This window comes from Patagioenas fasciata, chromosome W (genome assembly GCF_037038585.1).
Source record: "Patagioenas fasciata isolate bPatFas1 chromosome W, bPatFas1.hap1, whole genome shotgun sequence".
In the NCBI taxonomy this organism is placed as follows: Eukaryota; Metazoa; Chordata; class Aves; order Columbiformes; family Columbidae; genus Patagioenas; species Patagioenas fasciata.
Window position 1 is genome coordinate 62489627 of NC_092559.1, and position 71562 is coordinate 62561188.

Here is a 71562-nt window from a genome sequence, read left to right on the forward strand (position 1 = left end):
TACTAACCTCTCTGGATTACCACAGGGACACAATCACACTGTGCCTGAGTTTCAGCACTTTCTCCCTGGCAGACTAAATGACCAGGACGCTCCCCAACCTGGTGCAGCCAACGGACTACTACCCACTGCTGATCTTCCAGACAGATGGGGAGGAAGCTGCATCCTGCAGTCTGAGGGGAATGAAGAAAGATTTCAAGGCCTTGGGACGGATCGTGAAAGAGTCAGGGCTCGAGTGATTTTCTCTTCCCTCGTTCGGTTTTTGGATGACGACATGGGAGGGAATAGAAAAATTCAGTCCATAAATGCTTGCCTACAGGACTGGTGCTACAGGCAGGGCTTTGGATTCTTTGATAACAGCTGGTTTTATAAGACACCAGTGCAGATAGTGATACGTGGGAAAGGTTTATCTCGCAGGGGCAAAAGTATGCTGGGACAGGAATTAGCAGGGCTCATTTGGAGAGCTTTAAACTAGATTTGAAGGGGGATGGGGTTGTAGCTGGGCTTGCATCTCTGGGCCAGCATTCTAGAATTGATGAAGACCAGGAGGCCTCCCACACTCCTAGAGTGAAATCACGGTGCTCAGCTCGCTCCCTGAAATGCCTGTACACCAATGCACGCAGCATGGGGAATAAGCAGGAGGAGTTAGAAACCTGTGTTTGGGCAGGAGATTATGACCTGGTGGCAATTACAGAGACATGGTGGGACAGCTCACACGACTGGAATGTGGTCATGGATGGCTATATCCTTTTCAGGAAAGACAGGTGTCAAGGTTTTGATTGTGGGGTGACAATAAAACCGTGGCAGATGTATAATTAACCACCTGTCCCCCCCTTCCCCCTTCAGCCCCTCCCTCTCCCCCCTTCCCACTAAGGACAGGCGATTGGGAGGGAAAGAAAGACAGAGAGAAGAGAGTTGGAAAAATTAAAAATGTTTTACTAATGCTACTAATAAGAATAGAGAAAATAATACAAAATACAAAAAAACAATCTTGAAAGTCCCAGCAACTGCTCCAGTAGATGAAAGGCTGGCACCCGAAGTCTTGGACTGGACTCTGCAGCCAACCGGAACTGGATTCAGTCTGTCAGTAGGCCTCAGTTCGCAGGGACGACTAGCAAGGTCCTCTCCTAATGTCGACCATAAGGAAAAGGGACGAGATCCTCATGATCTCCCAGTTTTATATGAAGTACTCACGTGAATGGGATGTTATACTCCGTTGGTCAGTTTCTGGTCACCTGTTTCTCGTTGACCCTCTCAAGAGAGATGCATCCGTTCTTACCAATAACCTCGCATTCCATTGCTATGTTTACCAAAACATGTATCTGGTTTTCCAGGAAAATGCAGCTAATATGAAGGCTTTAGCTGACAGGCAAATTCACTGAAAGAGAAACCTGTTTTTTAACAAAACCAGGACAACAGGCCAGCCAGGTGAGGTGGTGGAGTTGCTCTTTACATGAGAGAGCAACTACAGCGTATTGAGTACTGTCCAGGCACGGATGAGGAGCAAGTTGAGAGTCTGTGGGTGAGAATTAAGGGGCAGGCTGGCAGGGGTGGTACTGTTGTGAGCGTCTATTACAGGCCACCAGATCAGGGTGAGGAAGTTGATGAGGCCTTCTACAGGCAGCTGATAGCAGCCTCGTAGTCACAGGCCCTGGTTGTGGTGGGGGATTTTAACTACCCTGATGTTTGCTGGAAGGACTACTCGGCCGGCCAGCCGCAGTCTAGGAGGTTCCTCTAGTGCCTTGATGATAACTTTCTGATGCAAATGGTGGAGGAGCCGACTAGGAGAGGTGCACTGCTGGATCTCATCCTCACTAACAAGGAGGGTCTGGTTGAAGCGGTAAAGGTTGAGGGCTGCCTTGGTTGCAGTGACCATGAAATGGTGGAGTTCAGGATCTCGTGTGGCAGGAACAAAATAGCAAGGGGTAATGGGTTCAAACTGGAGCACAAGAGGTTCCACTTAAATTTGAGAAGAAACTTATTCTCAGTGAGTGTGGATGGGTTTCTATTAGATGGAGATTTGTTAATGAACTATCCAGGCCCAAAGGAATTTCAAGGCCGCCTCAGAAAGCTGAAAACAGGACCTGCCGTGGGAGGGAGGCAGTTCTACAATAACAGGGCCTCAACATGACGTAAATCAACGGACCTATCAGCAGTGAGACTCCAGCGTGTGGACAGCTCGTGAACATAGATGATATCCAATTAGTGAATGCATGATTGGAGCGTGGACGTGTGATCAAAGAATAGTTGCATATATAAGGAGGCTTGTTTCTGTAATAGATGGCTCTAGCGTGATTCACATTGAATCGGAGTGCAGGGTCCTTTATTTGCTCCAACAAGTGAGGGTCACAGAACGCTGCAACAGGCTGCCTAGGGGGGTTGTGGAGTCTTCTTCTCTGGAGACGTTCAAAACCCGCCTGGACACATTCCTGTGTAGCCTCATCTAGGTGTTCCTGCTCCAGCAGGGGGATTGAACTAGATGATCTTTTGAGGTCCCTTCCAATCCCTAACATTCTGTGATTCTCTTTAACCTAACTTCAACTTCTCTTTAACCTAACTTCAACTTCTCACTTTTGTAACTTTAATATGTAGTAACTAGTTGAAATAATACTACAAAAACCCAAACATTCTTTGCATTTGTAACACTGCTCTCAGTATCAATTTCTGATTCTTCGCCAACATTTAAGTTTTGTCTTCATCCAGGAAATATAAGAAGTAGTCTAGCATTGGATTTCTTTTTTTTCAGGCTGGCTTTTCTGTTTACTGCTAATTAATAGATCCTTTGCTCCAAAACAGTGTGCAGTTTGCGGACTTCTTATAGTTCTAAGAGTAGACTAGAGTTAAAAAGCTGTCTGATTGTTCTGAGTGTACTGCAACAGCTCTTCCAGTATTTTTAATAACCTAACTTGCCTTAGGCAGCAAAGAATCCAGTGCTTTTCCCTTGTCCAATTCTTAGGCAAGAGAGAAATGTTGTATTTGAACCCTGCTTATCCTTTCTGGTCTTTTTAGAGAGATAAATGACTGAACGCTAGACTGCTGCAAGTATAATTATGTAGTAAGCTGAAGGCTTAGGCAGGTTCTCTAACCAGTATGGAAGAACATACATGCATTGTACGTAAAAGCAGAACATCAACTATTGTTTCAAATAAGATTGAGGTAGATTATGTCGTGTGTTTTACGCTGTAGAATAATCACATCAGTATTAAACTGTCAAAATTTTAATAAATATCAGTGTGGATTTTCTCAGGATGATGTGATCTTTGTCCTAGGGTATGTCCTTGAATTTGGAGCCTGACAATGTTGGTGTTGTCGTGTTTGGTAATGACAGACTGATCAAGGAAGGGGATGTTGTAAAGAGGACTGGTGCCATTGTGGATGTTCCAGTTGGCGAAGAGCTGCTGGGCCGTGTTGTAGATGCCCTGGGCAATCCAATTGATGGGAAGGTAAGTGTAACTAGGTGTTTACTACCTCTGCTTGTATCTGTGATACAGACTGCAACAGATTGTTTCCTCTCTTTTAAGGGTCCTATTACATCTAAGATGCGTCGAAGAGTTGGCTTAAAGGCCCCTGGGATTATTCCCAGAATCTCTGTGCGTGAACCCATGCAGACTGGTATTAAGGCTGTGGATAGTTTGGTGCCAATTGGTCGTGGCCAGCGTGAGCTGATCATTGGTGATAGGCAGACTGGGTAAGTTAAGTGGCCAAGCTAAAAATGTTTCCTTAAACAGAGACTAGAGTACAGCATGTGCCGATGTACAAAGCTGAACACAAAACTGCGTAGAGGTTGGGAGAACTGTAGGCAGCTTAATTTACCAATCTCTGTGTTACACAGGAAAACTTCAATTGCAATTGACACAATAATCAACCAGAAACGATTTAATGATGGAACAGATGAGAAAAAGAAGCTGTATTGTATCTATGTTGCAATTGGTCAGAAGAGATCTACTGTTGCTCAGCTGGTGAAGAGGCTCACTGATGCAGGTACAGATTTTTTGAAGGTGGTTGAGCCTGCCAACTTATGACATCCTGTTTTCATAATACTGAATACTACTATGACCTCTCCTATCTGCAAGTATAGACAGAGCTCTTATTAAATGAGTGAACTACTTGTTGTTTGGCGGTGCATGTTGTTGGGGTTCTTTGGTGGTATGTTTTTGTTTTGTGTGGTGTGTGTGTTGTGGTGGTTGTGTGTTTGTTTTTTTTGTTTGTTTTTTTTTTTTTTTGTTTGGTTGTTTTTTTTGTTGTTTGTTTGTTGTTTTGTTTTTTTTTTTTTTATGTGGACGAGAAATCTTTCTAGGTATCTGGGGAAAAAAAATCCTTTTTGCTACAATACATTAGAAGACTAGTATGAGGCCCCAAAACTGCTGAATTTGTTGTGTTGGTTTGTTTGTTTGTTTGTTTTGGTTTGGGGTTGGTTTGTTTGTTTGTTTGTTTTTATTTTCAGCAGAGTTGAGAGCTTCATCTTAGCAGTCAGGCAGGCCTGATGACAAGCCACCAGATTACAGGACACCAGATCAGGGTGAGGAAGTAGATGAGGCCTTCTACAGTCAGCTGAGAGCAGCCTCACAATCATAGGCCCTGGTTGTTGTGGGGGATTTTAACCACCCTGATGTTTGCTGGAAGGACTAAGCCAGCCAGCCAGCCAGCCAGCCACAGTCTAGGAGGTTCCTCCAGTGCCTTGACAATAACTTTCTGATGCAAATGATGGAGGAGCCGACTAGAAGAGGTGCACTGCTGGACCTCATCCTCACTAACAAGGAGGGTCTGGTTGAAGTGGTAAATGTTGAGGGCTGCCTTGTTTGCAGTGACCATGAAATAGTGAAGTTCAGAATCTCATGTGGCAGGAACAGAATAGCAAGCAGAATTGTAACCCTGGACTTCAGCTGGGCAAACTTTGGCCTTTTCAAACAATACTAGGGGAAATCCATGGACAAAGCTGCTTCAAGGTAAAGGGGCCCAAGACAGCTGATTAGTATTCAGGGATTGCTTCTACCAAGCTCAAGATCAGAGCATCCCGACACATAGGAAGTCAAGGAAGGGAACCAGGAGACCTGCGTGGTTAAACAGGGAACTGCTGGGTAAGCTCAAGTGGAAGAGGAGAGTTTACAGATCATGGAAGGAGGGGCTGGCCACTTGGGAAGAATATAAGGCTGTTGTCAGAGGATGTAGGGAGGCAACTAGGAAAACTAAGGCCTTCTTAGAATTAAACCTGGCGAGGGGGGTCAAGGACAACAGAAAGAGCTTCTTGAAATACATGGCAGATAAAACTAACACCAGAGGCAATGTAGGCCCACTGATGAATGAGGTGGGTGCCCTGGTGACAGAAGATACAGAGAAGGCAGAGTTACTGAATGCCTTCTTTGTCTCTGTCTACTCTGCTGGAGGCTGTTCTGAAGAGCCCCGTACCCCTGGGGCCCCAGAGGAAGTCAGGACAATGGAGGAGATTTCCTTAGTTGATGAGGCCTGGGTTAGGGAGCAATTAAGCAATCTGGACATCCATAAATCCATGGGTTCTGATGGGATGTACCCACAGGTGCTGAGGGGGATGGCTGAGGTCATTGCTGAACCACTCTCCATCATCTTTGCCAAGTCTTGGGGAACGGGAGAGGTGCCTGAGGACTGGAGGAAAGTAAATGTCACTCCAGTCTTCAAAAAGGGCAAGACGAGGACCCGGGTAACTATAGACCGATCAGCCTCACCTCCATCCCTGGGAAAGTGATGGAACAACTTCTCCTTGGTGCCATCTCAAGGCATATCAAGGATAAGAGGGTCATTAGGGGCAGTCAACATGGCCTCACCAAGGAGAAGTCGTGCTTCACCAAACTCATAGCCTTTTATGAAGACATAATGAGGTGGATGGATGATGGCAGAGCGGTAGATGTGGTCTACCTTGACTTCAGTAAAGCATTTGGCACAGTCTCCCACAGCATCCTCACAGCTGAACTGAGGAAGCATGGTTTGGATGATTGGGTAGTGAGGTGGACTGCGAACTGGCTGAAGGGAAGAAGCCAGAGAGTCGTGGTCAATGGGGCAGAGTCCAGTTGGAGGCCTGTATCTAGTGGAGTGACTCAAGGGTCAGTACTGGGGCCTATATTATTCGATATGTTCATCAATGACTAGGATGAGGGAATAGAGTGCACTCTCAGCAAGTTTGCTGATGACACCAAGCTGGGAGGAGTGGCTGACACGCCAGAAGGCTGTGCTGCCATCCAGCGGGACCTGGACAGGCTGGAGAGTTGGGCAGGGAAAAATTTAATGAAATATAACAAGGGCAAGTGTAGAGTCCTGCATCTGGGCAGGAATAACCCCAGGTTCCAGTATAAGTTGGGGAATGACCTATTAGAGAGCAGTGTAGGGGAAAGGGACCTGGGGGTCTTGGTGGACAGCAGGATGACCATGAGCCAGCACTGTGCCCTTGTGGCCAAGAAGGCCGATGACATCCTGGGGTGTATTAGAAGGGGGGTGGTTAGTAGGTCGAGAGAGGTTCTCCTCCTCCTCTACTCTGCCCTGGTGAGACTGCATTTGGAATATTGTGTCCAGTTCTGGGCCTCTCAGTTCAAGAAGGACAGGGAACTGCTGGAGAGAGTCCAGCACAGAGCCACAAAGATGATTAAGGGAGTGGAGCATCTACCATGTGAGGAAAGGCTGAGGGAGCTGGGTTTGGTTTGTTTGTTTGTTTGTTTGTTTTTATTTTCAGCAGAGTTGAGAGCTTCATCTTAGCAGTCAGGCAGGCCTGATGACAAGCTATGGCCTACAAGTATTTATGGGACTTTGCATTTGTTTCATATCTATGCAAGTCGGTGTGAATGGTAGTTGCAAGTTTAGTGAAGACACTTTACTGCCCAAACATAGACTTTCTTTTCAGAAACAGTGATCTCGTTGAACAAGGCTGCATATGTGATAGAGCTTGCAAGAGATCAGGCACATCACCTCTTGTCTGGTAGTCAAGCAGAGTCATACCTATCAAGAATTCCCCCACGCATTTTAATAACAATAATTTGTTTGGGACTATGAAATATAGTATCTCCTTGCAGAAACCAGGAAATCACAGACTTGCAGACTGAGCTCCTTCTACAGCCAAAGTGTGTATTAGTGAAAGCTTTAACTTCATTTTAAACAGGAAAGAAGTCTGCAAGTGTTAGACATTAGCTACCATGAACTTGCTCTTGAAATGTCTTGAGTTAGTTGAGCTAACAGATGTGTTAATTTACTACAGTGTTCTTTCCTGTAACAATGTAGTGATGCTGCCTGGGCTTGCTTTAGCAACTAGTACTTCACATGTGTGTTGTATTCGCTGATTACAGGCATGATGAGGTAATATACTCAGTGGTGTGTCTTCAATTCTTTCCAGATGCCATGAAGTACACTATTGTGGTGTCTGCCACAGCATCCGATGCAGCACCCCTTCAGTATCTGGCTCCCTATTCAGGCTGCTCCATGGGGGAATACTTCAGAGACAATGGAAAACATGTGTTAATCATCTACGATGACTTATCCAAACAGGTCAGGAAACGTTTATAGGCCCCATAGTCTGGCATTGGTGTTTGTAGCTGTAAGATCACCTCAGGTTTAGAAACTCAAAGTTTTAAATGAGCTACTGAAGTCTGAGAGCTTTCTTTATACTACACAGGCTGTTGCTTACCGTCAGATGTCTCTACTGCTGCGTCGTCCACCTGGTCGTGAAGCCTACCCAGGTGATGTGTTCTACCTGCACTCTCGCCTGCTGGAGAGAGCAGCCAAAATGAATGATTCCTTTGGAGGTGGCTCTCTGACTGCCTTGCCTGTTATTGAAACTCAGGCTGGTGATGTGTCTGCTTACATTCCAACCAATGTCATCTCTATCACTGATGGACAGGTAGGACTTCTTCATGTGCCAGTATTTCTGTGTGACTTATGGACAGGTCTCTGAGGAGGCTTCCAGGCTTCTGACCAAGATAATAAAACAATTTTCTCCTACAGATTTTCTTGGAAACTGAGTTGTTCTACAAAGGTATCCGTCCAGCCATCAATGTTGGTCTGTCTGTGTCTCGTGTTGGTTCTGCTGCTCAGACTAGGGCTATGAAGCAGGTAAGCATGAAACTGCTGCTCCTCCTCTCACACTAGAGACGAGTAGTGTGTAGGCTTTCCAAACCATTTCACTTTAAAGAGTTGCGAATAGAGAGGGAATAAAGCTTTGGATTCCTTAGCATTATGAAATTATAAAAGAACAAACTTTGGGGATCTTTTTGATATTTCCATTGTCTGCTGAGAGAGGAGGGGAGAAACAAAAATAGTATCTGCATAAAGATGTAAGGCTGTTAAGTTTCAGTATGCTGAACTGGGTGCAGATCTAACTAGAAATAGAGACTGCTCTCAACCCCATGCTTTTAGTCCAGATATGGAATTAGAGAGGTTTTAATATCAAGTGTCACCATTTTAGGGAGGAATAGCACGCTTATGGTAAAAGGCCAAGCAGACAGAATCACAGAATGCTTGGGGTTGGAGGGGACCTCTGGAGATCATCTAGTCCAAGCCACCTGCTAAAGCAAGTTCACCAGAGCAGATCACACAGGAATGTGTTCAGGCAGGTTTTGAACGTCTCCAGAGAAGGAGCATCTACCCTGTAAGGAAAGGCTGAGGGAGCTGAGTCTCTTTAGCTTGGAGGAGACTGAGGGGTAACCTCATTAATGTTTACAAATCTATAAAGGGTGAGTGTCACAAGGATGGAGCCAGGCTCTTCTCAGTGATAACCAGTGGTAGGACAAGGGGTAATGGGTTCAAACTGGAACACAAGAGGTTCCACTTAAATTTGAGAAGAAACTTCTTCTCAGTGAGGGTGACAGAGCACTGGAACAGGCTGCCCAGGGAGGTTGTGGAGTCTCCTACTCTGGATACGTTCAAAACCCGTCTGGATACATTCCTGTGTAACCTCATCTAGGTGTTCCTGCTCCAGCCGGGGGATTGGAGTCCATGATCTTTTGAGGTCCCTTTCACTCTCTAATATTCTGTGATTCTGTGATCTCACATATGGGACTTGTTGCCAAGTGTGCTGTCTCTACAGAATTAGGCCTTGGTAGACAGATCATGACAAGGGAGAGACTGCCATGCACTGTAAGCACAACCACCTCTTGCAGTGAGGTTCTCCTCAGCTTGCAATAGTGCTACCCTGTTGCCATCACCTCTAAGGGTACCTGTGGGGCCAGCTTTTAGATTTTGCATATTTTCAGCAGACTGACTAAATAATTTAAGCTCCTCTGTAATACCAATAAGAAAACCAACAAAGTGCTTCACATTGCATCCTTTTTACCCCCATTTCCAGAGTGCAGGCAAGATGACAGTACTTCTGCATTATGCTTTTCTTTTGCCACCAGCAGCTACTACGAGACAGGGCAGCCAGGAGCACAAGCACCCGCAGCCTCCAGAAACAAACAGCCCCTAACCACGCCTTCCCCCACACCACCACCACTTTCTGTCTCGCAGTCTCTTGCACTCCTATTCTATGTCCCCAGCAGCAAACTGCCCCACAACCCTCACACCCCAATCTACTGCACCTCATACCAGCCCCTGCCCACCTCATGCCCCCATCCATGCCATCCCCCTTCTGCTCGCCGAAGACAATTTCAAGAGCACCTGCCGCAACAGGGTATTTTCCTAAAAGCACCGTTTCGGGTTTTTAAAATTAATTCACATACATCTATATATTCTCTCATCGCTCAGAGCCGCAAAGAGAGGAAAGGAACCACGACACCTGACGTGGCCGGTGGTGGCGGGGGAAGCACTTCTGGTCTGCGCCCCGCGCCGTGGGCGTGACCTCGCCGGCAAAAAGGGCGGAGCACGCTGCCGCCATTTTCTAGAGAGAGCAACCGTCTTTTGTGTGTTTCAGTTTTATTAGGAGGTGCTGCTCTCTGCCACTGCTGTCATGCTCTCCGTTCGTGTGGCTGCCGCCCTCGCTCGCTTCTTGCCATGGCAGGCCGGCCTGGTGAGCGCTCTTTCTTCTCCCTGGGCGGGGGAGTGGGGGGTTCGGGTGGGTGTCGCCGCCATCTTGGAGGCCGTGGTGACATTGAGGGACCGTGGCCTCCCGCTCTCGAGAATATGTGGCTATGTGTAAGGGGGGCTCACTTCAGCGCTGAGTAACAGCAGGGCCCGACCACCTGTTGAGCAGTGGGAGTGCCCTCACCTGAGGGGTGGGGGTGGGGTCTAGGAGACGGCGTGTCTTTCCTCGGGAATGCGGATATGCACTGTTGGGGTTCAGGTTAATGTCTGAAAGCTGCTATATCCCAGTTAGGGTTAAGAATTTTCCAGGTGGCATTTTTATCTCGTATTTGTGGGGAGAGCGAGGGTGTGGAGACCTGTCAGGATCTGTTCCTGGCCAGTGTCCCTTGTGAAGGTGAATGGAGGAGAGGCCTGCCCAGGCTTTCAGGGGAATACCATTAACGCTGCTGTGGGGCCATACTATGATAATAATTTAATGCATTCGTTATCCTAGGTTTGTGGCTTTTGTTGAGTATTTTTTGTTTGGTTGTTTGTTTGTTTTTTTGTTGTTGTGTGGGGTTTTTTTTTGTTTTGTTTCTGGTCTTGTATATGTTTTAACCATATTTCAGAAATTCTGCAGTTAGATTTTTCTTAGAAAGATCAACCCTTAGAAAACACAATCTTATTTCTCCCTTGTGTAGTGCCATAAAGGGTACACTGATTTCTTTATTCCCTAAGCTTTTGATGTTCAGAGCAAAGGTGGTGAATGAGAGGGGGATGTTGCTTTGGGAGCTGCTGTGGTGCTGTGATGATGACATCAGTGAAATGCAGAAAAATACAGCAAGTAATTTAGAGCACTCTCTCTTATCATCTGTCTTTGCTTAGTAGTGCTGGACATGATTCCATAACTACAGTGTGTGAATGGAATGCTGTGGAGCTCAACTCAAAACTGAGACACATTAAATATATAAGATTATGAACAAAAATTTCAGTGTGTTATCTCAACATTTTTTGAATGATTGAGAAAATCTCATTGTTACTGAAACAATTTTAGATTTCCAGAAACACCCCGGGTGCAGCGTGTGTTGCTACAAGAAACATCCATGTCTCCAAAGCATGTTTTCAGAAAACTGGTGAGTCTGAGAAAGGTCTTTATATAAAAGAGTGTGTCCTTGAGGATAACTGTTTTTGCTGCCAGCATCTTGGTGTTTAGAGAAGGCAGTGGCACTGCACAGCTGTATTTTTGGTAGTGGTTCATGCACAATTTTTGAAGTGGTTTAGGGTGATTAAACATATTATTAAGAAATAACAGTTTCACGGTGTTACTGTTTTCTAGCTGGGGAAATAATAAGTTATTGCAGGCACATTTCCAAACGAATTGGAGGAAGATGGAGAATACATTTTTATAGTTTATATCGAACAGTTTGCTCCTTAGATGTATTGAGTTCCTCTAAATATATTTGCATCTGGGATTACAAATCAGTTGACAGGATGTTTTGATGCCTTCAGTCTAAGTAAGTGCTCTGCAGGCAGAGCTAGCATGTATGTTTCTTCTGAGCTAAGGTAATCTATTTTATCTAATTGCTTTCTAGAGAGAGAGACTGCAAATAATGTAGGACATACTGAAGGAAACTGATAACTAAACAGCCATCAATGTTTTGATTGAAGCTGGCTTGTAATGATGAGTTGAAGCTGCTTTTATTTGCTGTGAATACAGAAGTTGTTAATTATCTTATGCATCATATGTAAGGAAGAGTGTTGCTTGCTAGACCTTGCGGCATACCTGAGAAAGGGTACCTTGGCTTCTGAATTCAAGACAAACTTATTGAGTTCATACTGTGCCTTAATGTGCTAAATCTGGTTTGAAACATCTCTTTCCAGGTACTGCTGAAGTATCCTCTATTCTTGAGGAACGTATTATGGGAGCTGACACCTCTGCTGAACTTGAGGAGACAGGCCGTGTGCTTTCAATTGGTGATGGTATTGCCCGTGTGTACGGCCTAAGAAATGTCCAAGCAGAAGAAATGGTTGAGTTCTCTTCTGGACTGAAGGTAAGCTTTCACTGAAGCAGCTTGTTTAGCCTAGAAATATAAAGAAGACTTTTTTTAAGGAGAACATGAGACTATGCTTGGAGGTACCCATATGGACCTTTTACAGACTTGAAGTTTTTTTCTTCTCATTAACTTCGGTTGAAATCCGATACTAGCACGCAGTTTCCGAAGTCAGCTGATCGGAGCCAGCTCGGCCAGTGCCGATTGAGTGAAATCTTGAGGTACAGAGAAGCTTTTTTTTAATTTATTTTTTTGATCCCTGTGGTTTTGATTTCGAGACCTGGAAGCCCCCAGCAGCCCTTGCGAGAGCAGCTGACATGGTGTGGGCGTTACCACGGTGACAGCGATCACAGCCCCAGCCCCCTCACCTTGAAAAAGCCTCTGAGAGGGCAGTGATGAGTGGTGCTGGGAGGGGCAACCAGCTTGTGAAGTCGCAGGTGAGTACCACCCATACTGTGCTGCAGCAGTGGGTGTGGTAGCTCGTGCAGTAGGGCACAGAGGTGGTCCCTCCTTGCTTGTTAGACCCTCTCACCTACTGCCAGTGTCCCAGACTGCTGCCGACCATGGTCTCCTCCAGAAAGAGAGCTTGTCTCAAAAAGACTGCAGCAACTGTTGCGCCTGAGATGGACAAACGACATAGACCAAGTTCTTCCAGGATGAAAGTAGTAGATGCCATTTATTGCCACAAGTGCATTTTTATACAGTTTTACCAATTCATGTGTCTTTTCACTATTGGTTACAAGTTACAGCAGTAACATCTCCTTGGCTATTTTTGCTATTATCGATGTTACTCTTCTACTCCCTTCTCTCTCACGGGTACATCCTTAATATCTCCGGATACTCCTTTACTCCCATCTTTCTCATGGGTAGGCCTTCATATCTTCAAGGCTAATTTCTGTTCCCATGCCCTCCATCAGGGGATCCAAGGACCCACAGTAGTCCCCCACAATTCCCCGTTTTTGTATTTGTGCTAAAAAAATTGCCTTCATTGTCTGCTGCAGGGCCCTTTGCAGCAGAGAAATCATGCATGGCAACATTAGTAACACAACCACAACAATCATCAAAACAGTCAGTCCCGTTTTCACTACTGATAACAACCATCCTAAAAACCCCCAACCACTAAGCAGTTTATTTAATGAATCCCATCAAAATCTTCACACCTGTGTCCTTGAGCTAATAACAAAGTCTATTGCGGCTCTGTTCTGCAGTGTAGCATGTCTTACAGAATCTACATCTAACAAAAGTCCACTTAAAGCCTTAGAAGTTCTGTTAGTTTGCTTAACTAGCCAGCATCCTAATTTTTCTCAAGTATTTAAAGCTTTAGCTGTGCCAACACCAGGTACAAGAGATCCTAAAACCCTTAACCCTGATCCCCAAAGATGTACATTATCATCACATTTTGACTCATATACATGCAAAAAGTGTTTTTCCCCGTCTTGCTCTTCTGTGATCTATTATCATAGATACATTGGGTGTTAAGAGAGTTAATCGTCCCAAAATACACAGTCCTCCAACAGCATTAGAAGGAATTCCGGGCTAGGCTATATCTCCACGGATCAAGAATACACCATACAGGAGGTTTTGGGGTCGCTGTCCCACATTATCAACGACACCCCTTGGATTCTTCTGCGAGGCATTGCACCAACGAGTTTCATTTCTGTAGTTGTCAAGGGTAGCATTAACATTTTGCAGTTTTATCCATTCATGTTCACATATATTGTCCTGACACTTTTCACAAACCAGCTGGATACAAGCGTCCATGGGCACAGATCCCAGCAATTCAAGTTCTTGTGGTTCAATATCTGCTTCCGCGAGGCAATTAATCCATAGTGTCATGTTGTTATTATTACAGTTTGTTGCAATGCCTTTGCACCAACTGCTATTTTGAAACAGTTGTGTGATGCTGCTGTAGTCGTCAAGGGGGATGCCAACCAAGCATGTGTGGAACGGGTTTTCTGGAGATGCCATAGCTAGGCATATAGAGTTCTGGTCAGTTGTGTTGGCTAAAGTAATCCACATGTTAGTCTTTGTCTGTGCAGGCATCCAAAACGCAGTAGGTGCAGCAATAGTTGTGAGGAAGATAACACAGGTTTCACATTTTGTGCCGGCAACCATTGCGGCCCTTGATCTGTAAAGACACAAGTATAGCCTCTCCCCCAGGTTATCAATTGAGGTGGCCTTTTCCATTGACCATTAACTAGTGATTTGACCATAACTAATGTAGGTTCTTTCTGATTTAGCATGGTTTTGGGTCATACTTGCAAAGTGTTTCAGCACAGGGCAAATTTGGGCTGCACCACTTAGATATAAGTGATTCATTACATAAAATGCTTTTGACAATTGGGTTTGTGCTGTTTGCCCTACTTCTCCCCCTTTTTGTTTGAAAAAAAAAAAATACAATTCAGAATCAGATGCATTGGACCTTGACTATGTACTCAGAATCACAAATCAAATTTAGAGGTTCCTCCTTAAAAAGCTCTAAGTAATGTAAAGCTGTGCCAAGTTCTGCTAATTGGGTTGAACCTTCAATAATTTTTACAGAATTATGCCAATTGTTATCTTCACGCCAGACCACTACAGCTTTTTGAGACTTCCCAGAACCATCAACAAAATCTGTGCAAGTATGTAGGATCAGACCAAATACAAGTATGCCCTATGACCTGATGTTAAAGACTTGCAGGTTCTGCAGCATTTAGGCATGCCAAAAGCTGTGCTGTTCAGAAAACCAGCTAGTGCAATTTACAAAGACATAGATTACAAACAAAAAATCAAAATTAAATTTCACAAATGGTACATATATGACAAAAGGATCATGGCCTATTAAGACTTAAATTCATTCCCTGCATTTTCTTGATCAGAGTGACAATTGGTATATAACAGTTGGTATATCAGTCTGCTAGCAATCTCATCATACTGTCCCGCAGTAGCCACAGGTTATTTCATAGACAAATCTGCAAGTCCAATCGAATGCAGTCAGCCTGTAAGGTTGTCATAAATTTATTCCTCAAAGTTTCAAACTCCATTTTGGCTGTCGTATTTATTGGATATTGTTTTCCCTTACTGGATCGAAGTCCTGTTTCAAATCTATCAGTGTAGTATTTGCTTTATCGAAACATTGGCTGTTAATACTAGTGGAAATACAGCATTCGAAATTTCCTTGGAGATTCCTCACTTGCACAAACAGATCTGCACCATCCAAGCAGCTTCTTGTGGGACATGCAACTAAACAGAATTCTCAGAAAATGTTATTTGAGCTTACAATTTATTTAACAAATCCTAACCCAAGAGAGGTATAGGACTTTCTGGCAACTACAAGAATTCATGTATTAAACCTTTGTTCCAGATTTGGCATTCTATTGGTCTCAAAAAACGACCTTTCTTTCGTTCTCTCCCATGACCTCAAAAACTAGCATGGAGAATTTACTAAGAAGTCTCTTAAAACTAGTTACCACAGAATAAGTCTATTAAAAAAAAAAAAAAAAAAAAAATTGATTTAATTTCCCGGCTCCATTAGAGCTGTGAACCCACTGGTAATGCTTTTAAATTTCACTCTCAGACTCCTTGATGTAGTATTACAGTTCTCTAGCAGTAACATTGCTGGAGGGGGAAATAAAACCTCCCTATCGCCCCCATCTGAGATGGCAGGATCTCCAGCCCAGCATGAAAACAAATCAGTTCGAACTCCACATCAAACCAACCTGGCTGCACTCCACACCCAAATTAGTACCATTCTGACCCAGAGAAGCACTGAGCATTCTGACCCCCAAAAGCTGACCAGTGTGAAAAGACTGACTTCAGCAAGGAGGGAAAATGATGAGCTCTCTCCCCACATGTGTCAAAACCTAGGAAACAAGACAGAAGCAAAAATAAGCAACACTAGCAGCCCCTGATACAAAGCCGAGAAGCAACACAGTGCCACAACAAGGATGGATGACAATACTCCAGAAAAAAAAAGACAGAGTGGGGGGAGTAAAGCCCCCCTTTCTCTGCTTAGCAGCGGGCAACCAGGTTTTTCCCTTTTTTTTTCTTTGTTCTTTTTCTTCTTGCTGCAGTTCAGATGTACCAAGGCCACGCAGCTGGTGTAATTGCTGGTATGAAGTGGGAGGCTCTGGCAAACTCCTTGGTTACAATGAGCTGAGTTTTATACACAATTCCAATTAGCTCAACAGTTGTTACATTCCTCAGCCCCATTTACCTTTTACAATTTACAGATGTCAAAACACAGTATATTAAGCATCAATGCATTATTCCATTTTCCTAGATTCCAAATCAGTTCATATTCTAGCAACTTTTAAATACAACCTCATACAATAGCAAGTTCATCATAGCATCTTTTTTCTCTCTCTCTTTTTTTTATTTTTTTTTTTTTTTTTTTTTTTTTTTTTTTGCAAACCAGTTTTAACAATTTAAATTCTTTTCTGGTCTCAAAATTACTAGCTAACAATATAAGCAATTATTCTAATGGGCAAGGATGCATCCTAAGGGGGACCAAGGTGGAATTTTAGCAGTGAAAGTTTAGCAGTGGAACCGGTTCCCATTTTGTAATTATCTCCCCAAACAAAATTCTTTTGGTACCAAATAGAAATATGCAAATTAAAATACTGAGCTCAGATATGAAAACCAAATACCAAGTTCAAATATGCAGATAGATCACAGTTACACTAATTTAAGACAATCTCTCATTTTTGAATTGCATCTTTGAACTGCCTACTGCTCAGCCAGACAGAGGTACCGCTGGGTCTCCCTGACAAAACAGGTCAGTGCGCACTGCAGTCCAATCATCACCTGCCCCCCCGCCGCCACAACAAGCTGGACTGTGCAAGGCTTTTAATAGTGTCTCATCTGGGGTGATACAAATGTTATCTCAAAACCAGGATTCTTTACTTGGTGTGCATACAAAAGAGCCAAATTTAGTACATCTAGATGAGACACAGCCTATTACAGAGTTGCGCAAGTCTGGATATTGGAAAAAAGCTAGCATGCTAGAAAGAAAAAAGTTATTACACACAAAATTTTACTATCACATTCACACAGTAAAGAACTAAATTACTCATGGTCTTCTGTATTATCGCAAAATGCACATTTTGAGTCCATGGATTCTCATGATCTAGCAGTCTGTGAACTCCCTATACCATACAACAAAGACCTACCAAAACTGCAACATGCTTAAACAGATACCCACAAAGAAAACAGGTTAATAAGGAAAGCATCTTGCAGACTTCAGCAAGTTTTCTGACCTGTGTGTTATCAGTTAACTCTCTCTCAGCTTGTTGAAGTTCAAACCATTCCGCTTGTAAAACTGTCTGTAATGATCTAATGATCTCTTGTAGAGATTTATTTTGTCCTACTCTTCTCACCTTAAAAACAACATTAATTGCAACAAACTGTTATACTTCAAGGTTCTATCCTTCGGACACTTTTCCCATTCATCTAACTGACACAGCAGCCACTACTGACCATAATATTTCACAAGATCTTCCTTCCTCATATTTCCAAGTGCTTTCCTATGTTCTAACACACCTGCCAATACTGATTTCTTAGGAACACAACTGAAAACAGTTGTTTCCAACCCCATCTTGTAAGTAAAAGCCATGAGAAGAGGGAGGGAGGGGGAGCACAGGGCTGCTTGCAGCGCAAGTGGGAAAAGTAGGGAGAAGGTTTTATGGTGTACTTATACCACAAAGAAGGAATTCTAACAACAACCAGTAAAACAATTAACTCACATTCCTGACAAGATGCTTGATTTTCAGAAAGGCAATACAGAGAAGCACATAATATGTACTGTAAAACCCGCAGATAACACGTTGACAGCAAACATTAGCATTCTCTACTGCTGATTTCAACACTAGTGTGTTCTTAGCTTCTAAGTTTTGAACCTCCTTATTGATGGCCTCTTGAAAATGGTCAATAAATTGCATGTAATTCTCTTTGGGACCCTGATTAATAGTTGTAAATTATTTGGCTGCTTTGTCGGTTTCAGGCACCTTTATCACAGCTTGATATGCAAGGTCCGTTGATTGCCTCAGGGTTTCAGAGACTAATAGCGCCTGTAACTGTGGTGTGCCAATTAGTGTCTCTTCCAAGAGTTGGGGGATACCCACCCCTTTCAACGAATCCCCATCATTCTGTCCTAAATGATCTAGAACTGTTACATTGCATGGGTCTAATTTTGCTTGAGTCTTTCATGGTTTTTATCTGATCTCGGGGCAACACGTACACGTGCTCCTCTTTTGTTTAACTTTTCAAGAAAATGCTGCAAACCCTCATCTTCATCCGAGTCATCAGGTAACACGGACTTGAATGGTGCTGGAGAATCATTAGTAACAGGGGGGTTCGGGATTTGGAACAGTGCACTTTTTTGTTTTTCCAAATCTAGTCCAGGGAAGCCACCCCTCTTCACTGTCTCTGCCTGTTCCTGTTGCTTTTATAATCCTCTTAAAGTCTCTAGCAACAAGTGCCATGTTGTTAACAGTTCAGTTGTTTCTTTGGATCTTTGGGTAGTGCTTTTCCCCATAGTAATGTCCTTCGTAAAGTCAATTGCAGAAGGCTAATACCCTGCTTCTTAAAAAGCAACTTTCATGTAGATAATATAATACCCTCTTCTTTAGATAAGTTCCACCCCTTCCCACCCCCACCGTTCCCGGTAGCTCCGGTAGAAATTATGCATTGTTGTAGAAATTTTTTTTTTCCTTTTTCTGTATGTGTTTATTGTGTGCCCCTGTAAATTGCTCTGTGCTACACCTCACAAGCCCAAATGAACAACTCTGGCTTTGTCAGCCCCAGCAGAAGCAAGTCACGTGAGCGAGGGGGTGGAATGTATGGGAATATAGCAGAAGATTGGTGAGGAGGTTAGTTAAATGTAAATAGGCTTAAGTGACTTGCAGTTGTGGTGTAGAAAAAGCACATACATCACACTAATTGTTTTACTGACCTTGTGTGCTTGATGAGTAGAACCTCTGTGTTAGATAACATAGGCCTGTGAGAAACTCCAGGCACCTTATCACTATGTCTGAGATTCCTGCTTTGTTGTGAGAAAGAGCGAGAGGGTGTGCCTGTCTGAAGCCTCAAATACAGGTTAGCTCAACAGGCCCAGTGATCTTCTAGCAGGGATGAACTGCTGCAGCGCCTGCGTGCACGCTTGTGTTAACTCGGCATGGGAGCTTAGGTGCTACTTCAGAGATCCCTCAGTAGAGGTAACTAAAATAAAACTTGCTCTTTGCTCTGTGTTCCAGTTTGTACCCATTGCCCCTTGTCCTATCATTAGTTGCCACCGAGAAGAGCCTGGCTCCATCCTCCTGACACTCACCCTTTACATATTTATAAACATTAATGAGGTCACCCCTCAGTCTCCTCTTCTCCAAGCTAAAGAGACCCAGCTCCCTCAGCCTTTCCTCACACGGTAGATGCTCCACTCCCTTAATCATCTTTGTGGCTCTGTGGTAGACTCTCTCCAGCAGTTCCCTGTCCTTCTTGAACTGAGAGGCCCAGAACTGGACACAATATTCCAAATGCAGTCTCACCAGGGCAGAGTAGAGGAGGAGGAGAACCTCTCTCGACCTACTAACCACCCCCCTTCTAATACACCCCAGGATGCCATTGGCCTTACTACCCACAAGGGCACAGTGCTGGCTCATGGTCATCCTGCTGTCCACCAGGACCCCCAGGTCCCTTCCCTCTACACTGCTCTCTAATATGTAAATTCCCAACCTATACTGGAACCTGGGGTTGTTCCTGCCCAGATGCAGGACTCTACACTTGCCCTTGTTATATTTCATTAAATTCCCCCCCCAACTCTCCAGCCTGTCCAGGTCTCGCTGAATGGCAGCACAGACTTCTGGTATGTCAGCCACTCCTCCCAGTTTGGTGTCATCAGCTGCCATTTCTCTGTGGCTGAGCTAAGGAAAGATTCCAAGATTAGTGCAAAGAGACTGTTTTACATTCAAGTTCTGATAGCCAGATATCCCTCAGTCCCCCATCTGCTGGGTCAGGCCTCAGATCCACAGTTGGAAAAACAACATTCCTCCTTCAATGGCTTCTTAGACAGAGATTTGAAATACAAAAACTTCAGACACTCAAGATCTTCATAATTTAGCATTTTAAACCAGTTGTAAGCTTATACTTAAAGGTCAGTGAGCTCAGGCTGTTACATAATAGGTAGCAGAGGATGAAGTGGGTGAACACAGACTTTACTCCTGCAAAACCCACCCAGCGACCATCTCTTGCCTGTCTCACAATGTTTAAAGGGGCAAAAAAACAACACAGGGTTATTTCTACTCTTAAACCACAGACACCTGAGCACCAACCAAGCAGAGTGACAATTGCCAGGGCCCAGCATAACTTTCGTCACAAACCCTCGGATGCCTCGCCTATAAGGACTTAAACGGAAGCTCTCAGGAGAGAAGGATGGAGGCTCTGATAACAAACTGGAGCCAACTCCACACTGATACCTTCCACAGCACCCGCCCTGCCCAGCATCCCCTTGCCAGGCTCTGGGCCAGCAGGGAGGAGCCCCTGGGTGGGTGAGGGTCAGCCAGACCCAGCCTAAAGCTGCCCTAGAAAGGGGGCACTGCCACCTCCATGAGCAAAAACCCCGCATCATGAGACCCACAGCCTAGCCCCACTGTTACCCACTGGAGCTTCTCCTCCATGGCATCCTCACCACCTTGAGCCTCCTGCCTCTGTCCTGACTTTTCCTGCACACAGCCACTATGCCACAAGGCCTAATAGGACTTGTATTTTGGTGTCTGTGTAAGGCTGGGCACGCCCACCTGGCCCAGCATGACCCAATTTCCTAGTTTTAAATTCTTGAAACACAGAGAAAATAATAAAAATTCAGTTCAATTAACTAACTGCAGTAAACACTTTTACTAAAGTGGATTTAAATGCTCTAAACATTTTGAAAGAATTTACTTTTACCCATATCCAAAGCTTTTAAGAAAATAGTCTTGAATCAGTAAAATAATTTGATTGAATTTCATTTTTGATGGAATTGTATATTTCACGTACATCATAAGGCAAATTCTAAATAAAGGCATATAAAACCCTTCACCAAAAAGGCATGAATCATATTTTAAGTTCAAGGGTAAAAATTGAAATCTGAATAGTTTGCATATTGTTGTTTACATAAATTAATATAAAAAATGTACTCCTTGTTGGAAAGAACACTGTAAAATGCATATCTTCTGAGTCAAAATCTTCAAACGATTACAAGAAACCACCTTTCTTTAGCAACATACAAAAACTGCAAATGTACAAGACTTAAACAGATATTTTAAATCAATGTGGTTTGTTTTTTTTTTTTTTTTCAGGCAGCTTCATAGCATTTAAAGTCATTAATGAAATAATCAGCACAGGAAACATGCTGATTCCCAAATGGCTGAAGCATCATATTTGATACAACACATGCCAAAATTATTGAGGATTTTTCACTTAACCTTTTAAATTCCCAGAAAGGTCTGCTGTGATCTGTGTTTTACTAACCTCTCTGGATTACCACAGGGACACAATCACACTGTGCCTGAGTTTCAGCACTTTCTCCCTGGCAGACTAAATGACCAGGACGCTCCCCAACCTGGTGCAGCCAACGGACTACTACCCACTGCTGATCTTCCAGACAGATGGGGAGGAAGCTGCATCCTGCAGTCTGAGGGGAATGAAGAAAGATTTCAAGGCCTTGGGACGGATCGTGAAAGAGTCAGGGCTCGAGTGATTTTCTCTTCCCTCGTTCGGTTTTTGGATGACGACATGGGAGGGAATAGAAAAATTCAGTCCATAAATGCTTGCCTACAGGACTGGTGCTACAGGCAGGGCTTTGGATTCTTTGATAACAGCTGGTTTTATAAGACACCAGTGCAGATAGTGATACGTGGGAAAGGTTTATCTCGCAGGGGCAAAAGTATGCTGGGACAGGAATTAGCAGGGCTCATTTGGAGAGCTTTAAACTAGATTTGAAGGGGGATGGGGTTGTAGCTGGGCTTGCATCTCTGGGCCAGCATTCTAGAATTGATGAAGACCAGGAGGCCTCCCACACTCCTAGAGTGAAATCACGGTGCTCAGCTCGCTCCCTGAAATGCCTGTACACCAATGCACGCAGCATGGGGAATAAGCAGGAGGAGTTAGAAACCTGTGTTTGGGCAGGAGATTATGACCTGGTGGCAATTACAGAGACATGGTGGGACAGCTCACACGACTGGAATGTGGTCATGGATGGCTATATCCTTTTCAGGAAAGACAGGTGTCAAGGTTTTGATTGTGGGGTGACAATAAAACCGTGGCAGATGTATAATTAACCACCTGTCCCCCCCTTCCCCCTTCAGCCCCTCCCTCTCCCCCCTTCCCACTAAGGACAGGCGATTGGGAGGGAAAGAAAGACAGAGAGAAGAGAGTTGGAAAAATTAAAAATGTTTTACTAATGCTACTAATAAGAATAGAGAAAATAATACAAAATACAAAAAAACAATCTTGAAAGTCCCAGCAACTGCTCCAGTAGATGAAAGGCTGGCACCCGAAGTCTTGGACTGGACTCTGCAGCCAACCGGAACTGGATTCAGTCTGTCAGTAGGCCTCAGTTCGCAGGGACGACTAGCAAGGTCCTCTCCTAATGTCGACCATAAGGAAAAGGGACGAGATCCTCATGATCTCCCAGTTTTATATGAAGTACTCACGTGAATGGGATGTTATACTCCGTTGGTCAGTTTCTGGTCACCTGTTTCTCGTTGACCCTCTCAAGAGAGATGCATCCGTTCTTACCAATAACCTCGCATTCCATTGCTATGTTTACCAAAACATGTATCTGGTTTTCCAGGAAAATGCAGCTAATATGAAGGCTTTAGCTGACAGGCAAATTCACTGAAAGAGAAACCTGTTTTTTAACAAAACCAGGACAACAGGCCAGCCAGGTGAGGTGGTGGAGTTGCTCTTTACATGAGAGAGCAACTACAGCGTATTGAGTACTGTCCAGGCACGGATGAGGAGCAAGTTGAGAGTCTGTGGGTGAGAATTAAGGGGCAGGCTGGCAGGGGTGGTACTGTTGTGAGCGTCTATTACAGGCCACCAGATCAGGGTGAGGAAGTTGATGAGGCCTTCTACAGGCAGCTGATAGCAGCCTCGTAGTCACAGGCCCTGGTTGTGGTGGGGGATTTTAACTACCCTGATGTTTGCTGGAAGGACTACTCGGCCGGCCAGCCGCAGTCTAGGAGGTTCCTCTAGTGCCTTGATGATAACTTTCTGATGCAAATGGTGGAGGAGCCGACTAGGAGAGGTGCACTGCTGGATCTCATCCTCACTAACAAGGAGGGTCTGGTTGAAGCGGTAAAGGTTGAGGGCTGCCTTGGTTGCAGTGACCATGAAATGGTGGAGTTCAGGATCTCGTGTGGCAGGAACAAAATAGCAAGGGGTAATGGGTTCAAACTGGAGCACAAGAGGTTCCACTTAAATTTGAGAAGAAACTTATTCTCAGTGAGTGTGGATGGGTTTCTATTAGATGGAGATTTGTTAATGAACTATCCAGGCCCAAAGGAATTTCAAGGCCGCCTCAGAAAGCTGAAAACAGGACCTGCCGTGGGAGGGAGGCAGTTCTACAATAACAGGGCCTCAACATGACGTAAATCAACGGACCTATCAGCAGTGAGACTCCAGCGTGTGGACAGCTCGTGAACATAGATGATATCCAATTAGTGAATGCATGATTGGAGCGTGGACGTGTGATCAAAGAATAGTTGCATATATAAGGAGGCTTGTTTCTGTAATAGATGGCTCTAGCGTGATTCACATTGAATCGGAGTGCAGGGTCCTTTATTTGCTCCAACAAGTGAGGGTCACAGAACGCTGCAACAGGCTGCCTAGGGGGGTTGTGGAGTCTTCTTCTCTGGAGACGTTCAAAACCCGCCTGGACACATTCCTGTGTAGCCTCATCTAGGTGTTCCTGCTCCAGCAGGGGGATTGGACTAGATGATCTTTTGAGGTCCCTTCCAATCCCTAACATTCTGTGATTCTCTTTAACCTAACTTCAACTTCTCTTTAACCTAACTTCAACTTCTCACTTTTGTAACTTTAATATGTAGTAACTAGTTGAAATAATACTACAAAAACCCAAACATTCTTTGCATTTGTAACACTGCTCTCAGTATCAATTTCTGATTCTTCGCCAACATTTAAGTTTTGTCTTCATCCAGGAAATATAAGAAGTAGTCTAGCATTGGATTTCTTTTTTTTCAGGCTGGCTTTTCTGTTTACTGCTAATTAATAGATCCTTTGCTCCAAAACAGTGTGCAGTTTGCGGACTTCTTATAGTTCTAAGAGTAGACTAGAGTTAAAAAGCTGTCTGATTGTTCTGAGTGTACTGCAACAGCTCTTCCAGTATTTTTAATAACCTAACTTGCCTTAGGCAGCAAAGAATCCAGTGCTTTTCCCTTGTCCAATTCTTAGGCAAGAGAGAAATGTTGTATTTGAACCCTGCTTATCCTTTCTGGTCTTTTTAGAGAGATAAATGACTGAACGCTAGACTGCTGCAAGTATAATTATGTAGTAAGCTGAAGGCTTAGGCAGGTTCTCTAACCAGTATGGAAGAACATACATGCATTGTACGTAAAAGCAGAACATCAACTATTGTTTCAAATAAGATTGAGGTAGATTATGTCGTGTGTTTTACGCTGTAGAATAATCACATCAGTATTAAACTGTCAAAATTTTAATAAATATCAGTGTGGATTTTCTCAGGATGATGTGATCTTTGTCCTAGGGTATGTCCTTGAATTTGGAGCCTGACAATGTTGGTGTTGTCGTGTTTGGTAATGACAGACTGATCAAGGAAGGGGATGTTGTAAAGAGGACTGGTGCCATTGTGGATGTTCCAGTTGGCGAAGAGCTGCTGGGCCGTGTTGTAGATGCCCTGGGCAATCCAATTGATGGGAAGGTAAGTGTAACTAGGTGTTTACTACCTCTGCTTGTATCTGTGATACAGACTGCAACAGATTGTTTCCTCTCTTTTAAGGGTCCTATTACATCTAAGATGCGTCGAAGAGTTGGCTTAAAGGCCCCTGGGATTATTCCCAGAATCTCTGTGCGTGAACCCATGCAGACTGGTATTAAGGCTGTGGATAGTTTGGTGCCAATTGGTCGTGGCCAGCGTGAGCTGATCATTGGTGATAGGCAGACTGGGTAAGTTAAGTGGCCAAGCTAAAAATGTTTCCTTAAACAGAGACTAGAGTACAGCATGTGCCGATGTACAAAGCTGAACACAAAACTGCGTAGAGGTTGGGAGAACTGTAGGCAGCTTAATTTACCAATCTCTGTGTTACACAGGAAAACTTCAATTGCAATTGACACAATAATCAACCAGAAACGATTTAATGATGGAACAGATGAGAAAAAGAAGCTGTATTGTATCTATGTTGCAATTGGTCAGAAGAGATCTACTGTTGCTCAGCTGGTGAAGAGGCTCACTGATGCAGGTACAGATTTTTTGAAGGTGGTTGAGCCTGCCAACTTATGACATCCTGTTTTCATAATACTGAATACTACTATGACCTCTCCTATCTGCAAGTATAGACAGAGCTCTTATTAAATGAGTGAACTACTTGTTGTTTGGCGGTGCATGTTGTTGGGGTTCTTTGGTGGTATGTTTTTGTTTTGTGTGGTGTGTGTGTTGTGGTGGTTGTGTGTTTGTTTTTTTTGTTTGTTTTTTTTTTTTTTTGTTTGGTTGTTTTTTTTGTTGTTTGTTTGTTGTTTTGTTTTTTTTTTTTTTATGTGGACGAGAAATCTTTCTAGGTATCTGGGGAAAAAAAATCCTTTTTGCTACAATACATTAGAAGACTAGTATGAGGCCCCAAAACTGCTGAATTTGTTGTGTTGGTTTGTTTGTTTGTTTGTTTTGGTTTGGGGTTTGTTTGTTTGTTTGTTTGTTTTTATTTTCAGCAGAGTTGAGAGCTTCATCTTAGCAGTCAGGCAGGCCTGATGACAAGCCACCAGATTACAGGACACCAGATCAGGGTGAGGAAGTAGATGAGGCCTTCTACAGTCAGCTGAGAGCAGCCTCACAATCATAGGCCCTGGTTGTTGTGGGGGATTTTAACCACCCTGATGTTTGCTGGAAGGACTAAGCCAGCCAGCCAGCCAGCCAGCCACAGTCTAGGAGGTTCCTCCAGTGCCTTGACAATAACTTTCTGATGCAAATGATGGAGGAGCCGACTAGAAGAGGTGCACTGCTGGACCTCATCCTCACTAACAAGGAGGGTCTGGTTGAAGTGGTAAATGTTGAGGGCTGCCTTGTTTGCAGTGACCATGAAATAGTGAAGTTCAGAATCTCATGTGGCAGGAACAGAATAGCAAGCAGAATTGTAACCCTGGACTTCAGCTGGGCAAACTTTGGCCTTTTCAAACAATACTAGGGGAAATCCATGGACAAAGCTGCTTCAAGGTAAAGGGGCCCAAGACAGCTGATTAGTATTCAGGGATTGCTTCTACCAAGCTCAAGATCAGAGCATCCCGACACATAGGAAGTCAAGGAAGGGAACCAGGAGACCTGCGTGGTTAAACAGGGAACTGCTGGGCAAGCTCAAGTGGAAGAGGAGAGTTTACAGATCATGGAAGGAGGGGCTGGCCACTTGGGAAGAATATAAGGCTGTTGTCAGAGGATGTAGGGAGGCAACTAGGAAAACTAAGGCCTTCTTAGAATTAAACCTGGCGAGGGGGGTCAAGGACAACAGAAAGAGCTTCTTGAAATACATGGCAGATAAAACTAACACCAGAGGCAATGTAGGCCCACTGATGAATGAGGTGGGTGCCCTGGTGACAGAAGATACAGAGAAGGCAGAGTTACTGAATGCCTTCTTTGTCTCTGTCTACTCTGCTGGAGGCTGTTCTGAAGAGCCCCGTACCCCTGGGGCCCCAGAGGAAGTCAGGACAATGGAGGAGATTTCCTTAGTTGATGAGGCCTGGGTTAGGGAGCAATTAAGCAATCTGGACATCCATAAATCCATGGGTTCTGATGGGATGTACCCACAGGTGCTGAGGGGGATGGCTGAGGTCATTGCTGAACCACTCTCCATCATCTTTGCCAAGTCTTGGGGAACGGGAGAGGTGCCTGAGGACTGGAGGAAAGTAAATGTCACTCCAGTCTTCAAAAAGGGCAAGACGAGGACCCGGGTAACTATAGACCGATCAGCCTCACCTCCATCCCTGGGAAAGTGATGGAACAACTTCTCCTTGGTGCCATCTCAAGGCATATCAAGGATAAGAGGGTCATTAGGGGCAGTCAACATGGCCTCACCAAGGAGAAGTCGTGCTTCACCAAACTCATAGCCTTTTATGAAGACATAATGAGGTGGATGGATGATGGCAGAGCGGTAGATGTGGTCTACCTTGACTTCAGTAAAGCATTTGGCACAGTCTCCCACAGCATCCTCACAGCTGAACTGAGGAAGCATGGTTTGGATGATTGGGTAGTGAGGTGGACTGCGAACTGGCTGAAGGGAAGAAGCCAGAGAGTCGTGGTCAATGGGGCAGAGTCCAGTTGGAGGCCTGTATCTAGTGGAGTGACTCAAGGGTCAGTACTGGGGCCTATATTATTCGATATGTTCATCAATGACTAGGATGAGGGAATAGAGTGCACTCTCAGCAAGTTTGCTGATGACACCAAGCTGGGAGGAGTGGCTGACACGCCAGAAGGCTGTGCTGCCATCCAGCGGGACCTGGACAGGCTGGAGAGTTGGGCAGGGAAAAATTTAATGAAATATAACAAGGGCAAGTGTAGAGTCTTGCATCTGGGCAGGAATAACCCCAGGTTCCAGTATAAGTTGGGGAATGACCTATTAGAGATCACTGTAGGGGAAAGGGACCTGGGGGTCTTGGTGGACAGCAGGATGACCATGAGCCAGCACTGTGCCCTTGTGGCCAAGAAGGCCGATGACATCCTGGGGTGTATTAGAAGGGGGGTGGTTAGTAGGTCGAGAGAGGTTCTCCTCCTCCTCTACTCTGCCCTGGTGAGACTGCATTTGGAATATTGTGTCCAGTTCTGGGCCTCTCAGTTCAAGAAGGACAGGGAACTGCTGGAGAGAGTCCAGCACAGAGCCACAAAGATGATTAAGGGAGTGGAGCATCTACCATGTGAGGAAAGGCTGAGGGAGCTGGGTTTGGTTTGTTTGTTTGTTTGTTTGTTTTTATTTTCAGCAGAGTTGAGAGCTTCATCTTAGCAGTCAGGCAGGCCTGATGACAAGCTATGGCCTACAAGTATTTATGGGACTTTGCATTTGTTTCATATCTATGCAAGTCGGTGTGAATGGTAGTTGCAAGTTTAGTGAAGACACTTTACTGCCCAAACATAGACTTTCTTTTCAGAAACAGTGATCTCGTTGAACAAGGCTGCATATGTGATAGAGCTTGCAAGAGATCAGGCACATCACCTCTTGTCTGGTAGTCAAGCAGAGTCATACCTATCAAGAATTCCCCCACGCATTTTAATAACAATAATTTGTTTGGGACTATGAAATATAGTATCTCCTTGCAGAAACCAGGAAATCACAGACTTGCAGACTGAGCTCCTTCTACAGCCAAAGTGTGTATTAGTGAAAGCTTTAACTTCATTTTAAACAGGAAAGAAGTCTGCAAGTGTTAGACATTAGCTACCATGAACTTGCTCTTGAAATGTCTTGAGTTAGTTGAGCTAACAGATGTGTTAATTTACTACAGTGTTCTTTCCTGTAACAATGTAGTGATGCTGCCTGGGCTTGCTTTAGCAACTAGTACTTCACATGTGTGTTGTATTCGCTGATTACAGGCATGATGAGGTAATATACTCAGTGGTGTGTCTTCAATTCTTTCCAGATGCCATGAAGTACACTATTGTGGTGTCTGCCACAGCATCCGATGCAGCACCCCTTCAGTATCTGGCTCCCTATTCAGGCTGCTCCATGGGGGAATACTTCAGAGACAATGGAAAACATGCGTTAATCATCTACGATGACTTATCCAAACAGGTCAGGAAACGTTTATAGGCCCCATAGTCTGGCATTGGTGTTTGTAGCTGTAAGATCACCTCAGGTTTAGAAACTCAAAGTTTTAAATGAGCTACTGAAGTCTGAGAGCTTTCTTTATACTACACAGGCTGTTGCTTACCGTCAGATGTCTCTACTGCTGCGTCGTCCACCTGGTCGTGAAGCCTACCCAGGTGATGTGTTCTACCTGCACTCTCGCCTGCTGGAGAGAGCAGCCAAAATGAATGATTCCTTTGGAGGTGGCTCTCTGACTGCCTTGCCTGTTATTGAAACTCAGGCTGGTGATGTGTCTGCTTACATTCCAACCAATGTCATCTCTATCACTGATGGACAGGTAGGACTTCTTCATGTGCCAGTATTTCTGTGTGACTTATGGACAGGTCTCTGAGGAGGCTTCCAGGCTTCTGACCAAGATAATAAAACAATTTTCTCCTACAGATTTTCTTGGAAACTGAGTTGTTCTACAAAGGTATCCGTCCAGCCATCAATGTTGGTCTGTCTGTGTCTCGTGTTGGTTCTGCTGCTCAGACTAGGGCTATGAAGCAGGTAAGCATGAAACTGCTGCTCCTCCTCTCACACTAGAGACGAGTAGTGTGTAGGCTTTCCAAACCATTTCACTTTAAAGAGTTGCGAATAGAGAGGGAATAAAGCTTTGGATTCCTTAGCATTATGAAATTATAAAAGAACAAACTTTGGGGATCTTTTTGATATTTCCATTGTCTGCTGAGAGAGGAAGGGAGAAACAAAAATAGTATCTGCATAAAGATGTAAGGCTGTTAAGTTTCAGTATGCTGAACTGGGTGCAGATCTAACTAGAAATAGAGACTGCTCTCAACCCCATGCTTTTAGTCCAGATATGGAATTAGAGAGGTTTTAATATCAAGTGTCACCATTTTAGGGAGGAATAGCACGCTTATGGTAAAAGGCCAAGCAGACAGAATCACAGAATGCTTGGGGTTGGAGGGGACCTCTGGAGATCATCTAGTCCAAGCCACCTGCTAAAGCAAGTTCACCAGAGCAGATCACACAGGAATGTGTTCAGGCAGGTTTTGAACGTCTCCAGAGAAGGAGACCCCACCACCTCTCTGGGCAGCCTGTTCCAGTGCTCTGTCACCTTCAAAGTAAAGAAGTTTCTCCTCTTATTCAGATGGAACCTCCTATACTTCAGTCTGTGTCCGTTGCCTCTCATTCTGTCATTGGGCCCACAAGGGCACATTGTTGACTCATAGTCAACCTGTTGTCCACCAGAACTCACAGGTTCTTTTCAGCAGTGCTGCTTTCCACCAGGTCCACCCCCAACCTGTACTGGTGCCTGGGATTATTCCTCCCCAGGTGCAGGACCCTACACTTGCCTTGGAGTGTCATTAGGTTCTTCTCTGCCCAGCCCTCCAACCTGTCCAGGTCTCACTGAATGCAGCAGACCTTCTGGTGTGTCAGCCCTTCCTCCCAGTTTGGTATCATCAGCAAATTTGCTTGAGGGTGCACTCAGTCTCTTCATCCATGTCATTGATGAACAGGTTGAACAGGACTGGACCGAACACTGACCCCTGGGGCACCCCACTAACTACAGGCCTCAAACCAGACTCTGAGCTCTGCCATCCAACCAGTTCTCAGTCCACCCCACTGTGCACTCATCCAACCCACACTTCCTGTGCTTACCTATGAGGATGTTGTGAGAGACAGTGTCAAAAAGAAATGCATATAATCATCTGTCAGAGCCTTGAGATTCACTTAACTGATGTGCAAGGCAAAGCTGACTTGTGACAATTGTCATCTGAAAATAACCTACAAACTACTAGACTCATTTAAAAAGTGGTCAAACTCAGTCTGACCTGTATCTTGTCTTGTAGGTGGCCGGTACCATGAAGCTGGAATTGGCTCAGTATCGTGAAGTAGCTGCCTTTGCTCAGTTTGGGTCTGATTTGGATACTGCCACACAACAGCTACTGAACCGTGGTGTACGTCTGACAGAGCTTCTCAAACAGGGACAGTATGGTGAGTGTCTTGGACATAACACGTCTGCATTTCCCATTAGTCTCTTGTGCTAACAAGATTTGTCTTTGTGGCAGTATTTACCACGTCCATTTTGTGGACATTGTAAATGCAGACTGACTTGAACTATGTTGTGTATGTGCAGTTGATCTTCAAAGGACTCTGTAGTACTGATGTGTTCTGATGTAGGAGTTACCAATGGCATGACTGCTTTCTTTTATACAGTTCCCATGGCTATTGAGGAACAGGTTGCGGTCATCTATGCTGGTGTAAGAGGTCACTTGGACAAGTTGGAGCCCAGCAAAATCACTAAATTTGAGAATGCTTTCCTAGCTCATGTACTGAGCCAGCACCAGGCCCTCCTTTCCACAATCAGGTATGACAATTTATCTTACTACATCCCAAGGCTGTTGATTTGATGGATGGAGTGCAGATAATGGTCACTGAACTGTTAATTTAGTGTATCCTAGAACATCAGGCCTTAGGCTGCTTGTACCAGAACTGGAGTTTAAATCAGTCTTTCTATTGTTCTTGCACTGCTGTCCAGAGCTCAGCTTCTTGTCTCCAGTCTTTACTTAGGAAATCTAGCTGATGCTTAAAATGATCCCTCCTAATCTGATGTTGAAATCTAGTCAGTTCCCATATTTTTGATAGCTTTAAACTGTTGCATAACTGTAGATTAAGTGCTACTGACTTCCTTCCCTGCTGCTGAGTGGATGGTTGGGGTTTGAGTATTTCTGTAGTCCTGTCCTGTAAACTGATATTAGATTGTTTTGTCATGAGTAAAATCATGTGCCCTCAATCTATGAGGCATAGCTCTATAGAAGAATAGAGCCTTGTTGGACTATGTACCACCATTTTGAAAGTACTTGTTGACAAACTTCAGTTCTTAAACAGGACTTTTTTAGAAGGGATGTTACATTAGTTTCAGTGGTATAACTTCATGCATCAAACAGAAATGTGTTAATTCATTAATAATAATTCATGCTAATTTTGTTAAAAATTGGAAGGTTCATTGTAAAGTTGTTCTTTAGTCAGGGATTGACCGTGTATCTATTCCTGCATCAGAAGTTTAACTAAACTCTTTCAACAGGACAGAAGGGAAGATCTCTGACCAAACAGAAACTAAATTGAAGGAAATAGTCACAACTTTCCTGGCTACTTTTGAAGCATAAAGTCTTAACTGTTTAAACAGACCAGGCTGTTTTTGTGATTCCATGCTCCAACTCCAACAAAGACTTAAAAGTATGTGCAACTTGAATGTAGAGTTTTCAATGAGAATAAAAGTTTCCATGTAAAAAGGCTTGTATATTCTGTTCTAAATTATTGCCTTTCTGGCTGCCTTTAAAACCACAGAGTTAAACTTCCCTGAACACATGCTTGCTAAAGGAATTCTGAAAAATCAGGAGGCATTTTAACTCTTGGGTGGATCAAACTCCATGTACAAGAATGAATAGGGGTAGCAGTTGGATTCTGTGGCTAAGACTGTAGTTCCCATTGTGACAGAGGTAAGGATTACTCTTGCAGTTTTTATCCTTTTCACTAGACAACTGATCTCAGAGAAAGACATACAACTGTGGAAGCAGTTTCTGCTGTCTTGTCATGGATGGTAACTAATTGGACCTCACAGTATTCTTTAACAGTCTGATACTGTGACAGACTATTTCTTAGAATTGCTGTCTAGCCCATCCTGGTGCCTGGCTTTCTGAAGATGGGTTCTTTCAGAACTAACTGTCCTTGTGTCTCAGGACAACTATACATTTAACTGTTACAGTAGTAACTGCTAGAGATTTAAATGCCACCATCCTCTGTAGTTGATTCTAGTTCTGTGTCACTGTTTACTGTAGGGCGACAATAAACAGTGGCAGATGCTCTCTGTTAACCCCCTGCCCTCCCCACTAAGGAAAGGGAATAGGAGGAAAAGGGAGAGAGACTTGCAAGTTGGAAAAGTTAAAAATGCTTTACTAATATTACTCATAAATAGAGAAAATAATACAAAATATACAAAACCACCCTTGAATTTCCTGGGGTAGCGCAGCATTGCCTGCAGCAGAGCTGGTGCTGTTCCAGCAGCTGCAGGGCAGGCACCCAGAAGTCCTGGGCTGGACTCTGCAGTAAACCAGAAATGAATTCAGGGATGCAGGGTCTGGAACCAGGCCTCAGATCGCAGGCACGACAGGCAGGGTCCTCTTCAGATGCCAGCCATGGTCGAAGAGAGCGAGACCCTCATGATTTCCCACTTTTATAGGGTGCATGGCGTGTCCTTGCAAATACGCCCCTCTTGCTTATGGGACGTGCAAAATTTATCAGTAACCTTGGCTGCCATAGCAATAAGTCTAAACCTGGGTTTCTTCTGCATACCATTGCTGCCGTTATCAGCTCTGGAGCTAACAGTGTCTGAAAAAACATGCAGCCAAATTCACAAAAGTGCAGTTACTTAGAAGAGCTTAGCTGAAAGGAAAATTCACTAAAAAATAAACTGGTCTTGTTTTTAACAAAACCAGGACATTCTGTCAAGCTCTCTGCAGTTGTTAATGGTTTGGGGGGAGGTTATATACCAGAGCATCTACTTAATTTCCTGACTCTGCATACTCTGTGAGGTACAAGATCCCAGTGTTAGAACTTCTGTCTGGAATGTGGGATGGTTCAGTTTAAAGTTGCTCCACTTTGTGTGGTGTACTCAACTTTACCTGGTACACTGGAACTCAGCCCTTAATCCTTGGTGAGCCTCTGTACCACAGTTAACTGTGATCAGGATTTCTGTTGAGGCTGTTTACTCTGTCCCCAGTTAACTTTCTGCACAAGAGCATCCTGCCTGCCTCCCAGTTCAAACCTGCTGTGTTACAAGCAACTGGAAACACTTCATTTGAGTCTTTCACACAGTTCCAGGCTAACAAGCTTCTCTGTTAATGGATTAAGTGCTTTGAGAGTGTGAACTCTTGCTTCTGCAGTACAGGAAAAAGTAAACACTTACTTTTAGTCTAAAAGTGTCAGGCATCTTTCTGGGAGAGCTGGCATGTTAGAATAGTGCTGTGCTCCTAGAAGAGGCCTGCCTGTGGAGTTCATTTTGTCTTTCACAACCCTGTGTTTACACACTGTCTTGGTTTTGTTAAAAACAAGACCAGTTCTCTTTTAGTGATTTTTCTTTTAGCTAAGTTCTTCTAGGTGGCTGTAGTTTTCTGAATTTTAGCCTGCATATTTTTCCTAGGATGCTGTACTCGGTGCTGATAAGAGACCAACGAAATGCTGAAGAAGCTCATGTTTAGATTTATTACTATGGTAGACAAGAAAGACTGATAAGTTTTTCCACGTTCCGTTGTGAGAGGGGCGTGTTTGAGGAGGGGTAGATGGAACAGGTGACTAGAAATGACCAATGGAAGTATTCCATCCCATAATCGTCATACCCCCTATATAAGAGGGTGATCATGAGGGTCAAGCTCTCTTCAACCATGGCTGGCATCTAGAGAGGACCCTGTCTGTCTGCCTGTGATGTACAGGCCTCAGGCCCTGCATCCCTGCAACCAGTTTCCGGTTTGCTGTGAAGTCCCGCCCATGACTTCTGGGGTGCCTGACCTGCACCTGCTGGAGCCGGCAGCTCTGCACACCCAGCTCCACCGCTGCTGCTGGGGTGATACCAACTCCACATGGAGCACTTGAGATTGGTTTTGTAGATTTTGTATATATTCTCTATTTATCAGTAGCATTAGTAAAACCCTTTAAAACTCTCCAACTTGAAGTCTAAGTCTCTCTTCCTTTCCCCTTATCTTTCAAATCATCTTTCCAATCTAAAGGAAAGGGATGGCGGGAAGTGAGGCGATAACAGGGAGCGTCTGCCACCGTTTATTGCTGCCTTGCCTTAAACCTTGACACACACAGCTCCAGAACAGGTGGCTGTGAGGCTTCATAGGAATACTATGGTGGAGCCTTTTTGCTCTGGCTGCCTTACATCACTTGTCCCTTCCAGGACAGTTTTTACAGTTTGCTATTCTGTTTTTCTTGCACAGTGACTAAACCCCAGTTACTTGTTGGTGTTGCTGTGCTATGTTATACTGCTATAGATGAAAAGCATCAAACTCAGGGGTGTCATAGTCCAAAATTGCACAGAGATGTATTTGTTTCTAGTAACATAAGAGAGAAATATTCCAAAGGTCTGATTTCTGTTGCTGCCGTGATGCAGGAAGGTGATAATTTTCTCATTAAAGCACCTGTCACATCACACAGAAGGATAGTGGGACTGGTTTGGAAGGGATTGGTTGCAAGTCCTGAGAGGTGCTGTGGGCTGTCCTGGCCACGTGGTGGTGCTGGAAAGCAGAATAGGGAGTGAGTTATGTGTGGACTGATGGTGAGGGTTTGTGCCGTCTTCTGTTGGGAGTGTGCAGAGGGTCATCTCACTAAATCAGCTGAAGAGCTGATTCAGAAAATAATGGAAACATGGTTTCAACATGGTGTCCTGTGATACATAACTGACAGTGCTGCAATAACACCTGGTCTCTATGCAGGTGCCACCAAAGCTGATGACTGTTGCACATGCTGCCCTGAGCCACCATGCCTTGATCAACATGCTCTGTCCTGCTCCCTTTGGGTCTCAACCTCACTTGGGCTTATCTACCTGTCCTAAAGTGTGCCCTTCCAGTGCAGTCAGATCAGATGGAGAAAACTTGGAAATTTATTCCAGGATTCACACTTTGGAGTTCTTTGTGTGCTTGCAGCTGGGCAGATTGTACAACAGCTAACAGATGTTCAGATGAGGTTGCTTAATTATGTAAGTGGAAATTGCCTTTTTTTTTTTTACGTTACTAGATGGTTTTAGCTGTTTCTGTGTTAAAGTAGAGGTAGCAGATATGACTCAGGCTTTCCAGCACACAGTGTCCTATCTCATCTGCTTTCATCTTTTTTAAGAACCACTCAGAGGTTGCTCACCCAGTGTCTCCTCTTTGCCAGTGTCCCCTAATCAACTAAGGATAAGATTGTGAAACCTTCCCAAAATAATCTGGCAACCTCTGGCCAAGCCAGGTGGGGAAGATACTGCAGGTTGTGTGGCATGGCTGTGCAGCTGCCAGCCATGATGCTCATCTTCTGCTCTGCATTTCCTTCATGAAACTGTGTGGGTTGGTTGGGTTTGTCTGTCACTAGTGGGTTTGTCCCTGTGGCACAGTGATACCATGCCTTGCATCCCCACTGATCTCATCCATCTCCTGTGGGAAGAGGTGCCCTCTGCAGCAGTGTGCCCCAGTCCCCCAACCCAGGAGTGCACAGTGAAGCTCCACGCAGCAAGCGGGGTGGATGTAGTCATATGTTTTGGGAGGGACCAGGTGGGGACACTGCACTGCGGGATGGTGCAGCGGTGGAGTGTGATGGCAGCAGCATACGGGAGGTGCGGTTCAGGGACCACTTCTGGGTGAGCGGGGGCATGGCAAGACCGGGGGAAGTGGGGTAGGACCCAGTCGGAGCAGGGAGGGTCACAGCTGGGTGTGGGGGGGTCACCCCTCTCTAGTCAGAATTGGCTTCAAAGCTGCCTTTGTGGTCCTGGAGTGCCTTTGCTGAAGGCTCTGAGCATCACCCAACAGGCACTGCCTGTCCACACGTGTCCTGAGATCTGTGGCTTTGCAACCTACCCCATGCAGCCAAAATATGCTCCAACGAGCTGCTGTTGCTGTGCTGGAGGAAGTTGGTGCTGGGCTGAGGGTTTGCTAATATTTGGTCACTAGTGAACTACTTGGAGGCACCATGGCCAAAAATGATCCTTTGATTTGAGCTAATCCCAGACTAGGAGTGAGTCTCTTCATGTGCTGCTGCCAAGCTGTAGAGGAAAAGCCACAGTTCAGGGAAAGCTACAATTTATTATTTTGAGTCCGAACTGTGCTTTTGGGAATGGAGAAGTGTTGAATAGCCACTTACCTGCTACAGAGTTTGAGGCTCCTGCGTGTTGTGGAATGAGAGGGGTAAGTACAGAGCACCGGGCTCACCTGGCACCCATTAGTGTGTTACCTGGCATAGCACTGTCAAATATGTAAATCCCACATAGGTATCGAACCTGGCTTGGAAAATAAAGCCACCTTTGCATCTGGCAGCTGTTTCTCAGCTATTTACTGCCAAGAAATTTTCACAGTGCTCCTTTTGCTTTGCAAATGTGCAGGAGAAGAGGGATGTGAGGGTGATGGCAACATCCCCCAGGCTGGGGGGAATAACTGTGATGCCGGGAGAGCTGAGTAGATGTGGTTTGTTGTGCTTCAGTGGCACATTGGACTGAAGAAGAGGTCCTTGCCACAGGGCTGACTTTGGCTAACGCTGCCCGGTTTGTTCTTCTCCCACTGTGGTGTGGTGCTTTTTGAAGAAGAATTCTGGAGGAGGAAGCTTGGTGGGATAAAATACCGGAGCAGGAGCAGCCCCAAGCCCCAAAGGTAAGGAGGAGCCGGGGCATTACATGGAGTGCTCATGCCTGCCCAGTCCCTTCTATAGCAAATGTGGCTATTTACTGAGTAATCCTCTTGCTGAGCCCAAAACTATTGGTGCTGCCAGGGATTTTGCCTGGATTTTTCCTTTCTGAAGCCTGTGTACTTTAACCTCCCCTGACCAAGGAAATGTGTCTTGGGCAGGTAGCTAGGGCAGAGATTGGATGGGAGCATGATGGACGTGACTCAGCGGAGAGATTGATGCCCTACTGTGGTCATTTGGCCCATGGAAAAGGCAGGTACCACCCCAAGCAGTCTCCATGCCATGTACTGGTGACTGTGCATCAGCTGCGAGGGCTGGGGAGGGAAGGGAGGGACAAGAGATGGGAAGAAAAGCCCAAATTCAGATGAGGTGCAGAGGGCTGCTTATCTGGCTTTGGTTTGCTGTTAAATGCTGTGAGAGTGCAAACTTCCTGCAATTTTTCCTCTTAAATTATTTCGCTTAAGCTAAAAAGGGAAGGAGAACTCTTTGCCAAAGCAAGTGATTTCGCAGTGATCAGGACAATCCTATGGGAAAGGGGAGATATTGGGAGGGCTCCAGGGGAGGGATGCTCCAATTGATGGGACAAAGTCTAAAAAACTCTCCAAAAACTGAGCCATTTTTGGTACTGCAGCTTCCAAATTTGAAATGTAGCTGGCTGTGAACTGCTGAATTTCTTCATGGGGACAAGCTGCAAACTCCCTGCTCTGCTGGGGCAGTGGGGCTGTGCCTAAAGTCTCATCTAGGAACTGAAATAGCTTTAAACCGCAGCAGTTCTTGTTTCTTTAGTGGGGTGTGTGTGTCTGTCTTTTCCTGCACTGGAACCTGGTCCCTGCCAAAGTTCATGGCATGATGCGCTGTGTAGGCAAAGCACATTGCGACTTTGGTCTCTGCATTCGAGTTTGCTCATGTTCTTAGGTCTCAGCACAAGATGATAAATTTCCTTAAATAAAGGGGTTTGCTCTTTTGCATCCTACTGAAGCTCCTGCTCACCCAGGGGCTGAAGTCCGGAGACCTGAAGCTGCATGTGCATTACCCTGAATGCCCCTGCTCGTGTATTGCCCCAAATGCCCCTGCTTGTATGATGCTTCCTCCCGCAGCCCGTGCTGCCTGCAAAAGAGCTGTGCAAAAGTAAAAATATGCCAAAAATCATGTTTGTTTCCTCTTGCCCTGCCTGTAGTGATTGCTGCGAGTTGAGCAAGTGTGGGGTTTTGTTTTAATTTGTTTTTGCAACCTGCTTGTCTTCTTTTGCTATATGAGGTCTCTTCTTTAATAATTTTCTTGGTACATGCCTGATTCTTCCCAGGCCTGTTCTTGCAGAGTATTTCGGGTAACCCAACAGCAAAGCTTTGGGTCTCATCAGAGCACTTTGTTCCTGTAAAACTATATGGGAAAAATAGAAATGATGATAATGCTAAAACATGCTTTAAGTCTGATCTATTGGCTAACAGCTTGCGCCAAGGTTGGTCTGGTCAAATGATTTTTGAAAATCAGACGTAGGTATATAAATCTTTCAGGTACTCTCAAATATTTATTTGTCATGCCAAGAAAAAGTGATGCTGCTAAAGCGTGGCTCAGGCAAGTCATCTGCAGTAAAAACTGCATTGGCATATTTAATTTTCTAACAAAGCACATGGCAAAGCATCTGAAAACACTTAATTATCCCCACCTCCCAACACAGGAAAGAGCTATTGCTTCTCTGTTGGAGAATGGCTTAAAAATAAGGGACATGGGTCTGCAGAGCAGTTGTACAAGCAGAGCCTGTTCTGAAGGCCTTAGCATAAGTAGCAAGACTAGGCCGCAGTGGGAACCACTGACTGTTTCAGCAAAATCAGCAAGGTCACTGCGACCTTGGCAGAGTCTCATAAACAGCTTTGGAGAAGCAAGAGCACAGGAACGTAGAACAAGCATAGCTAGCAACTGCAAGTAGGAGGACCATGCAAATGTGACTGTTAGAGCTTAAGCCAATTAGTAGGTGACAGGTATGCATAATTATCGTGAACTGTATAAGTATATGCTGTTCGGGCTAATAAATCGAACTATGCTTTATCAGTCATATTGAGTCGACCTGCGTGTTCCTCCGCCGCTCAAACTTCTCTTTTTGCAATGGCAGAAATGAAGTGTGGGGGAAAAGAAATGCTTTGCCCCTTGCTGCAGAGCAAGGGAGCACTGGTGTCTGCACAGGAACCTGCTATCATGGCTTATGGATGGTCAGGGCTGTGACCAGCTGTATTTCTTCTTCATTGCCGTGAGGTTTTTTTTTTAATCTTGTGTGGCTGGCCAGGGATAAACTCCTTTTTTCTGCATCCTTGCTGTCACAGGATGGTGGTGCTGCCAGCCCTGGGCTTCTGGGTTCATTCCCTGGCTGCTGACTTGTGATGTGATGCTGGCTGGGCTGTTTCACTTCTCCTTACCCCTACTTGTCCTCCTCTAGATGGGGACTGTTGGCAGAGTTTATTGACAATGTTATGAAATTGTCAGGTCATTGTTTAAAAGGATCAAGGTAGGGTTTGTGGGAAGAAGTAATTGCATTGATGGTCCATTGCTTTCTGCATCTCTGGGATGAACAGGGTAGATGTGTTGGCACAAGGGGAAGGAAACTTCAAATGGAAAATTATTAATCAAAAAGCTGCTTTTCATAGGATGCTGCTCTCAGGTGGGTAAATTTGCAGCAAGTCCTTTTCCTCCCTGTGATGAGTTTTCTCTGTCCTGTTGTCTTGTATCCACCTGGTTATGGGATGGAGAGGAACTGTAGCCTCTTGCAGCATTCCCTGCTCCCTGCAGGCACTGGCACAAGCATTTTTCTTGATCTCAGCAACCTCTGCAGGACCCTGAGTGCTTCTGAGGCTGTATTCACTGTGGAGGTGTTTAAAAGACATATAGATGTGGCACTTGGGTACAGGGTTTAGTGGTGGACTTGGCAGCATTAGGTTTACAGTTGGACTCGATGATCTTAAAGGTCTTTTCCAATCTAAATGATTCTATGATTCTTCTATGTCATTGGCTTCCTACGGGTGTGTGTCTGGAGGGGGTTTTCCATATAAAGTGGAGCAGAAGATGGAAATATCAAGCTCAGCAGCTTGCCTTTTAGCTGTGACTCACACAAGGTCATAATGTGCCTTCAGATCCCCACCAGAGCATTTTAGCCCCTCTTTTGGCTAAAAGTGCAAGCAAAACCCAAGATATCACAACAAGCACATATTCTTTCTCCTCATCAAGTCCATTGGGAGGATGGTACAAACCTGGGCAGTGGATCGGGAAGGGGGGCCACATCCTGCTGAACCCTGCAGGCTTGGGAAACATCAGCTGCTGCTTTGTCACCTTGAAATCATCTGTTTGCAGTTTCCATGGGCTGTCTTCTACATAGTATGTGTGCTCAGAGCACTGCCCAGCAGGGAGGACCAGGTCAGCCATGTGCTGCAAGGTGGGAGGAGGGATGTTCGTCCTCCCACATCCCTCTGGTTGAGGACAGCTTGGTCCAACTCCCCATCCTCTATACCTGTCTGTGGCTTAGTTTATTATGTCTTTAAATCTTGTCCTTTGCAACTATGGCTTTGTGCTTGCCGTGTTACCCTTCCTCTTTCATTGCTCTCTGCCAGCCCTTCCTTTGGGACATCCCACGGGCAGTCACACTTGTCCTTTTTATTCTTTCCATGCCAACATCTACCCAGAAGGGTGTTGCAAAGGCTGGTTTCATGGCATACAACCCTGCTCAGCTCCTTCTGGGCCAGGAGCTCCTCCTGCCAGGAAGCAGCTCTTTTGGAAACCTCCCCCATCTCCGTTACCTCCCATGTTTCATATAACACCTGGCACTGTGAGGTCTGGTCCAGCCTTGGATGCTTAGGAAATACATCTGTGCTGGAATTAAATCCTAGTGGAGGAGAAAGGGTGATAAAATAAAGAGCTTAGTGCACGTCTTTGATAGATGTTCCCAATTTTTCCCTGAGCACTTCTGCCTGGTGCAGTGAGCCCAAGTGTCCCAAGCAGCAGAGTGGGATGCAGGAACCTTTGGGTGCCCCTGGACATGCAGCAATGCGGGTCTGACTGCTCTGTCCTGCCTTAGTTGGCAGTGACTGACAGTTGTTCTCCACATCCATTTTATTTCCTTTGAAACTGGGGATAGAAAGTCAACCTAGGATGTTCCCGTATTTTGCAATTGTCATGAAGGCTGACTTCAGTGTGTTTCCTTTTTCACAGACCCAATTAGCAAAGACACAATGCAAACTGAGAAGTGGTTGTGAGTTTTTCAGTAATAAGCCCATTTAAGTGAGACATTTGTGCTTTGTAAAGAAACAGAAACTGTTTGGTTTCTGCTTATGTCCTACTCCACAGTCCTCTCTTCCCATGCATGCCATGGATGAAACAAAACTGATCTGGGATACCCTGGGGATTTCCTGCAGGTCCCACTCCACCAGATCTCTGCCTTACTTCTTGCTTTCTGGCCACCAACGTCCAAGTCCTTGACTCCTTAGGGAAGTCCACATGATTAAATTCATATTTAATATTTAATATTTTCATATAACAGCCCTGTTCCTCCTCATTTTTTGCGCCAGGCACGAACTCTTGAGAAATCCCCCCTTCTGCTGCCCACACTTTTATGCCAGTTCTCCGCATACTCTCATCCTGGCTTCAAACCATTTCCTAAAATTCTCTGTCCTGCCGTGTCAAGGGTTAAGACTGTGGGGTGACAATCAAACCCTGGCAGATGTATTGTTAACCTCTTCTCCCCCCGCCCCACTTCCCCCTTTTGCCCCTCCCTTTCCCCCCTTCCCACTCAGGACAGGCGATTGGGAGGGAAAGAAGGACAGAGAGAAGAGAGTTGGAAAAATTAAAGATATTTTACTAATGCTACTAATAAGAATAGATAAAATAATACAAAATATACAAAACCAATCTTGAAAGTCTCAGCAACTGCAGAGCCAGCACCCAAAGTCCTGGATTAGACTCTGTAGCCAACCGGAGCTGGATTCAGTCTCTCACTAGGCCTCAGTTCGCAGGGACAACCAGCAAGGTCCTCTCCTAATGTCAGCCATGAGGAAAAAGGGAAAAGGCAAAGGGAAAAGAGGAAAGGGACGAGATCCTCGTGATCTCCCACTTTTATATGAAGTATTCAGGTGAATGGAATGTTATACACAGCTGGTCAGTCTCTTGGTCACTGGTTTCTCATTGCCCCTCTTGCGAGATGTCCATCTGTGGAGGGGTTTCGTTAGAAGGAGATATGTTGTTGAATTAGTCAGGCTCAAAGGAATCTCAAGGCCACTTCGAGAAGCTGAGAACAGAATCTGCTGTGAGAAAGAGGGGCGTTTCTTCATTAACAGGGCCTCAGCATGGCGTGAGTCGTCGGACCTATCATCGGTGGGGCTCCAGCGTGTGGACTGCCCATGGTGTTCATTTAGCGAATCCATGCTTGGAGCGTGGATTCGTGATTAGAGAATAGTTGTGTATATAAGGAGACATGTTTCTATAATAAATGGCTTTGTGTGATTCACAATGAATCGGAGTGCTGAGTCCTTTATTGTTCCAACAAATGGTGACCCCAACGTGATACTCCGAACGGCGTCTCACTAAGGTCGGGGAAAAGCCTGGAGCGGCCCAGCCGGAGGCGGATCAGCTGGACTGAGAACCGGGCAGAGGCGTACAGATGTTCCGCAGATAAATTTTGTTGAAGAAGTCCCCGGAAAAGGTGACCCTCAAGCGCAGGCACGGTTAAATACTGCCATCTTGCGGCAGGGTTCCTCTCTTGCAAGAGATATTTTCCAAACTCTACCGGAAGAAGGTAAAGCAGTCCCTCCGTACACTCAGGTAAAGCAAAAGGACAATGAATCGTATATGACTTTTCTTGACCGCCTAAGGGAAGCCTTGGATAGGGCACCGATTGATGCTAATGTAAAAGAACCTTTGTTTATGACACTCGCAGTTGAGAATGCTAACCCGGTTTGTAAGAAAATTTTGCTTGCTTTACCAAAGCATAACTCAATAGCCGAGATGATGGATGCTTGTGCCAGGGTGGGCTCAGATGAAGAGAAATTTGGTCTTATGGCTTCTGCATTTGCAGCTGCTATTAAGCCCCTGTTAGCTCACAACCCGAATAGATCAGGCCGAGTTTGTTTCAAATGTGGAAAAACAGGGCATTACAGATTCCAATGTCATGTCAGTCAGACTTACTGCAGATCAAATAAGAGGGTTACAGGTCCAATAGACAATAATGTATGTCACCGCTGTGGAAAATTTGGACACAAAGCTAAAGACTGTAAGTCTAGTCTTCATAAAAGTGGTCAGGCACCGGGAAACGGGGAAACAAGTGCACCGAGACCTGGCGCAAGGACACAAGTGAGGTCTCAGGCTGCTTGGACACAGTCACCGCTGCCACTTCAGGGAGTGCCGGAGTGGATGTAGAAACTATGAAAGACGTGACATTAATTGACACTCAGGTACAATGCATACCAACAAACATGACTGGACCATTAGGGCATGGTTTAAGTGCTTTGCTTCTAGGGAGATCATCTGTCACTAGAAAAGGCATTTTTATACTTCCAGATATAATTGATGCAGATTTTGCTGGTATCATTTCAATTATGGTATGGACTCTTAGTCCACCAGTCCACATTTCCAAAGGATCAAAGATAGGTGAATTGGTTCCATTTAAAGCAAATGTTCCAAAAGTTTCAATTAAAGAGTGTGCAGAAGGAAGCTTTGATTCTACTGACAATGCAGAATTGTATTTAGCTCTAGACATTAGTAAGGCAAAGCCAATGGAAAAGGTGACTCTTTTAGACAAAACTGGCCGTTCACAGACTTTTGAAATTCTGGTAGACACAGGTGCTGATGTGACTATTATCAACAAAAAAGATTGGCCAGCTTGGTGGCCTCTCGAGTCTCCGCAAATACCAGTCATGGGTGTTGGGGGTATGCAGAGTACCCAGGTGAGCAAATATCATTTACAAATGAAGTTATGTGATGATTCACTATGTTCTGTACGACCTTATGTGATGTCTATCCCTGTTTCTCTATTAGGACGGGATGTGTTAGGACAACTAGGAGCAACTCTGGTGACAAAACAACAGCATTTCTAGATGTGGCCATTGATGATGGGCGACCAGTACTGAAATTACAGTGGAAAAATGATGATCCAGTATGGGTAAATCAATGGCCGCTCAGTAAAGAAAAACTCGCCCATGTCGAAGAGCTAGTACAGGAACAGCTTGAAAAAGGGCATTTAGAGCCGTCTACAAGTCCCTGGAATACTCCTGTGTTTACTATTCAGAAAAAATCAAACAAATGGAGGTTGTTACATGATCTTCGAAAAATTAATGATACCATGGAAGACATGGGAGCATTACAGCCGGGATTACCATCCCCTGTCATGATTCCAGAAAATTGGCAGATTTTAATAATTGACTTGAAAGATTGTTTTTTCACCATTGCTTTGCATCCTGATGACTGCAAATGTTTTGCATTTTCCATAAATTCTGTAAATAAGGCTGAACCTGCGAAAAGGTATCAATGAGTAGTTTTGCCACAGGGAATGAAAAATTCCCCAACTATGTGTCAGATTTATGTAGCTTGGGCCTTGCAATCAATCAGAAAATCTCATCCTGAGTTAGTGATTTACCACTACATGGATGACATATTAATAGCTGGGGAAACTTTTTCGACTGATTTGTTGATAAATGAAGTATCTGATACATTGAAGCATAGAGGATTACAAATTGCTCCAGAAAAGGTACAAATTCAACCAGCATGGAAATATCTTGGTTGGGAAATTTCTCAGTCCACAGTGAAACATCAGAAAATAGTATGTCGGCCTGTCATTCAATCCTTAAATGATGTGCAGAAACTAGTGGGTGACCTGAATTGGGTCCGGACCATTTGTGGGATCACTAATGAGGATTTAGCTCCAATTGTAAAACTGCTAAAAGGGCATAGTGACATTAGCTCTCCTAGAACGCTTACTGCTGAGGCGGAAGCTGCTCTGAAAAAGATTATGTCCAAACTTGTAAAAGCTTTCAGCCATAGGTGGAACCCAGATTATGTAATCGGACTACTAATTGTAAACAATACTAACTATCCTTTTGCTCTCATAATGCAATCATAAAGATCTTAGAGTGGGTGTTTTTGCCTTTTCAACTCAAACGAACCATTACAACCAGGGTTGAGGTCTTTGCTCAGCTTATAATGAAAGGTAGGCAGAGAATAGTCGAAATTTCAGGGGCTGAGCCTGCATATATCATTGTTCCCCTCATTTCAGAGTATTTACAGTGGGCTTTGCAGAATCCCTAACCTTTTCAGATTGCGTTATTAGATTCTCAAGCTTTAATTAAGACATTTTCCCCTCCACACAAGTTAATGTCAGTTTTGAATATGGGATCAATGGAGGAGGGTCCCCCTCTTCTCTCAGAATTTCCTGTTAAAGGGCCCACAGTGTTCACTGACGCAGGGGGTAAAATGCAGAAAGCAGCAATTACATGGAAAACAGATGGAAAATGGCACAATGTGATACTAACTGACCTGAAAGGATCAACTCAGCATTTGGAACTCAGGGCTGTAATAGAAGTGTTTATCAGATTTGTTCATAGCCCAGTGAATATTGTTTGTGATTCTTTGTATGTGGTAGGTGTGGTAGCTCACATTGAAAGATCATTGCTCAAAGAGGTTCAGGATGCACAACTGATGTCTTTGTTCAAGCAATTATGGTTGTTGGTCGAAGAGAGACAACACCGATGCTTCATAACACATATCCGTAGTCATCTGACAATTCAAGGCGATTTAGCTGAAGGAAACCGCCGAGCTGATTTTCTTGTATCTCCTGCCTGGGTTCCACCTCCAGTAGATAGGTTTGGGCAAGCAGTACGCTCTCATAGTTTCCTCCATCAGTCTGCTCAGGTCTTACTGTTAGCAATCAGGACACATAACCACGGGCGTAGTTATATGCGGTGCTTTATTTCAGCGCTGGGAAACCAGGGGTTCGCACCCAAAGCTTGCTTCAGCGGTCAGTTTAAGTTGTACAGTATTTATACAGTCCATTCACATACATATTCATATATTCATTAGAATCATTAGGATATGTAATAGTTACTCAACATTTATTGCAATATCGATTGCAACACCTTGGAATTACTTTGATCATGCGCAGTGTCCTCTGGTGGTCTTTCAGGGGGATGAATCAGTTTTGCACCTCTTCCAGAAGGGAACATCTTGTAAAATTGATTCTGTTACTAACATTTCCCCCCTTTGAAAATGCTTTTCTATTCTTAGACAATGCATTTTCACCTCAATCAACTTCTTCGATTATTGATTCATTTATTACGATTTATTGGTAATTAGGCAGATGTGGCAATTCGAGTCGCGCTTCTTCATAAGCTGGAGGGTTATCAAATATAGGATTAGTATAATTCCTACTCAGGACACTGAAAATGCGATCATATCTAGTATTTGTTTGACAAATAAAGAAAGATTCTAGTGCCCAGCCAAATTAACACTGCTTGATGGTTCATGCTACACATCATCCTCATTTATTTCTTGTTTATGTCTGGAAAGGTGACCTTTTCCAAATGGGACATAGCGTTGGCAACCCCAAAGTAATTTCTCTAATTGGTCCTCCCATTGGCAAATGTGTAGTCCAGGTCCCATTCCCCTTCCCTATTTGACCCATTTCAAGCTTGGGCATATTTTGGGATTAGTCTGGAGGCAAAGATCACACTGCTGTCACCTGTTTTACAGTGATATACAAATTTCTAGCTCCTGTTTCCCTAATCAAATGTTTGCATAATGGTTCTACTCCCCGAAATCCTTTCCTGTGTTCTTCCCTTACTAAAGGCCAAACTAGATGAAAGGGGACAATAAGTTTTCCCTGGCGGGGGGAGGGGGTGAACCCACCCTTCCTTATTATATGATTCCTCTAAATCTATGATGAGTTTCGATTCTCTTTACTATACTCTGGCTTACCTTTTAAAGAGACCTGCCCGCCAAGGACCAGAGCACTTTCTATTTTTACCTTGTGCTTAGCCGTTTGTTTTGCCCCTCTGTCCGCCAGCCTTTTCTGATTCCGAGCTCACTTTCTGGTGTGCCTTGATATGCATGATTGCCATTTTCTTAGGAAGTTGAACTGCTTCCGGTAGTTTCAATATCTCCTCCACACGTTTGATATATTTGCCTTGAGAGTTCAGAAGTCCCTTTTTCTTTCCAAATTGCTCTGGGCACATGCACAACCCTCACGGTTAGCTGCTTCCATTTTCAGAGTTTTCAGTAGGCACGTCTTTTAGATCTAGTTGATTGTATTATGTTGCTTCGATGGTCTCCAGGCAGTCATGATGAACTGGTTCTCCAAAGTTACCACTGAGGAAAGAAGCTGGGTTGACAATGTTAGTGACGATAATTTCTACACCATCTTGTTAGACACTGTGTGGGATACCAGCACAGTCATTTTCTGACCCATGGTAAATCTCCAGGCCTCCTGTATATTCAGTACCACTGCAGCAACTGCCCGCAGGCATCCAGGCCACCCCTTTGCAGTTGCATCTAACTGTGCGGAGAAATAGGCCACTGCTCGTCGATATGGGCTAAGATCCTGTGCCAATATACCCAAGGCTATTCCCTGTTTCTCATGAGAGAATAGGAAAAATGGTTTATTCACATCTGGGAGTCCTAGAGCAGGGGCTGACATCGAAGCCTTTTTAAGTTCTTTAAAGGCTCATGTGGCTTCCTTATTCCATTGCAGCTGTTTTTGGTCCATAGGGTCCAGGTCATGCACATCTCCTTGGTTCTAGTAGCGATTAGAACGTCATCCACATATTGTAGCATCTGTCCCTCGTCAGACGAAGCTTCCCAGGTTTCAAAATCTTCAGAAAGCTGATTTCCAAATATTGTCGGGCTGTTCGTGAATCTTTGTGGCAACACCGTCCATGTGAGCTGGGTTTTACATTTATTTTTAGGGTTTTCTCATTCAAATGCACGTATTGTCTGGCTAGCTTAATGGAGAGGGAGGCAAAAGAAAGCATCTTTTAAATGATAAACCAAGTCAAATTAGGTGTTAATACTCTCAGAAGGGTGTATGGGTCTGCTACCACTGGGTAGAGGTCCTCAGCTATTTTGTTTATAGCTCATAAGTCCTGAACCACCCAATATGACCCGTCTGGCTTGCGGACAGGCAACACAGGGGTGTTATAACTGGACTCACATTCCTTTAATAACCCCATTTGCAGGAACCTGGGTCAGAAGGTGTATATCTAAGGGGAAATCCGCGTACTCTGTGCACGTTACACACACCGGAGCAGCCCAGCAGGAACGCGCCAGGCGGCGACTGCCCCCCCCACCACCCCCGCGGGCGGCGAGCCCGGAGGAGAGGAGTTGCAGCAGCCACTGCTCTCCTCCCCCCTTTTCCACCGCTTTAACAGGCTAACAGGCAGTCAGCTTTTCACTTTTTTTTCTTTTTCTTTTTTTTTTTTTCTTTTTTCTCTTTTTTTCATTTTTTTTTTTCCTCGCTGCAGCTTATCTAGGGGGGAGCTGCCGGGCATAGGCTTGGGCTCCTCTTGCCCTTTTTCTTTCTTCGTTTAATTCCTGCAACTATAAACTTTATATGCAATTTCAATTAGCTGAGCAATAGTTACGTCCCTCAGCTCCTACCTTTTGTAATTTCTTACAGATATCAGTAAACAGCATATTAAGCATCAATCCCTTACATTACTTTTAGATCCAAATCAGTCTGTCCACAGAACAACACTAACTGCAATACAGCTAACCCAGAATCTCACATTGAAATCACCCCCACTAATTTACTCTCATGTGTACAGATGTATGTGAAGGGGGAGCAAGGTGGTACTTTAGTAATGGAACCGGTTCTCATTTTGTAATTATCTCCCCAAACAAATTCTTTTGGTACCAAATATAAACATACAAACTAAAATACTGAGCTCAGACACGCAAACCAAATACCAAGTTCAAATATCTGAACAGATCACAATTAGACTTCTTCAAGCCGATATCTCAATTTTAGCATTGCACCTTTGAACCGCTTACTGCTCAGCTGGGTGGAGGCACCGCTTGGGTCTCCCTGACAAAACAGGTCAGTGTGCGCTGGAGCCCCATCAGCACCCACCCCCCCTCCGCCGCTGCAGCAAGCTGGACTGGGCAAGGCTTTTATCAGTGTCTCATCTGGCGTGCTACAACTGTATCCCAAAAACAGGATTCTTTATCCGGTGCGCATACAAAAAAGCTAAATTTAGTACACCGAGATGAAACACAGCCTATCACAGAGTTGCACAAGTCTGGATACTGGAATAAAACTAGTATGCTAGAAAGAATAGTAATGTCTATCACACACAAAACTTCATCCCATTTACCTTCCCTCTGACAAAATTTCATTAATTACTGGGGCCACCAGTGGGTACAATGTTCGATTAACTTCTTTTTATGCACTGATTGTCCAAATCCAGCCTCCTTCCAGTGTTTCAACAAACAACCTAAGATTGCACATATCAACACAAAAGAGTAACACACAGACGATTAACATAAAGATAACACACAGATAACTTTACCAGAACAACAGTAAATACGAATCGAATCACCAATTTCAACAGCAAATACAGATCAAATTACCAGAACTACAGACTAGGTGCTGAACAGCATAAATAACCAGACCAAGTGCTGAGCCTGCAGCACAAATAACCAGACCAGGTGCGCGCAAATAACCAGACCAGACCAGGTGCCGAGCCTGCGGCATGAATAACCAGATCAGATGCCAAACCTGCAGAGGTTTCCCTCTGTCTAACGGATGGCTGCCTAGGCAATACCCCGGGGAGCTCCCTGCCCAACCGAGCATGGCTTTCGCCACGTCTGACCAGCAGGCTACCAGACCAGAACCAGACCAGATGGGTACCCAATAATCCAGATAAAGCAACAGATAAAGCACCTTCTTACCAGTCAGAGGTCCGTCGTGAGCAGCGGAGGGTCGGTCGCGTCCGATGCACTCCCCAAGAATACCTCGGTGCTAGCTGGAGCAGGATCGAGACGCGGTCCACCCCAGCAGTGCTCGCAGTAGTGGGGGAGGACCTAGTACTTAGGGAAATGATCTTTACAGTGGTGTTTTGAATTGATTTGTGGGACGGTGTTACTTTTTTGCAAGGCCAAAGAGAAGGCTGTTGCAGCAATGGTCATAGGGTGCATCCATACATTATTGTGAGGGCAGAGAGAGAAGCCCATAGCTCAGAGATCCTGTGTAGAAAGGTCTGATAAGTTCACCTCCAGCCCAGATGTAGTCTACTATAGCCAGATGTGAGGGTGATGCACAGAACAGTGCAAGTCAATGCTAACCAAGATTCATCTCCATGTCTGCAGAAACTGGGAGGAGCAGTAGGGCTATATCTAGAGGCTTAGAGAGATTGTAGTGTTTGATTTCATTAAGTTAGAGCTAACAGCTAAGCTCCTAGGAGGAGACGCCATGTAGTGTAGGGCCAGCTGTGATTAGACCATGGAGGAGCAATAAGATGTGGTGGGACAGAGCTCTTCTGTTTTCTGAAAGTCAGGGAAGTACCTTGTCCGAAATTACAAAATCAGAATGGTTACAGAATCACAGAATTGTTGGGGTTGGAAGGGACCCCTGGAGATCATCTAGTCCAACCCACTTGCTAAAGTAGGTTCACCTAGACTACATCACACAGGAATGTGTCCAGGCGGGTTTTGAATGTCTCCAGAGAAGGAGACTCCACAACCTCTCTGGGCAGCCTGTTCCAGTGCTCTGACACCCTCAAAGTAAACAGGTTTTGTGGCGATGAGAACAATTCATACAGATGCAGACAGAGACACACAGGCACAGAGTTCTTGTTAGCAGTGAGAGCAGAGCCAGGCAGAGCTGAGCTTTTATTAACAGTTCTCAATTTATAGGTATACAGATATGGGCCTGGACCAAGAGGTTAGACAGGATGTTTTTTCAAAAAATGTTATTCCAGACATACCACACTCATGTTGTGACTGTTTTCAGTCACATTTCCATGCATATCTTGTGGGCAGTGTTCCAACCCGCTCATTCACACACCCAGGCCCAACATTCACACATCATACATATGGGGGTGGTGGAATACCTGTGACATGCGACACACCCCATTGCTATAAAAAACATTGTGTGGATCTAGGAGTGTAGCCAGGACTGTTGTCAGTTTTAATCTGTTGTAGCACACTCAGCATAGAAAAACAGCAGCGAGTCCAGTGGCACTGAACATCTTTGCTTTTCTCACTAGTATAAGCAGATGCACAAATCGTAGCTGAAAAAGTATCTATAGAAACATGTACATATTTCAAACGACCAAAAGATGAGACATATGTAACATCAGTCTGCTAAATGGCATTAGCTGTGAGCCCATTTTGGTTTTCACGTTTATTGGATATTGTTTTTCCTTACCAGAACGAAGGCCTGTTTGAGTTCTATCAGTGTAGTGTTGGCTTTACTGATACTTTGGCTGCCCATACTAGTGGAAATACAGCATCCAAAATTTTCTTGGAGATTTCTCACTTGCAGAAAACAGATCCGCACCATCCAAGCACTTTCTTGTAGGACATGCAACTAAACAGAATTCTCAGAAAACGTTATTTGAGCTTACAATTCACTTAACAAATCTTGACCCAAGAGAGGTATAGGGCTTTCTGGAAAATACAAGAATTCATCTTTTAAAACTTTGTTCCGAATTTGGCATTCTATTGGTTTCAAAAAATGGACTTTCTTTTTTTCTTTCCCATGACCTCAAGCACAGTGAATTTACTAAGAAGTCTCTTACAACTAGTTACCACAGAATAAGTCTATTAAAAGATTTTTGGTTTAATTTCCCAGCTTCATTAGAACTATGGATCTGCTGGAGATGCCTTTAAATTTCACCCTCAGACTCCTTCATGCAGTATTACAGTTCTCCAGCAGCAACATTGCTGTGGAGGGGGGTAGAGAAAACTCCCATTTTGCTGCTTTAGCAGCAGTCGGCCAGGTTTTCCTATTTTTTTTTTCTCTTCTTGCTGCAGTTTAGATACAGGCAAGGCCACGCAGGTGGCGTAATTGCTGGTGCTAAATGAGAGCTGCCTGGCCCTGGCAAAACTCCTCAGTTACAATGAGCTGAGTTTATCTTGCAGCTTGACACAGGCCTGAAATTTATGTTCAAGCTGTACAGCACAGGCTTGGGATATTTTGGGTTTTTTTTATTTCTCCATTTCATTCCAGCCACAATACACTTTATATGCAATTCCAATTAGCTGAGCAACAGTTACATTACTTAGCCCCATTTACCTGTTGCAATTTCTTATACATGTCACTAAACAGCATATTAACCATCAATTCATTATTTTCATTTTTGTAGATCCAAATCAGTTCATATTCTAGCAACTTTTAAATACAACTTCTTCCAAGTTCACATCCATCATAGCATTTAGTTTTCTTTCCCATGCCTCCAACTAGCACATAAATTCAATGTGAATCAGAGTTTAATAAATAATTTTCTGGTCTCAAAATTATTAGATAACAGTAAGAGCAAATTAACTTACAGTACTGTACTTCATCCTATTTTTTCCAAAGTTCTGCAGAACAACATTAATTGCAATACAGAACTATAACCCAGAATCCCACATTCAAGCCACATTCAAGTACGATATCATTTCAAGTTTTCTTTTATCAGAGGATTCCCCCACAAAGTTACTCTAATGTGTAAGGATGCATCCTAAGGGGGAGCAAGGTGGTATTTTAGTAGCAGAACCGGTTCCCATTTTGTAATTATCTCCCCAAACAAAATTCTTTTGGTACCAAATGTAAATATGCAAACTAAAATACTGAGCTCAGATATATAAACCAAATACCAAGTTCAAATATGCAAATGGATCACAACTACACTTATTCAAGACAATATCTCGATTTTAACATTGCGCCTTTGGGCCGCGTACTGCTCAGCCAGGTAGAGGTATCGCTGGGTTTTAGCATATGCAGGTGGTGCACTTGGTATAAATCTGCGCCACAGAGGTCATGTACAATTGACTCTATCTGGACCTGTCCCCTCTTGATTGTTTGGCCCAAAATAGATGATCTCTCATACAGCTAATTCTCTCAGGAACTGGATACCTCTCTCCATAGTATTCCATTTCCCTAATGTGCATATACAATCATCCTTGTAGGGAAATCTTACTCTCATAGCTGTCAGGAGTCGGGTCCAGAGGGTAGTGGCGTTAGGCTCTCTTGAAATTGCCCTATCAATGGTGGAATCTTTTGACAGAGATCCCAGTTGCCTGGCTTCACCACCTTCCAGTTCGATGGTTTCTGCCCCATTGTCCCAGCATCGGAGCAGCCAGGTTACAATATTCTCCACTTCATGATGACTAAAGTCTTTCCGCAGATCTCTCAGCTCACCTGGAGAAAAGGACCGAGTGGTAGTCACTTCCTCTCGTCCCTGTGCTAATGATGCCCCTTGGGTTGATGTTGGCCCTGTGGCCCCTGTGCCATCACCTGCTGCACAAGTAGTCTTTCTAGTGACTTTCTTACAACCGGCAACTGATGATGATATGGGTTCATCATCTTCTGATTAATTTCCAGAGTCTGAATGACTGTCACTGGCATTGCCATAATCACAGTGGTTGTTATGATTACAACAGCAACAGTGCCCAGTGTGTGAGGAGGGAGGAGCCTTGTTAGCCTTTGAGGCTGGATAAGTAACATTATCTGCTGTCAGCGAGGCAGTGACCTTGGCAGCCGGGCTTTGCGGAGGAGCTGGAGTTTGAGCCTGTGAAGCTGTGGTGTCTGCAATTGGAGGGGCAGCGGCTGCAGCGGCAGCTTTCGCTGTTTTGCTTCGTTTTGAGTGGCTTGTGCCTTTTGCAACGCAAGTCTCAGGACTAAAATAAATGCAGACCTCCTATTTAACCTCATTTCTCTTAACAGTAACACAAACTGACACACATTCAGCAAACCAAATACCACCATCATAGTTCTATCAAAGCTCCAAGGATATTCAAAGCTCTCAAAAACATTTGTAAACTGTCCTAGTGAGAAAGAAAAAGTATTGTTAGTCAGCCTTTCTAAATATTTGCTTGATCAATTAGCAAACACACAGCTGTATTGCTCTTTTATCTTTCCCATAGGTTTTTTAAGGTAAAGCAGAAACAAGTAGAAATTCATTAGTGGCTGCAGTATAATGAAGTAAAGCAGTGCCAAACCACCCAGTATAATCATAACCATCATCCAGTTTCTTGCTGTTATATAATGTATACTTCGATTCACAAAGAATGCCCAGCACAGGTATGGGACCACCGAACACAATGTAGAAAATAGTTGATACAACTTATGCCACAACATCTTTAAACCAATGTGATTCACTCTGCCTTAATACTACTAGATAATGTCCGAAGCAAACAGACCCACAAGTATCATCATAACTCTATGAGTTGGCACCATGCCAAGAAAATTGAAAGGTATGTCAGGGCAGTAGGAAAGCCAAGTCTCCAAATTTACCCCTTTTTAATGCCAAATTGTAACCCTTTCTCCGCCCCATGTTGGGTGCCAATTATCTGTTGAGGCTTGATTGCGGGGTGACAATAAAACCCTGGCAGATGTATTGTTAACCCCCTCTCCCTCCCTTCTCCCCCTTCAGCCCCTCCCTCTCCCCCCTTCCCACTAAGGACAGGTGATTGTGAGGGAAAGAAGGACAGAGAGAAGAGAGTTGGAAAAATTAAAAATGTTTTACTAATGCTACTGATAAAATAGAGAAAAATAATACAAAATATACAAAACCAATCTTGAAAGTCCCAGCAACTGCAGAGCCAGCACCCAAAGTCCTGGACTGGACTCTGCAGCCAACCAGAACTGGATTCAGTCTCTCACTAGGCCTCAGTTTGCAGGGACGACTCGCAAGGTCCTCTCCTGATGTCGGCCATAAGGAAAAGGGACGAGATCCTCATGATCTCCCACTTTTTTATGAAGTATCATGTGAATGGGATGTTATACTCAGTTGGTCAGTTTTTGGTCACCTGTTTCTTCTTGCCTCTCTCGCAAGATGTGCATCCATTCTTATCAATGACGTCGCATTCCATTGTTATGTTTACCAAAACATATATCTGGCTTTCCAGGAAAATGCATCTAATAAGAAGGCCTTAGCTGACAGGCAAATTCACTAAAAGAGAAACTTGTTTTTAACAAAACCAGGACATCTTTGTTTGAGAGGCAGTAAAAAAAATATTGCCAAAACAAAAATAAAAAAATCCTACTGAAAAAGCATAACTGTTACTGTTTAGCGCTATGCCAGCCAAAATAGATCAGCACTTCATAAAGTGTACACAGCTACAGTTTTGATATCCTTCTCCCACTCTGCCTAAATTGCCTTAAATGTCAGCTGAGCTTGCACAGAGTACAGTAATCTCTTAAGATTGCTGCTTTCTTCTGCTTTTCCATCAAAAGACTTGGTCGATGTGGTAACAGCTATCTAGGCTACCAACTAGCTGAAAAGTAAGAGACTGACAGTGAGTTTTGGTCCCCCTGAAGTAGGGAGTGACTGCTTTATTTTCCATATTTTCCATGAAGGTGGAAAAGAGAAAGTAGCATTCCAGCTGACTTCTACATAACTCTGCTATAGCTGAAGCCACCACAGTCACTGTGGAGATCAACATAGGGCAGAAGTCAAAGGGAAAGAGAAAGAAAAGGTGGCATATAGGACATGAAAAGCATCAAAAGAAGGCTTGAGATAAGGGAAACATCTATAGTTGCAGAAGATCTGTAGTTGTGGAAGAGCAGATCTCCCACAATGCAAGTTACTGAAGCCAAAACTAGCAAATTTAGGGGGGGGGGGGGGAGGGAAAAGGAAGACTGGGGTATTTGTACAAATATCAACATCTCTGCAGTCAACAGCTCACACTAAAAAAAAACCAAAGTGATACGAAACTCTTTCTTTATTGCAGGATTTAAATCTCACTCTCCAAATACTATCAAAGGTCAACATGGGATTTAGCAGCTCTCTGAAGCAGCTAGTAACAGTCACTGTCAGAGAGAAAACTAAAAGGACTGTAGATATAACAATTACTGTTAAAATGAGAGTTTGGTCAAATGAGTACTGGAAGCCCATGAACTGCTCAAAACATTTCTGAGGCCTCTGGACCAGTCATGCTGCTAAGGGCACATTTAACAATGAAACCTTCAAATAATTAAACCTGTAGCAGATGCAACAGTAACTGAATCAATTAGAATTTGTTCCGAGTGTAGGAATTCTACCTTTGAGTCTTTGCAGCCAGCAAGCTGCAGAGTAGAGCAGAGCTTTTCCAAGTGCGCGCTCTCCACACAGTGCATGATAAAGAACCTCTGTAGGATATGAGGAAGGGTTTGACCTTGACGAGACCGGCCTGTGCCCTTGAGAAGCAAAATGAGCAAGTTTTGAGAAAGCAACAGCAAGAAACAGGATGTGGCTCCGGAGTTGCAGCACTGTGTGGACAAAGGACTTTAACCAATAGAGTGATAGAAGAATACACGATTACAAGGCTTTACCCTATCAGCATAGCACTGCCTTCACTCCCCAGGCTGTCCCCCAAGGAGAGAGAGACAACAAATGCCTTAATAAGACAACTGCTTTAAAAAGACAGAATAAGATGAGAAATACAGATAGTGAGTAAATCTTACGTCCCTTCAGATGCTGGGCACCCTGACTTCGGGCAGAGTTGGATGGAGTTATCCCTTTTTGGTCCTGCAAACTAAAACATAAATTATTGCAAGAAAACATCTCTATTCAGAAAATAACTTCTTGCTGCATTTCCAGATATAGGCAGGGCCAGGCAGGTGGCATAAGGGTCAGTACCAGGCAGGAGCTGCCTGCAGGCCTCCTGTTACTATGAGTTGGCTGAGCTCATCCTGCAGCCAAGGGGCTTGTGCGGCACAGCCCTGCACTTGCTGAGGGGATCACTGGTTCCTGAACATGCAACGAGCTCCCGGTCAGGATCAATGCATCCCCACCTTGACCCATCTACAGTTTACCTTTCCCACAGATATTATAAATTACAGATTATGTTAATAACATATGGGCTTCTCAAACCCTAAGTACAAGGTCCAATGAGCGGACATTGCCTTTTCAAGATCATTAACTCCCCAGCTACAATGTTTTCTGCAAGGTGGGCCTGAGCTCTAGGGGGGTTCATCTGTCTGGGACCTGGGAGAAGTCACTTCTGCTCCCAACGGGGCTTGGACTCAGCTCCAGATGTGGCTCCCTGGGGACAGTTAGGTGCAGGAACAGGGATCAGAAGGGGCAATGGTACCTTGTCCCCCAGGGTGAGCCAGCAGCCCCCCATATCTGGAGGTGCCTCAGGCACTGCGGGAAAGGCTGCCCCACTCCAATGGTGCTTCCAGGTCCTGCTACAGTGCAGATAGAAGAGACCTTCCCCCCCATCCTCAATAGTAGGGGCTTGGATTCTCACCTCACATTCCCTCTAGCAGCAACCTGGCCTCCCCACGGGTCCTTATAGAGGAGCCTGACCTCCTCTCAAGCCCCTACGAAAGCGACGCACTGCAACTCGGTTTGTCCCTCCGTCTCTCCTGTGTTTGCCACGCTGATGATTGGCTGAGAGCACCCGGGGCCAGAAAGGAGCTTTCCTTTTCTGCCACTGCCCTGAGCCGCTAGGGTAGCGTTGCAGTGGGTGGTGGTCATGGCTGAGGCAGTGAGAATCCCCTGCAAGGCTCGCACTAAGAGCAGACCTAAAGTAGGGGAAACCAGGGAAGCGGTGGAGAGCGCCTTAGGGTATCGTTCCGCCGTCCAGGGGCGGGGGGGCTTTGGCCCAGCGGCAGGTCTGTCACCGCGGTCTCCCGTTTGTGGCGACTCCGGGCGGTGGTTGCGGGGGTGGGGTGGGGTGGGGGTGTTATTACACACCGTGGGACTTCGGTCGAGGGAGTTGGCTCATATTTGGGGTGTACTTTTTTTTTTTTTTTAGCAGCAGAATGGGTGGCTGCTCTGGACAGTGTTTATAGTCATGTTTGTCCTCGTCTGCTGAAAGCAGTTAGGTTGTACGTTTTTCTAAAAAGGCTTCTGAATGTGCTTTTCTGAAGTGATGCAAGAAGATTTAGAATAATTGGCACTCAGGTGAGGGGTGCGATAGTTCCTGTGCTGTAAAAGGATGTAAGGAAGTTTTTTATTCTTATAGCATATGGCCCTTTCAAATAGTTCTGCACAGTGAGACAGATGGGGTTGCCTCTGTGGTGAAACTGTAGAGCAGTCAAGCTTATTGGCATTTAGCAGTATTTTAGTATAGTGTGGGATGATAGTCTTACTCTGTCTTATATGTATAGATTTGGCTTTGAAATACTCAAAACATGAGGACATGTATCGTAGACAACAGCATTTTTTCTTCAATAGTTGGTGCTACAGTTGTTAATATCACTCTTCCTTGGTTTTAATCCTGTCGTGAGTGTATTCCTTGTTCAGGATGCTAGTACCAACAGCTTTCTGAAGGCCTTGCTTTCCTTGCAGCTGTGCTATGTAGAATGTCAGTATTCTGTGAAAATGACCTGGACTATCTTGCCTCAGAGGCAGAATGAAAATATTTCCCTGAATCACTTAACCTCTTTCTGTTTTGCATGTTGCAAACTGCACCACATAGATCAAAGGCTATCAAAGCTCTCTGAAAAAAATGGATTAATTAACCACTGTTCTGTAGAACAAAGGTTAGATCCAATTGTCAACTACAGCCGTTGTGGAATATCTTACAGACAGTCATCTTGAGTTACTGGAATGACCTTGACCAAAATAGAACGAGAAACCAGAATGCTTTTGTACAAGAAAAGATATTTACAATGTGTTAGCCAAACTGCCAGAGCGCGTGCAAGATTAAGTAAACCAATTGCAAGATAACTTTAAGCGCATGAACAGCTGGCATAAGCCAATTAAAACAGAAAGTTAAAAGCATGTACAACAGCTACTAACTATAAATGCAAGTGCCTTGCGGAAATAAAGGGTCTCTTGGTTCACTTGCGCCAGGAGTCCGTGTCGTCAATCCCTCAAATGGTGACCCCAACGTGATAGGGTCGAAAAAACCCTGAAGCGAGCATCCGGAGGGACTCCAGCCAAATGATCGTCTCGACAAACGGACTGATTGAGAAACAAAGAAAGAGAAGAGAAAGAGAAGAGAAACACACCCGGGTAATCACTGTATCATGAATACAGGTGAGCATCTGGATAGTTAAATATGGGATCTAATTTGTTTGTAGAAGAAGCAGCTATACTGAAACATATTTTTGTAAATTTTACAAAAGCAGGGAATACAATATGAAGAGCATATTGCTAAACTAATGTTAAAATGGCTTAAAGTAAATGGCACTCCAACAACAGTAGCAGCAGTCTTTGATTCAGACACTTGGGAACACGCAGAGACTATAATTTGGGAAGCTGTTTCCAAAGGTGATCTTACAGCAAAAGAAACAATGAGAATGTGGCACTTAGTAACAGAGACTCTTAACGCTATAAAAGCAGAAAAGAAAGTAGTGGGAGCAGCGAGACAATCTTTGAGCTCCCCAGTAGATGTCAACAAAGACCAAGAAAAGAGTGTGGAGGAAAGTATCAGTATAATTGAAAAAGATTTTGAGTGGGACCTAACAGACCTTAATGTGACTATACCTGACGTGGCGACTTCTAAACCTTTATTGCCACCTTTTGATACCAACCCTGTAGTGAAAAAGGAGCCCACTGTCCCGTTCCATTCAGAGTATGATTTTGATCTGCAGAGCCGATGGCGGCTTTTACAAGGAGAGGCGATTGCCTCAGGGGACGGTGATGCCGCATTAGCTTTTCCTGTGATAGTGCATGATCAGGGGCCAAACGAATGGACTTCATTTCAATGGGACTTGATAAAAGAGCTACGCAGAACATTTACAACCTGGGTTTTGTCTGCACCATTCTCACAGTACCCAGTTTGCACACCGGATGGGACAGCCTTTGACAGACTGAACTTTGTTCCTTGGATAAAGAAATATGGAACCAATCTAATCACAGGAGAAAAATTAGATGCTAAATCACTTATAAAGCTGAATTTTGCTAAAACCAGTGAAGGTAAATATCACTGTCCAGTGCTGTTTACTGTATTCACCAATAACTCCCATATTGTGGCCATCAAGACAACTGGAAATGTGTTTGCCTATGAGGCAGCTGAGCAGCTGAACATAAAACCAAAGAGCTACAAGGCTCTTTTAACAGATGAGCCCTTTACTCGGCAAGACATCGTGTCACTGCAGGATCCAACAAACCTGGATAAGTTCAATGTCTCAAACTTCTTTCATGGCAAGAACAACATAAAAGTAATTGATTCAGATGAAAAAGCAAAATTAGACCTATGCAATGTAACAGCTATAGATCATTTAGGACGGAACGATGAGGATCTGTTTACAGGGGCGGGTATCCCCCAGCTCTTGGAAGAGACACCAATTGGCACACCACAATTACAGGTGCGATTAGCTCCTGAAATCCTGAGGCAGTCAGCAGACCTTGCATATCAAGCTATGATAAAGGTGCCTGAAACCGACAAAGCAGCCAAATAATTTATGACTATTAATCAGGGTCCCAACGAGAATTACATGCAGTTTATTGACTATCTTCAATAAGCAGGTTGAAAAACCTAGAAGCTAAGGAAGCACTAATGTTGAAATCAGCAGTAGAGAATGCTAATGTTTACTGTCAACGTGTTATCTGCGAGTTTTACAGTACATATTATGTGCTTCTCTGTATTGCCTCTCTGAAAATCAAGCAGCTTGTCAGGAATGTGAGTTAATTGTTTCACTGGTTGTTGTTACAGTTGTTTCTTTGTGGTATTGGTTGTGTAAGTGTGCCGTAAGCCTTCTCCCCACTTTTCCCACTCGTGCTGCAAGCAGCTCTGTGCTTCCTCCTCCTCTCTCCCTCTTCTCATGGTTTTTACTTACGAGATGGGGTCGGGAACATCTGTTTTCAGACTTTTTCCTAAGAAATCAGTATTGAGAGGTGTTTTAAAACATAGGACAGCATGAAGAGGAAAAAAAAAAGAGAAAATAAAAGAAAAAAGGAAAAAGGATTAAAAAAACTCTACAAGAGATCATTAAATCACTGCAGACAGTTTTACATGTGGAACGGTTTTTCAACAAGCTGAGAGAGAATAAACTGATAACACAGGAGTTACAGAAAACTTGCTGAAGTCTGCAAGATGCTTTTGACATCTGTAAGAAATTACAAGTGTCACGTTGTGACTGTTTTCAGTCACGTTCCCATGCATATCTTGTGGGCGGCGTTCCGACCCACTCATTCACGTGCCCAGGCCCAATATTCACACATCGTACCTATGGGGGTGGTTTTCTGACCAGAGATATCATTCTCACTGGCCTGGGCTATCACTTCTTACACTCATAAAAACCATACTTCTGTATAATCTGTCCAAGACCCTTTAGGTGGAACTGCACATCCTGCCGTTCCCACAGTTTCTCCTCATATTGAGATGGGACCTCCTATGCTTCAGTCTGTGCCTGTTGCCCCTCATCCTATTGCTGGACAGCACCAAAAGAGATTGATCCCATCCTCTTGACATCCACCCTTGAGATACTTGTAAGCATTGATAAGATCCCCTCTCAGACTTCTCCAGGCTGAACAGACCCATCTCTCTCAGTCTCTCCTCATAAGAAAGGTACTCCAGACCCCTAATCATCTTTGTAGCCAGCTGCTGGACTCCCTCCAGTAATTCCTTGTCCTTCTTAAACTGAGGAACCCAGAACTGCATGCAGTATTCCAGATGCGGCCTCACCAGCGCAGAGTAGAGGGGGAGGATAACTTCCCTCGACCTTGTGGCGGATGCACTCGACACCCCCCACCCCAAACAAACCAGCAGCAATTTGGTCCAGGCTCCAGAGGAGGTAAGGACCTGAGCCACAGCCAGGCCAAGAACTCCTTCCAGAAGACCCACAGGGAAGCAAAACGGCACATTGAATGCCAGTGACTTGTGGGTGCAGGGAGTCTCGTGCATACTTTTCCTACTGTATGTAATTTGACTACAAGTCAACCACTCCATTCTATAAATATGACAGCCTGGATGAGCCCACTTTGAGCTCTCCCTGTTAAATAAGTAAGCTGTATGGCAATGCTTTTACTACTCAGAGGTCAGTGGATGAGCCCAGTTCAAGTTCAGTATTGATCATTTAGCTTAAGTAGATGCACACCAAATGTAATGGATTGTTTAGACATATAAGGTTGTATGATGCTTAGTGTACTCTTTGATTCATGTTAGTTGGTAGACTAGATTTGCTAAAATTTTAAGCTGTAAGCTCCAACTTGTATTTACCAAAAGCAACTGCACACTATACTAAATGTCTGCAAGATAAAGTCTAACTTGCATTTTACTGGGAAAAATGGGACTGGCTGGGAAAAACAATGATCTAAGGCTAACGTGGAGGCATCACAGACATCTGGCGAGCGGGCCCTATTTTTGCACTTCGCTGAGAAGAAATGATTTATCCGGACAAAACGATGATACAGGGAATTAACAATTAACTAACATTTAAAGAACTAAAGAGCTAACAGAGAGCTAACCCTTAACCCACATCACTATTGCCTAGCCTTGCTTAGCTTTGTGTAACTTATTGTACGAGAAACAGGAGTTCGCTGACACCTTGCAAAGACAAAAACCCTTGGGTGCATCCTTGGTTCCTCCTTGGGTGAACTAGATACCAGAAACTTGGGCACAGGACAGGAGATACGCCAGTTCTAACCAACTCAGCAGCCTGAGTCCCAGCCAACTCATCACACTGGACCAAAGGTGACCATGTACAGAGAAGAGGACTCCAGTTCACGATCACTGCGCAGCTGCAACCAGGAGGAGCCGGAGGTGGAGACTATGGAAATGGTCTCCCGGAACTCACTGTAATAAGAACTACCTTCTCGGGGACAGGTTATGAATATGTATAGGCGTTCCTAAAACTTTCATGAATATGTAACACTTTACAGAATTTAACCAAGCTCACAGGTACTGGAAATTTACACACGTGTTAGGTGGAATTATTCCCCGCGTGTCCAGTGCTGTGAATACATACCTTCTTTACAATCTCAAGGGTTGTAAGGTCATTTCTGCGTCTCAATGACACCTTCAAGAATATGGACCAAAAACAGTGTCTACAACTGAACAAAACAGAGGCTCACGTGGAGTCAGGGAAAAGGGGTCCAATGGGGAGCAAGGGACCTGGTGGCGAAATTTTGCTATTGGACTGAATATTGGTGTGACTGGTCTGTAAAGATATAAAAGTTTGTAGTTTTCTATGCTCGGGTGGACCTCTGCGCAGGTACTCAGCTTGAGCCAGCCTTTCTGCTATTCTACTTCATTAATTTTTTTTTATTTTCTGAGAATTTTGTTTCCTGAAAGTCTGCTTTGCATGCAGTTACGGGTCTCCCCTGAAATTTTGCCTTCGGAGCTCTAAGTACAGGCTCCGGAGTGAATGGTTATCAGGGGAAGAAGAATCCCAAACGTTTGCATCGCGACGGACATAAACCTCGCCTGAAAGTTTGCCTCCGGAGCTTCAAAACACAGCCCCTGGAGCAAACAGTTATCAGGGAAAGAAGACACCTGAAAGTTTGCTTCGTGAATGGATGCAGGCACCTGGAGAGAAGGTAAGCAGCATTTGGCTTGGTATATCTCCCCCATGCAGTAAATAATTGAGCAAAGCCGCCACCGAACTCTTTGATGTCGTGCTTCTCTTTAAGAAATCTAAAAATTGATGTGCAGCAAGCAGAACCCTAAATTACTCCCCCACGACAGACCTGCTGGCCACACTTTTCCTAATGCACCCCAGGATACCATTGGTCTTCTTGGGCACAAGGGCACATTGCTGACTCATGGTCAACCTGTTGTCCACCAGAACTCACAGGTCCTTCTCTGCAATGCTGCTTTCCAACAGGTCCACCTCTAGTCTGTAGTGGTGCCTGGGGTTATTCTTCCCCAGGTGCAGGACCCTACACTTCCCTTGTTGAATTTCATCAGGTTCTTCTCTGCCTGTCCAGGTCTCACTGAATGGCAGCACAGCCTTGTGGTGTGTCAACCCTTCCTCCCAGTTTGGTATCATCAACAAACTTGCTTGAGGGTGCACTCAGTCTCTTCATCCATGTCATTGATGAACAGGTCAAACAGGACTGGACCTAACACTGGCCCCTGAGAGACACCACTAACTACAGGCCTCCAACCAGACTCTGCACCATTGATCACAACCCTCTGAGCTCTGCCATCCAGCAATTCTCAATCCATCTTACCATGCATTCATCCAGCACACGCTTCCTGAGCTTACCTATGAGGATGTTGTGAGAGATGGTGTCAAAAGCCTTGCTGAAGCTAGACAACATCCACTGCTCTTTCACAGAATCACAGTATCACAGTATGTTTGGGATTGGAAGGGACCTCAAAAGATCATCTAGTCCAATCCCCCTGCTGCAGCAGGAACGCCTAGTTGAGGTCGCACAGGAACATGTCCAGGCAGGTTTTGAATGTCTCCAGGGAAGGAGACTTCACAACCTCCCTGGGCAGCCTGTTCCAGAGCTCTGTCACCCTCACTGAGAAGAGGTTTCTTCTCAAATTTAAGTGGAACCTCTAGTGTTCCAGCTTAATCCCATTACCTCTTGTCCTATCATTGTTTGCCACTGAGAAGAGCCTGGCTCCATCCTCGTGGCACTCACCCTTTATATATTTATAAACATTAATAAGGTCACCCCTCAGTCTCCTATTCTCCAAACTAAAGAGCCCCAGCTCCCTCAGCCTTTCTTCATAAGGGAGATGCTCCACTCCCTTAATCATCTTTGTTGCCCTACGCTGGACCCTCTCCATCAGTTCCCTGTCCTTCTTGAACTGAGGGGCCCAGAACTGGACACAGTATTCCAGATGGGGTCTCACCAGGGCGGAGTAGAGGGGAAGGAGGACCTCTCTCGATCTACTGACCACCCCCCTTGTAATACACCCGAGGACGCCATTGGCCTTCCTGGCCACAAGGGCACAGTGCTGGCTCATGGTCATCCTGCTGTCCACCAGGACCCCCAGGTCCCTTTCCCCTACACTGCTCTCTAATATGTAATTTCCCAACCTGTACTGGAACCTGGGGTTGTTCCTGCCCAGATGCAGGACTCTACACTTTCCCTTGTTAAATTTCATCAGGTTATTCCCCGCCCAACTCTCCAGCCTGTCCAGGTACCGTTGGATGGCAGCACAGCCTTCTGGCGTGTCAGCCACTCCTCCCAGCTTAGTGTCATCAGCAAACTTGCTGATAGTACACTCAGTTCCCTCGTCCAAATTGTTAATGAATATATTGAATAATATTGGCCCCAGTACTGACCCCTGAGGCACTCCACTAGATACTGGCCTCCAACTAGACTCCGCACCATTGACTACCACTCTCTGGCTTCTCTCCTTAAGCCAGTTTGCAACCCACCTCACTACTCTATTGTCTAGACCACACCTCCTCAACTTAGCTGTGAGGATGCTGTGGGAGACTGTGTCAAAGGCTTTACTGAAGTCAAGGTAGACCACATCCACCGCCCTGCCATCATCCATCCACCTTGTTACATTCTCATAAAAGGCTATGAGGTTGGTCAAGCATGACTTACCCTTGGTAAAGCCATGCTGACTGCCCCTAATAACCCTCTTATCCTTGATATGCCTTGAGATGGCACCAAGGACAAGCTTTTCCATTACTTTCCCAGGGACAGAAGTGAGGCTGACTGGTCTGTAGTTACCCGGGTCCTCCTTCTTGCCTTTTTTGAAGACTGGAGTGACATTTGCTTTCCTCCAATCCTCGGGCACCTCTCGCGTTTCCCAAGACTTGGCAAAAATGATGGAGAGCGGTCCAGCAATGACTTCAGCCAGCTCCCTCAGCACCCACGGATGCATCCCATCTGGACCCATGGATTTATGGATGTCCAGACTATTTAATTGCTCCCTAACCCAGTCCTCATTGACTAAAGCAAACTCCTCCATTGACCTGGTTTCATCCGGGGTCTCAGGGGTACGGGGCTCCCCAGGACAGCCTCCAGCGGAGTAGAGAGAGACAAAGAAGGCATTCAGTAATTCTGCCTTCTCTGTATCTTCTGCCACCAGGGCACCCACCCCATTCATCAGTGGGCCTACATTGCCTCTGGCTGTTGGAAAGTAAAATGTGGGAAAGCAAGATGTGCGGTTCTAGCCACCTGGATAATAAAGGAAGATCAATAGTAACATGGCCATCTGGACAGTCGAAGATATAATACTAACATAATAATATATAAAAGGCCTTGGACAGATTTCTTTGAAGTGTCTTTCTCATAATTGCAAAAAGTTATAGCCCAGACTCGTGAGAATGGTATCTCGGGCCGGATAACCGCCCCCAAGCGTCTGGGATGTGTGAATGTCCTTGGGTCTGGTCTGTGAACGAGTGGAAAAACAAGGGAGACAAACATCACGAGTTTAGTATGTTCTTAATAACAATTAGTGGAAAAACACGTTTTGTAAACATCCTAGTCCTATAAAAATTGTAAATGGTGAATAAAGAAGCTAGCCTAGGCCTAAGTCAGCTCTCTGCTGGGCCAGGCTCTGCACTCCTTCATGAACAAGACCTCTGCCTCTGCGTGAATTTCTGTCTGCGTCCCCGTGCGCGTTGTTCCTAATCGCCGCAAATGGTGCCCGGTGTGAGTGTGTGACCCCTGAAGGCTGTTCGTCAAGCAGTGTGTTTGGCGGCGCCCACGCAGTCCGACGGGTGAGTAAATTTTATTTGTGGCCACATTAATCCCTATAGATAGGGACAAGCAGTCCTCGTTGAACGAGAGAGCTGCGGGATTGCGTTAGTATGGGGCAGGTTGCTGTATGGGAATTGCGGAAGATTGGCGAGGAGGAGAAAGCTAAACACGCTCAAGTGACCCGCAGCTGGGGTATAAAGAAAACACATACATCACACTAATTGTTTTACTGACCTTGTGTGCTTGACAAGTAGAACCCCTGTGTTAGATAACACAGGCCTGGGAGAAACTCTGGACACCTTATCACTGTGTCTGAGATTCCTGCTTTGTTGTGAGAAAGAGCGGGAGGCTGCGCCTGCCTGAAGCCGTGAAATACAGGCGAGCTCAGCAGGCCCAGCGATCTTCCAGCAGGGCTAAACTTACCAGCGCCTGCGTCCCCGCTTACGCCGCCTCTGCCTGGGAGCTCAGGTGTAGCTACGGAGATCCCCCAGTAGAGAGGTAACCAAAATAAACTTGCTCTTTGCAATTACATTGGTGGCCTCTGGCTCTTCTCGCGACGTGCCTGTGCTTGTGCACACAGTTGCTTCTCAGGAACATAAATTATATTTGCAGGTTTTACTGCAGCTATTACGTTCTTCTGGGTATCGTATTTCTGAGAAGCAGGTAGCTTCGCTCCTGGTATGGGTGAAAGAGCATTGTGCTTGGTTTCCGAGTGAGGGTACCTTTGACAGTAAAATTTGGAAACAGGTTGGGGAACAGCTACACGCACAAAAGAATTCAGTTCCCAATAGTTTACATATTACTTGGAGATTCGTAAACTCTGCACTGTCGCAGTTGCAGTTGGCAGAGCAAATACTGAAAGGACAAACAGGGGAGGTTGGACAGAAAAACACAGATGAGCATGTTGCTAATTATTTGAGTCTTAACAGCACTCATCCTTTTGAGTCAGGCTCTGTAGATCTCAAAAAAGAGTCAGTTTTATATCCATCATTAATGCTTTCACAGATACGGCCGGAATTCGTGTGGAGCTGGGTCAGGAGTCTAAAACTCTGCCCTCAGCACCTCCTTTGCCTGATTTTAATGATGCTTATACAGCACACAGTAACCCCTTCATGACTAAGACAGCAGAACACAAAGGGGTGATGCAAAATGTCGTGAAAAGGTTATGGAGCACGGCAATTTTTCTTTCACCTTTCCAGTTACTTACAAATCATAACAACCACCAGAACATAACGGAATACCTGCTCCTGTGTATTGCCTTTCTGAAAATCAAGCAGTTTGTCAGGAATGTGAGTTAATTGTTTTCTTGGTTGTTGTTACAGTTGTTTCTTTGTGAGATTGTTTGTCTAAGTGCACTGTAAGCCTTCTCCCCACTTTTCCCACTCGCGCCGCAAGCCGCTCCGTGCTTCCCCCCCTCCCTCCCTCTTCTCATGGTTTTTACTTACAAGATGGGGTCAGGAACGACTGTTTTCAGTCATGTTCCTAAGAAATTAGTATTGGGAGGTGTTTTAGAACAAAGGAAAGCGCTTAGAAATATGAGGAAGGAAGATCTTGTGAAATATTGTAATAAATGGTGGCTGCTGTGTAAGTTCAATGATTGGGAAAAGTGTCCAGAGAATAGAACCTTGAAGTATAACACTTTCTTGTTTCTAAAGTGAGAAGAGCAGGACAAAAATAAAACTCTACAAGAGATCATTGAATCATTTCAGACAATTTTACAGGCGGAATGGTTTGAACTTCAACAATCTGGGGGAGAATTAACTGATTACACACAAGTCATAGAAAACTTGCTGAACTCTGTGAGATACTCTTCCTTATTAACCTGTTTTCTTTGTAGGTATCTGTTTAAGCATATTACAGTTTAATAGGTCTTTGTCTGTTATATAGTACAGTAAGTTCATAGACTGTTAAATAATGAGAATCTATGGACTCAAAATGTGCGTTTTGTGATAATACAGAAGATCGTGAGTAATTCAGTTCTTTACTGTGTGAATGTGATGATAAGATTTTGTGTGTGACAGCTGTTACTTTTCTTTCTAGCATGCTAGCTTTATTCCAATATCCAGACTTGTGCAACTCTGTGATAGGCTGTGTCTCATCTCGATGTGTTGGATTTGGCTCTTTTGCACGCACACCAAGTAAAGAATCCTGGTTTTGGAATAACAGTTGTAGCGCACCAGATGAGACGCTAATAAAAGCCTTGCCCGGTCCAGCTTGCTGCGGCGGCGGGGGAGGCAGGTGCCGATTGGGCTCCAGCGCGCACTGACCTGTTTTGTCAGGGAGACCCAGCGGCACCTCTACCTGGCTGAGCAGTAGGTGGCCCAAAGGTGCAATGCTAAAATCGAGATATTGTCTTGAATAAGTGTAACTGTGATCTATCTGCATATTTGAACTTGGTATTTGGTTTTCATATCTGAGCTCAGCATTTTAATTTGCATATTTATATTTGGTAGCAAAAGAATTTTGTTTGGGGAGATAATTACAAAATGGGAACCGGTTCCGCTAGTAAAATACCACCTTGCTCCCCCTTAGGATGCATCCTTACACATTAGAGTAATTGCTCTTATTGTTATTTAACAATTTTGAGACCAGAAAAGAACTGAAGTTGTTAAACTCTGATTTGCATTGAATTTGTGTGTTTGTTGGAATTATGGGAAAGAAAACTAAATGCTATGATGAATGTGAACTCGGAGGAGGTTGTATTTAAAAGTTGCTAGAATATGACCTGATTTGGATCTAGGAAAACTAAAGTAACCGATTGATAGTTAATACGCTGTTTATTGACATCTGTAAGACATTCCAAACGGTAAATGGGGTTGAGGAATGTAACTATTGCTCAGCTAATTAGAATTGCATATAGAGTGTATTATGGCTGGAATGAAATGGGAAAATAAAAAAAGCAAAATATCCCAGGCCTGTGCTGTACTGTTTTGAACATTCCAGGCCTGTGTCTTAGCTGCAAGATAAACTTAGCTGCCTGGTAGCTCCCACTTAGCACCAGCAATTAATGCCACCTGCGTGGCCTTGGCTGTGTCTGAACTGCAGCGAGAAAAAAAAAAAAAAGAAAAACCTGGCTGCCTGCTTTTAAAACGGTGAAAGGGGGGTTTTCTCTCCCCCCCTTCTGCAGCGAAGTTGTAATACTGAATGGAGCAGTCTGAGGGTGAAATTTAAAGGCATCCCTAGTGGATCCATGGTTCTAATGAAACTGAGAAATTAAACCAAAAATCTTTTAATAGACTTGTTCTGTGGTAACCAGTTGTAAAAGACTTCTTAGTAAATTCACCGTGATAGTTTTTGAGATTATGGGAAAGAAAGAAAGACCATTTTTTGAAATCAATTGAATGCTAAATTTGGAACAAGGTTTTAACAGCTGAATTCTTCTATTTGACAGAAAGCCCCATACCTCTTTTGGGTCAAGATTTGTTAAGTAAATTGTAAGCTCAAATAACATTTTCTGAGAATTCTGTTTAGTTGCATGTCCCACAAGAAGCTGCTTGGATGGTGCAGAACTGCTTGCTGCAAGTGAGAAATCTCCAAGGGAATTTTGGATGCTGTATTTCCACTAGTATGGGCAACCAAAGTATCGGTAAAGCCAACACTACACTGATAGAACTGAAACAGGACTTCGATCCGGTAAGGGAAAACAATATCCAGTAAATATGACAGCCAAAATGGAGTCAGAAACCTTGAGGAATAAATTTATGATAACCTTACAGGCTGACTGCATTTGATTGGACTTGCAGATTTGTCTATTTATAGCTACAACATAGAAACAGCCTGTGGCTATTGCGGGACAGTATGATGAGAATACAAACAGACTGATACGCTTGGAATGGATTTTTTTTTCCCAATTATTTTCGTAAAACTATTACTGAGCCCCTGGAATTGATTGTTACTCTGATCAAAAAAGGCAGAGAACGGATTCAGACTTTAGTAGGCCGTGATCCATCGGTCATATGTGTACCTTTTGTGAAAGCAGATTTTGATTTTTTTTTATTCACAATCTCTGTCCTTGCAAATTGCACTAGCTGATTTTCTTAACAGCATAGCTTTTGGCATGCCTAAATGTAAATTGCTTCAAAATCTGCATGTCTTTGATATCAGACCACAGACCGTACTTGTATTCGGTCCTATCCCAAATGCTCGCACAGTTTTTGTTGATGGTTCACGGAAGTCTCATAAAGCTGTAGTGGTCTGGCGTGAAGATAACGATCGGCATCATTCTGTTAAAATTGTTGAAGGTTCAACCCAATTAGTGGAACTTGGCACAGTTTTGCATGCCTTAGAGCTTTTTAGGGAGGAACCTCTAAATTTGGTTTGTGATTCTGAGTACGTAGTCAAGGTCCTACAGCACATCCCCTCCGCTTTTCTTAAAGAAATCTCGCAACAGCAACTTTTTGATATGTTTGTATCATTGCAAACTGCATTACAGCTTTGCAAACACCCACTGTTTGTTACTCATATACGCTCTCATACAAC

At 44.4% G+C, this 71562-nt stretch overlaps 2 protein-coding genes across 2 annotated transcripts; both read left to right on the plus strand.

Moving 5' to 3' along the window:
• The first annotated feature begins 3245 nt into the window (after positions 1-3245).
• Positions 3246-8115, plus strand: LOC136114654 (ATP synthase subunit alpha, mitochondrial-like). Its single transcript, XM_065860085.2, has 6 exons — positions 3246-3440; positions 3519-3685; positions 3830-3978; positions 7349-7500; positions 7628-7852; positions 7957-8115. Exons 1-6 carry the CDS (start codon positions 3270-3272, stop codon positions 8098-8100), a joined length of 1008 nt encoding a protein of 335 aa, XP_065716157.1. The 5' UTR covers positions 3246-3269; the 3' UTR covers positions 8101-8115.
• A 1681-nt stretch (positions 8116-9796) lies between these two features.
• Positions 9797-32278, plus strand: LOC136114603 (ATP synthase subunit alpha, mitochondrial-like). Its single transcript, XM_065859994.1, has 12 exons — positions 9797-9955; positions 11003-11081; positions 11830-11999; positions 24739-24912; positions 24991-25157; positions 25302-25450; positions 28821-28972; positions 29100-29324; positions 29429-29536; positions 30841-30985; positions 31208-31358; positions 32076-32278. Exons 1-12 carry the CDS (start codon positions 9896-9898, stop codon positions 32155-32157), a joined length of 1662 nt encoding a protein of 553 aa, XP_065716066.1. The 5' UTR covers positions 9797-9895; the 3' UTR covers positions 32158-32278.
• The last annotated feature ends 39284 nt before the right edge of the window (positions 32279-71562 follow it).

Coding starts and splice junctions, on each gene's coding strand:
- LOC136114654 (XM_065860085.2), top strand. CDS start 3,270: ATGTCCTTGAATTTGGAGCCTGACAATGTTGGTGTTGTCGTGTTTGGT. Junction 3,686..3,829: donor ATTGGTGATAGGCAGACTGG/GTAAGTTAAGTG, acceptor TGTGTTACACAG/GAAAACTTCAATTGCAATTG. Junction 3,979..7,348: donor GAAGAGGCTCACTGATGCAG/GTACAGATTTTT, acceptor AATTCTTTCCAG/ATGCCATGAAGTACACTATT.
- LOC136114603 (XM_065859994.1), top strand. CDS start 9,896: ATGCTCTCCGTTCGTGTGGCTGCCGCCCTCGCTCGCTTCTTGCCATGG. Junction 12,000..24,738: donor AGTTCTCTTCTGGACTGAAG/GTAAGCTTTCAC, acceptor TCTTTGTCCTAG/GGTATGTCCTTGAATTTGGA. Junction 25,158..25,301: donor ATTGGTGATAGGCAGACTGG/GTAAGTTAAGTG, acceptor TGTGTTACACAG/GAAAACTTCAATTGCAATTG.